Source organism: Salvia splendens, chromosome 9, assembly GCF_004379255.2.
Source record: "Salvia splendens isolate huo1 chromosome 9, SspV2, whole genome shotgun sequence".
Taxonomy (NCBI): Eukaryota; Viridiplantae; Streptophyta; class Magnoliopsida; order Lamiales; family Lamiaceae; genus Salvia; species Salvia splendens.
In genome coordinates, this window is record NC_056040.1 from 6,117,599 (window position 1) to 6,170,512 (window position 52,914).

The 52,914-nt window shown below is 38.3% G+C and overlaps 5 protein-coding genes across 8 annotated transcripts; 3 read left to right on the forward strand and 2 right to left on the reverse strand.

The window, feature by feature from the left end:
• Positions 1–1,859: 1,859 nt before the first annotated feature.
• On the forward strand, positions 1,860–9,749 carry LOC121747952 (PH, RCC1 and FYVE domains-containing protein 1-like). 3 transcript variants are annotated; one of them, XM_042142128.1, is made up of 9 exons: positions 1,860–2,304; positions 3,159–3,245; positions 3,646–3,735; positions 3,807–3,887; positions 3,990–4,184; positions 4,291–6,417; positions 7,557–7,703; positions 8,431–8,810; positions 9,501–9,749. In XM_042142128.1, exons 1-9 carry the CDS (start codon positions 2,263–2,265, stop codon positions 9,646–9,648), a joined length of 3,297 nt encoding a protein of 1,098 aa, XP_041998062.1. In that variant the 5' UTR covers positions 1,860–2,262; the 3' UTR covers positions 9,649–9,749. The 3 variants fall into 3 exon arrangements, with proteins under 3 accessions (XP_041998062.1, XP_041998065.1, XP_041998063.1); XM_042142129.1 differs by lacking the exon at positions 1,860–2,304 and adding an exon at positions 2,523–2,869 and having other exon boundaries at positions 3,646–3,724; XM_042142131.1 differs by lacking the exon at positions 9,501–9,749 and having other exon boundaries at positions 8,463–8,668.
• Positions 9,750–10,173: 424 nt separating this feature from the next.
• On the reverse strand, positions 10,174–12,657 carry LOC121747953 (serine--glyoxylate aminotransferase-like). The gene is made up of 5 exons (XM_042142132.1): positions 12,493–12,657; positions 11,835–12,053; positions 10,971–11,622; positions 10,585–10,795; positions 10,174–10,510 (listed from the first exon to the last, which is right to left on the reverse strand). The coding sequence occupies exons 2-5, from the start codon at positions 12,037–12,039 to the stop codon at positions 10,373–10,375; spliced, it is 1,206 nt and encodes a 401-aa protein (XP_041998066.1). The 5' UTR covers positions 12,040–12,053; positions 12,493–12,657; the 3' UTR covers positions 10,174–10,372.
• Positions 12,658–21,358: 8,701 nt separating this feature from the next.
• On the reverse strand, positions 21,359–35,816 carry LOC121748910 (protein CHROMATIN REMODELING 5-like). 2 transcript variants are annotated; one of them, XM_042143475.1, is made up of 30 exons: positions 35,366–35,816; positions 34,279–35,046; positions 34,097–34,161; positions 32,952–33,398; positions 32,353–32,571; positions 32,130–32,213; positions 31,435–31,598; positions 31,195–31,246; positions 29,943–30,006; positions 29,580–29,673; positions 29,381–29,468; positions 29,169–29,303; positions 28,324–28,515; positions 28,171–28,238; positions 27,614–27,707; positions 27,355–27,479; positions 27,198–27,261; positions 26,411–26,623; positions 25,710–25,952; positions 25,510–25,620; positions 25,204–25,290; positions 24,935–25,117; positions 24,719–24,799; positions 24,404–24,637; positions 23,629–23,784; positions 23,364–23,541; positions 23,000–23,181; positions 22,500–22,844; positions 22,319–22,412; positions 21,359–22,147 (listed from the first exon to the last, which is right to left on the reverse strand). In XM_042143475.1, exons 2-30 carry the CDS (start codon positions 34,937–34,939, stop codon positions 21,819–21,821), a joined length of 5,052 nt encoding a protein of 1,683 aa, XP_041999409.1. In that variant the 5' UTR covers positions 34,940–35,046; positions 35,366–35,816; the 3' UTR covers positions 21,359–21,818. The 2 variants fall into 2 exon arrangements, with proteins under 2 accessions (XP_041999409.1, XP_041999408.1); XM_042143474.1 differs by having other exon boundaries at positions 34,097–34,164.
• A 1,093-nt stretch (positions 35,817–36,909) lies between these two features.
• Positions 36,910–40,908, forward strand: LOC121749680 (phytochromobilin:ferredoxin oxidoreductase, chloroplastic-like). The gene is made up of 8 exons (XM_042144266.1): positions 36,910–37,191; positions 37,697–37,816; positions 38,623–38,717; positions 39,178–39,271; positions 39,379–39,510; positions 39,620–39,724; positions 40,183–40,233; positions 40,348–40,908. The coding sequence occupies exons 1-8, from the start codon at positions 36,949–36,951 to the stop codon at positions 40,531–40,533; spliced, it is 1,026 nt and encodes a 341-aa protein (XP_042000200.1). The 5' UTR covers positions 36,910–36,948; the 3' UTR covers positions 40,534–40,908.
• A 9,756-nt stretch (positions 40,909–50,664) lies between these two features.
• Positions 50,665–52,381, forward strand: LOC121749610 (scarecrow-like protein 3). The gene has a single exon (XM_042144185.1). It carries the CDS (start codon positions 50,835–50,837, stop codon positions 52,152–52,154), a length of 1,320 nt encoding a protein of 439 aa, XP_042000119.1. The 5' UTR covers positions 50,665–50,834; the 3' UTR covers positions 52,155–52,381.
• The last annotated feature ends 533 nt before the right edge of the window (positions 52,382–52,914 follow it).

Below are 52,914 nucleotides of genomic sequence, written 5' to 3' on the forward strand. Positions count from 1 at the left end.
CTGTCTGATTGCCGCAGTGCACTTTTGTATAGGTGTGTGGCTGGTCTGTCAGCCGCATCGTACCTGAACCGGAAACACAAAATATCGACGCTCCAAAGCATCAACGATACGCATAAATACTGCCCTACGCATCCTAAAACGCCGCCTGAAAAGAGGCACCCCAAACCGTTGCTCCTCCGCAAAGTAATCTTCATATAGCCGCTGATGTGCAGCTAAGTGATCCCGATCAATCACTGCTCGTCGGTGGACAACGGGTGGAGGTCGAGGTACAGCCGGCTGCAAGGCCCTTTGTATCAACCGGTTTATCTCGCGGGACGTATAGGCCTCCAACTCTTCGTTCATTTGCAGTTCGTACTCCTCAGCATCCCCACCACTACTACCACCTGCGTTACTAATTTCACGTTGTTACTCTTGTACATAAATTAAGATGGAGAGAAAACTCGTTAAAACAAGTGGTGCGAATGAAAATGACGTGCAAATCGCGTATATATAGTGTTTTGAAATTTTTTTTTAAAAAAAATGAGCTAGCCGATCGCTCTCCGATCGGGAGCCTGCAATGGCGGCCAGCCGACCGGCGAGCGAATCGGCCAACGCCCGAAAATTGGCGTCGGGTCGCAGATTTTTTCGCCGAAATGATGCTCGCCGGTTCTAATGGTTCGGCGAGCGGACCGGCCAGTGCCGGGAATCGGCTAGCCTGTCCGCTCGCCGCCATTGGAGATGCTCTTAGAATAATTAATCATGCAAGACCTGTTTGTCTGGCAGAATAATAATACTAATGGTAATCATAACCATTCAACAATAATTTCGGAATGAATGCATTCTACGCTCTATATTGACAAAATAAATTGTTTTAGAATTTCAAATTTGAATTGATTAATTAAATGTAATTCATGAACACGCATACAATAGTTCTCCTAGTAATAATTATAATAGTAACAGTGATAGATAGCACTAGAGAAATGAGATTCATTGTTCTGAAATACGAAGTAGTTTATACTCCATTTTTATTCAAAAAATATTTACTTAACTGAATTAATAATTGAAATAATAATAACCTACAACATAAAGTATGATTCAAATTTTTACAAAAATATATCAATAATTTGCTTAAAATAAGTTAGTACTATTAGAGAGAATACATTTAAAAATACTAATAAAGTGGAGTAATATATTAGAAAAAAAAGTAGTACTCCATATGAGAAAAGTTAGGAAATAAAAATGAAAGTTGACTACTTTCACTTTAACCACAAAGATATCCTTAATTAATGTAGATTGATTTTGATTAATCGCGCCCTATACTTCGGTCGCGGAGGATAGCGCGGATGATGGCCATCGTCCGCCCCATTGCGGCTGTAGCGGACGATGGCCGCGGACGATGGCCATCGTCAGCGCCATCGTCCGCCCCATTGTGAAGGTCGCGGACGATCAACCACGGACGATGGCACGCGGTTTCTTTTTTTATTAGTTCAATGATGTAACTTTTTTTTATTAAAACTTCGCCGTTTGTTATTTAGACCGTTTTTTATTTACTCGTTACTTGTTATTTGAAAACAGTTAAATTAATTAAACAAAACAATAAAATGATGATGTGGCGCACCTTAGGGCGCGCCTTAGAGCGCCCCACTGCAGGTGGGGAGGTAGGAGGATAAAACTGTTGACGTGGCGCGCCTTAGGGCGCCCCATTGCTAACGCTCTTAAGAGTAAAAATTATAGTAAATCTATTTTAAAATAGATTGAATGTCGTTCACTGTTACGGCAACACAATATAGATTGGTTTAATTTAATTATATAGTAAGTAGTAGTATTTCTTATATAACGGAGTAATTAAAAATTTAAAATACAGTCATTGGAATAATTAGAAGTCCACTCTCTCTCTCTCTCTTCTGCCATAAACGTCTGCTGCGGAGAACTGTTGATCATCAAATCAAAAATCCATTGGATTCGATTCTTCTACTCTCCCTCAAAAGTCGATCTCCAAGTCGCAATACTCGTCAACCGACAGCTGGATGATGCTCCTCCTTGTGCTACATTTCCTCTCCATTGCAAGTCTCCACACATTTTGAGAATTTTGACTTCACTTGCTGATTTGGGGCTCTCTGCAATTGCATTACGTGCAACTCGTGCTGTTCCGACTGCTGCATGCGTCGCAGTTGATTGGAGGCCATTGGGGAAAGTGTGGGTGGTGAAATGGGTAAAGGATTTAGGGCTTTTATGGAGACGCGGGAGTGAATCCGTTTTTTGACACCACGAAACGGCGCTAGGATGAGCAGCGCTGGTGGCCCCGTGGAGAGAGACATCGAGCAGGTATGTTTTATACTAGTATAAAATATACTATGCTAGTTTGTCTCATATGTATATTTGTCTGTTTATGTTTATTTCTTTAGTATTGCGTTTCAATGTGTTTGTCTGTCTGTTGAGTTTATTTTTTAGTATTGCGTTTCAATGTGAGAGGGTGTGTGTATTTCTTCAGCATTATGTGTGTGTGTGTGTGTGTGTATTTGTTGAGTATTGTGTGTGTGAATTCATGTTGACTTGAAGTTCTGAGATTGGACATAGTTTCCTTAGGTATTTTATTTTTCACTTCAGAGAGGTCTTCTGGTTCGGTCGAAGCACAAAATGCATGTTGGCCGCTAATGATGTCGGAGTTGCTTTGTAAAGGATTAACACATGATTTGTTAGTATGTTTTGACTGGTGAATTTGGTCTAGTTAATATCACTCTGAGAATGTGATGTTGTTGGAGAACATTTATATTCCTTACCAATTACTATGGGCCAACCCTTCTGTCATGTCCATAAAGTCTAAGACACTCACTTCATAGCTTCAGATGGATGGAACTAACTATGTTTTTGGATTCTTTTTGAGTTTCAGGTGAGTGAACTATTTTTTTGATTTGCTCTCGCCTGTCACGATTTACTGCAGAGTGTAAATGTTCTTATATAAGTCTAGTTCACGGACTTTTCAAATTGTAAATGTGGTCTGTTTTGATATAATATGGGGCTTTGGGCATTGGAGTTGTTTCAGTGGATATGTCTTTTCATGCAGTTGTTTAGCAATAAATATTATGTTTACTCTCATATTTTTATGTATTATACTTTATTTCTGGAGAGACTGCTTCTATGGCTGTCATAATATAGGCTCCAATTGACTTTCACTACAGGAAATTATTGCTCTAAAGAAAGGCTCACAGTTACTCAAGTATGGAAGAAGAGGAAAGCCCAAGTTTTGTCCATTTCGCCTTGCAAATGTAAGACCTTGTAAACCCCAGATTAATTTTCTTTTCCTCTGTCTGTGGATCTTCTTTATAATTGGTCTACGTTACGTGCTAGGTCACTGCTAGCTAGTATGGAGTCTGAACGTATTTAATACGATAATCCTCTAATGAGTTGGTGTTTTTTCCTCCAAAATTGTAACAAGAAAACTGATAGATGTCGATAATGTTTTGTCATGGAATTCTCTTATGATATTTTATTAAGTACTCTACTACATTTATTACGATTCATGCGACTGATGAAGCATGTCATAATTGCATTTAAATCATAAAATCAAGCAATTATGTGGATTACAGAGTAATTGGTTCTCATTCTCCCATTTGAAATCATGTGAACACCTGAAAACATCTATTAATTGGAGGCACTTGATTTCAGGATGAGTCTGTTCTGATATGGTTCTCGGGCAAAGAAGAAAAACACCTTAAACTTAGTGATGTATCCAGGATTATCTCTGGTCAAAGGACTGTAAGTATCTTATTCAGAAATAAGTAATCCATATGAATTGATACGTGTAACTCTGTTTGTTTTTTCTGCAGCCAATTTTCCAAAGGTACCCACGACCTGAGAAGGAATATCAGTCTTTTTCTTTGATATATAATGACAGATCACTTGATGTGGTGAGATCCCTTTGAAGTGTTCAAATTCCTTAAGAGAAATTATTTATGCCCTTGCTACTCTGAGCTTCTTTACATTGATGTTATATCCTTTGCGATGGACAGATTTGCAAGGATAAGGAAGAAGCAGAAGTGTGGTTTAGTGGCCTTAAGGCATTGATTTCCCGCTATCATCAGCGTAAATGGAGAACAGAATCAAGGAGTGATGGTATTTCCTCTGGAGCTACTAGTCCTAGAATATATACAAGAAGAAGTTCTCCACTACATTCTCCATTTGGAGGCAGTGATAGCTTGCAGAAGGTAAGTATCTTTGCTTATGGAGCTTCTGTCCTAGTTTTAGTTATACGGATTGGGAATAGTTGTAAGTGATTTTTTCTCTCAAAAAGGTTATTTTTTACCTATGCAGGATGGAAGCCAACTTTACCTCCATACTCCTTATGATAGTCCTCCAAAAACTCATGTGGATAAGGCATTTTCAGATGTTGTATATGCTGTGCCTCCAAAGAGTTTCTTCCCTTTTGAGTCTGCCAATGGTTCTACCCATTTGATTTCCTCTGGTGACTCAGATGGTGTGAATGGTCTCATGAAAGGTATGGGAGCGGATGCCTTCAGAGTAAGCCTTTCCAGTGCTGTAAGTTCATCAAGTCAAGGTTCTGGTCATGATGAAAATGATGCTCTGGGAGATGTTTTCATTTGGGGTGAGGGGACAGGTGATGGTATTATAGGTGGTGGACCACACAGAGTTGGAAGTAGTTCTGGTGTACACATGGATTCATTGCTTCCCAAGGCATTGGAATCTGCTGTTGTATTAGATGTGCAGAGCATAGCTTGCGGTGCACAACATGCTTCTCTAGTAAACAAGCGTGGAGAAATCTTCTCTTGGGGTGAGGAATTGAGAGGCAGGCTTGGTCATGGTATAGATTCTGATGTCCTACATCCAAAGCTGATGAATACCCTCATGAACACTAAAATCGAGCTTCTCGCGTGTAGTGATTATCATTCTTGTGCAGTCACACTTTCTGGGGACTTGTACACATGGGGTGATGGCCATTTTGGTGCTTTAGGGCATGGAAATGAAGTGAGCCATTGGATACCAAAAATAGTAAATGGACCACTGGAGGGGATTCATGTATCTGCAATTTCTTGTGGACCTTGGCATACTGCTCTCGTAACATCTGCTGGCCAGTTGTTCACTTTTGGTGATGGAACATTCGGGGTTCTTGGTCATGGAGATAGGGAGAGTATATCGAGGCCTAGAGAAGTGGAATCACTAACGGGTTTCCGTACCATGCGAGTGGCATGCGGCGTTTGGCACACTGCTGCAATTGTTGATGTTGTGGATGGAAGCTCAAGTTCCGGTAATTGTTCTTCAGGCAAACTTCTTACATGGGGGGACGGCGACAAAGGTCGACTTGGACATGGTGACAAGGAGTCAAAACTTGTCCCAACCTGTGTCGCTGCTGTTGCTGAGCCAATATTTTGCCAGGTTACCTGTGGACACAGCATGACGGTAGCTCTTACTACCTCCGGTCATGTATATACTATGGGTAGTCCAATTTATGGGCAGCTAGGGAACCCGCAAGCTGTTGGGAAGCTCCCTTCTCGGGTTGAAGGGAAACTAGCTGCTAGTTTTGTGGACGAGATAGCTTGTGGTGCTTACCATGTGGTTGTTTTGACTTCAAAAAATGAAGTGTATACCTGGGGGAACGGAGCGAATGGTAGATTAGGTCATGGAGATGCAGATGACAGAAATTCTCCAACTTTAGTAGAAGCTTTAAAGGATAAGCATGTGAAGAGTATTGCTTGTGGTACTAATTTTACTGCAGCTATATGCCTCCATAAGGGAGTTTCAGGGGCTGAACACTCCATGTGTTCTGGCTGTCGTCAACCATTTAATTTCAAAAGAAAACGTCACAATTGTTATAACTGTGGACTTGTATTTTGCCATTCATGCAGCAGCAAGAAGTCACAAAGGGCTTCTATGGCACCAAATCCAAACAAACCGTACCGTGTTTGTGATAATTGCTTCAATAAATTGAAAAGGCCTTTTGAAGTTGACACACCATCTCAGTCATCTGTGAGTAGACGAAGAAGTATGAATCAGGGGATAAGTGATCTTGTGGTCAAAGATGAAAAGTTGGATATAAGATCCCGCCCCCCTCTGGCTAGGTTCTCTTCTATAGAATCCTCAAAACAAGGGGAGATTCACACCACAAAGAGGAATAAGAAACTTGATTTCAATAGCAATCGTGTGTCACCAATCCCAAGTAGAAGTTCTCAATGGGGGTCGACTAACTCTTATAACTCTTTTGATCCAGTCTCTGGATATTCAAAAAAATTAACTTCAGCTTCAGTTCCTGGATCGCGAATTGTTTCTCGAGCAACATCACCAATATCAAGAAGGAGCAGTCCCCCTCGTGCTTCTACACCCACTCCTACTTTGGCAGGACTTACATCACCTAAGGTGGCTCTGAATGATGCTACACTGACAAATGGTCGCCTTAGCGAGGAAATTATAAATTTGAAAGCCCAGGTGCCTTAATTAATCCATTTCATCTTACATTAATTCACAGAACAATTTTCTTGGTGCACTGTCCAGTCATTTTGATCTCATGTTGAAAGGGATTGTCCCTGCTGTATTTCCTGCAGATTCTGTAGTTTTCCTTAGTTTTTTACAAGTCATGTGTCAGTAGTCTTCAAGTTCAGTTCACCCGTTTCGAGTTTGAGTAGGTTTAGGAGTCTTTAGTTAATTAGGTGTTTTATTCAAGTTGGAGTATGTCAGTAGGGGCTTATAAACAGGGATTTTTTCCTACTTTTTAATTGTCCAAAAATATATCAGTTTTTTCGTTCAGCTTGATTGTTCTAGCCCTTTTTGGAGGTGGGCCTGCCTCTGCGCAGGAGATTTATCATTCTGTTATTTCCATATTTATCCCTTATTTGTGTTCTTGTGCTTTGTTTACCTTCCTGTTCGTTCCAACTAAGTTTCCAGCCTTCCACAGCCTTTACTCCTAACACATGTTGACGTTAACACCACAGCAAATTAATAGCTAGAGATATTTCTAAAAATATAAAAAAATTAGAGAGGAAAAGTGCTTTTATTCTGTCTGTTTGCTCTGAACTAGTATTATGCATTAGATTCACCTCTGCTGATTTTAGCTGGAGTTATTGCTAGCAGTTCATATTTTCTTGTACCAGAGAAGACAAAACAGATAGTAGTCATCAATTGCTTCTAATATAACAACATCATCGACATCTTTACTACAAGCTGAATATTGACATTATTTTTCTGGTGACATGGTGTAATTTCTTTAATAGTGCCTCATTCGATTATCTCCTACAATGAGTTGTCTCTTTGTTCATTTTTTAAGCCTTTTAAAGCCTATGGGGAGTTTTTCAAGAAAATGGTTTTTATGCCTACCTTTTATTTTCCCTCAATCTCTATGATTTTCTACTGCCTTTTATTCTTCATATTCAGAGGGAAAATATGCCACTGCAGTTCGTGGAGTACTATTATAACTGTAAAAGGACTTGATAGATTTATCTGGTACACATTAAGGCTCAGAGTGTTTGACTTCTTCAATTTAATGTAGTTTTAACTGGAAATGATTTTATGATCCCATGAGCCTGAGATTATGAGATTGCATTGCAATTAACATATGAGTGTTTCAACAGGTAGAAAATCTCACCCGCAAGGCTCAACTTCAGGAAGTGAAGCTAGAAACATCCACTAAACAGCTCAAGGATGCAATAGCAATTGCAGGGGAAGAGACTGCTAAATGCAAAGCTGCAAAAGAAGTGATTAGGTCGCTTACAGCACAAGTAAGGAATCTCTGACAATCCAATTTATGAATGGTAACCTGTGTGTGCTTGCTTCTATGTAATTTCTGGAACAAGTATAATTCTTTGTATCCTAAACAATGTCAGATAGTTCATATAGGGGACTATGTCACCTCAGATGAATATCTATCATTTTGAGGGGCAGATTTAATTTCCCGAATAAAATTTAATAACTCTATGGCTAGAGGAGAGAAAGAACTTTGCAACTCAAGTAGATAGTGATCTTTCATTGTTCATCACATATGAGTTTTCTGATGTGTTGGGTTTCCAGATCTTTACATGTGATTTTTTAGTAAAACTGATTTATAGGTAATTGGTATGGACTATGGAGCTCTTGGTTAATGTTTAATAACCGCTATTTGTAATTCCTCTCGACTTTTGCTACACCAATAAAGGACATCTCTTTCCAACGTAACTCTCCATTTATCCATGTAAATCATTTCTTGTTTGGTTTCTTCGTAGCACTCTGATGTCTTGTTATAGGATGAAATGAATTTAACTGGTGCATCCTGCAAAACTTTGCATGTCAATTTAGACTAGTGTAGTTAATCAAATCATTGTATGGATGCATGATACCATGCCAATCCATGCCCCACTCTTGGGGTTAAAGCTACAATTTAAATCATTATTATGCAATATTCAAGTTCTAGTTTGGATGGCCAGATGCTTTTTTTTAAAGTATTTATTTGTTTTTATTATTATATGTTAGCTAAAGGAGATGGCTGAAAGGCTTCCTGTTAGTTCTGCAAGGAATGTCCAGCGTTCGCCTTTCACGCTTGGTATAGCCTCGACAGATGAAGCTTCCAATGTCACTGTTGATATGCTGAATGGTCGATTAGATGGCCAGGAAGTGCAACCATATGAATCAAGTAACCTGTTGTCTTCTAACAGGTCCAGCATAGCAAGCCATCACAGTTTCTTTTACGACAAACAAGGTCAAACTGAAGCAGTCATGAGAACTGGAATTAGAATAAAAGAAAGCGATTCTCATGATGAAAATGAGTTGGTTGAGCAAGACGAGCCTGGTGTTTATATAACTTTTACCTCCCTACCTGGCGGGCTAAAAGATCTGAGGCGTGTTCGTTTCAGGTATAATTCATGTTGCTTTAGCAGCTAGCCTAGATTTTTTTTGTGGATTTTATAACTTGCACTACTGTTTTCAAAATGAATATGCTTGTCTGAGTATTCCCAAATCCCAAACTCAAGCCATGGTTTGCAGTAACACCTGAGTTCTTTTTTGAGGGGTTAAGACCAATGAGTAACATAATATCCGGTGGTTGCTTGTATTTTCTTAATCATCTTTAACATTTGAAGCTTCATTTGCCGGCTTGAGTTACTACTTCTGTGCACAATGTGCCTGATAAAGTTTCATTAGAGTTTTTCATTAGTTTGGGGTAATTGCACTGATTTTCACCATCATTTGTTTTTTCACATGAATTAAAAGTTTTGCCTCCAAATATACGAATTTTGAGGTGGACACATAAAATGTCTACATGACTTAAATGGCCGATGTAGTAAATGATGTAGTTGTTGTATACACCACTTCAACTAAGTCATGTTGGCATTAATTTGACACTTTAGCTTTACCACAATGGCATTACTTAGTTGTAAATTGACAACCGTGTACTTGGAGGCTGGAAATTCAGTTCATGTGCAAAAATAAAATGGGGTGATACTTCGTGTAGGCGCATTTGCCACTATTAGTTATGTTGGCAAGGAAAACATTGATGTTGAGGGTTGAGAAAGTGCTTAATATATCTTGTATATGGTTGAATGCAGCCGAAAGCGATTCACTGAGAAGCAAGCAGCACAATGGTGGACAGAAAATCAGGCAAGAGTATACGAGCGTTACAACTTTCGAATGCTCGATAAATCAAGTGCTGGTGCAGGGAACAGGACTCAGCTCACTGACATCCAATATACATGATTCTTTTATTTTTCTCCTACTTACTAAGATATACTCTCCTGTCTTACTAAATAGTGCACACTTTTTGCATTTGGATACAATTCACATATCCTTTATCTGCATACTCATACTCTACTAACATTATAATCTAACTGTAATATTTATGTCATGGTCTAATATGCATTATTATGTAGGATGACAAATATTTGATTAAGTCATAGGATATACATGTTTGGGCTGTTAGGTTGCCATGTTTACTTTTTACTAAAAACCATGTTTGATTTTATCTCTTGTTCGGTTGACATTTTTCTCAAAAGCTCGGTACGTGACAATATATCTTGGCCCGTCTTCATAATGCAAGATTACATTGCATATTGCATATCTCATGATTAACCATCTCATATCTACCCAGTGACTAATTTAATCATAGAAAATGCATTTTAGATTATCCCAAATTCTATCTCGTTATTATCTTATCTAACGAACCGAACATTACTGCTGTGTATTGTCGTATGTTGAGACTCGAGACAGATGTAGCTCTACTGATACACATAAATAGCAATCATTAATAACGGTTGGAAATAAAGTTCATACAAATTTTATATTTTTCTTTGTGCAGGTAAGTAGTAATGCATCAAGATGAAGGGAGTTGCATAAAGGAACACTCAACACCAAATACAAAGGCACAAAAGTTGGAAACGAAGGTGCAATTTTTACAGTATGAGATGATATAAGAAAAGTGAAATCAAACCCTTGAAGGGATCAAGGGAGTGGTGTTCTGTAAGTACGCTGCTGCAGCAGCGACGCCACTTCCGAGCTTCACTGGATACCCGACGTCCTTGAGCACCATCTCCACCCCACCAAGACACCCCAGCAATTGCAACTGAACCAACCAACAAATCAATCAAATCTCAGTTTGGAGTTTGTTTGGTCTAAAAAAAACTTCTTCAAACATACCTCATTAAGGCTGCCAAGATGCCCTATTCTGAAAACTTTGCCAGCCACCTTGTTGAGCCCCAACCCCAAGCTCAAGTTGTAGCGCTTCCACGCCCTCCGCACGATCTCCGAGCTGTCGATGTACGCCGGAACCACCACCGCCGTCACCGTGTCGCTGTGCCACTCCTCCTTCTGCGTGCAGTTCTTCAGCCCCCACGCCTCCACCGCCAGCCTGTCCACATCATCACCACCAACAATATAAAATGGTCGATACCAGTTAATGTCTGAGGCCAAATGTTTCAGAGTATCACACAATATTTGGAACTACAAGTAAAATGAGATAATCATAACACACTATTGTCCTTAAAAATATTTCCTCCGTGCACGAATAAATTAAAACGACGCACCTAGTGGCGGTCGCGAGTCGGTTGTGCCGGATAATGACATTGTCAAGGCCTTCCTCAAACAAAAGATCAAGAGCTGCCCTCAACCCATAGAGCAGCTGAATCGAAGGCGTGTAAGGCCAATACGTCCCCAACTTGTAGAACTTCAAGTAGTCCTTCCAATCAAAGAACACTCTCACCGATTTCGCGCTCTCTGACGCCTCGATTGCCCTGGGGCTCGCGCAGACAATCCCAATCCCTGTTGGGAGCGAGAGCGCCTTCTGCGACCCAGTGAGCGCCACATCTACGCCCCAGTCGTCCATGCGGAAGTCCAGTGCGCAGATGGAGGACACCCCGTCCACCAAGAGGAGGGCGGGGTGTTGGTAGTGGTCGAGGATTTTCCTCACGGTGGCGAGGTTGTTGGTGACGCCGGTGGCGGTCTCGTTGTGGACGATGCAGATAGCCTTGATGGTGTGGGCCTTGTCGTCTGCGAGCTTGGTGGCCAGGACGTCCAGGTTGGCGCCCTGGCCCCACTCGCTCTCCACCACGTCAACATTGAAGTTGAGGCGCTGCTGCTGGTCGATCCACAGGAGGCTGAACTGCCCAATCAGGAAAGACACGATCCGGTCGCCTGGGGAGAGCGTGTTGGTCAGCGCGCTCTCCCATGCGCCCGTGCCTGTTCCATTTGTACTATTAAGGATTAGTCTAGGGAGTCTTAGTATCATACAACACGAGTTTTAATGTAATAATAGAAAGGTAAAAAGAAAAAGTGATTGAAATATAAATAGTAGAGGAGACACATGTAAACTTATCAAAGTATGAAAGGGGACTAATTTTTCTGATCAATCAAAAATAGAAAACATGATGAAAAAAGTAAGTATATATAACCTGTAGTGGGAAAGAGAAAAGGAGTTCCAGAGGTGGTCTTGAAGATCTTCTTGACATCCTCAAGCAAGGTTTTGGTGAGAGCTGGGACGGCCGGAGACCTGTAGTCCTCGTTGTTTCTGCTCATAGCCCGGATCACCTGATCCGGGATATTAACAGGCCCTGGAACAAACAGGTGGTTCCTTCCGGGTCCATTCACATAATCCATCTTCTTCACACTCCCTACCAGATATTATCAACCGTTCACTTTATGTGATATGATATATAAAAATATATTCAAGAATTGCATAATCAAACTACTCCAGTGATAGTACTAGAAATAAAACAAGACATGCTGAGTTTTTGTTGGAAATATCATGAATTTTGATCAAATTTTGATGTCCTGTAACTCTGAATTTTAATATTTTTCTCTTGATCGGCATGAGATCTTTTGTCCCCAAATAACGATTCAAATTTCGTATTTTAATTAGTACTACTACTAATACTAATAGTAATATATATACACATCTACTACTTTGTTGTTCGTCGTATTTTTGACTTAGCGTTTTGTAACGTGCGAAAGGATTTAGAGAAAAACATACATAAGCACGCACTAGTGTCTAGTAAACTACATCTACATGCATGCATGAGAAACATAAAAAGGAAAAGGCTGCAAGTTTACCTCTGTGGAAGTGGGAATTCTGCAGAAGAAGAGAAAGAGAGAGAGCCCAAAATGAAGGATGAAAAGGGAAGAGAGTTAGTATAAAATTTTATAAGAGGCGGGAGACCAATCACGGCTATTTAGTGGGTCCCACAATGGGAGATAAGACACACACCAATCTCAGGAGCTCTTCTATTATGAAGATATCATTTTTTTTTCTTCGGTTTGTATGTGTGCTTAATCTATAGATTCAACAAAAAGTATGAGGTCCACAAGTGTAACAACAATGTCAATAATTCAAATCGAAAAATATGGAGAAAAAAAATGCATGAAATACACACACCATAGAAGGAGTTGAGGTGGAAAACAATAAGGCAAGGGATAAAGTGATAAAGTGTTTTCAACCACACCCTATTCTATGGAAACCAAAGCCACACAACTAATGGTTTTCTGCATTTTGTTTTATCTTTGCCTTTTCTTTTCAATACTTTTGTTTATATCTCTTCATCTCAACACAAGCTATCAATATGCAAACAACAATTTTCTGAGTCAGGCTTTTTTGTAATCTAGCACACACAAAGTATTCCTTTAGGTGCATAATATACTATTCATAGATCCTAAAATAAAAGGGTTATTTTTAACTTATAGCTCAGACTTTGATCACATGGTCATTTTTATTTAAAATTTACAAACATTACAAATTGATGGAGTACGTACTAAACAAGCCCAACAGCAGTAAAGCCCATCAGCCTAAAGCCCAAGAAAGAGTATCAGTTCGGCATGACTAAAGAGTATCAGTCCGGCATGACTAAAGAGTTCAGTTCGGCACAACCAAAGAGTTCGGCCCCAGCCTACAGCTCGGTAAAAGCCAACCAATCAAACTCTGCTCTCAGGTCGGCATCAAGCTCTACTCTCAGATCGGCAAAAGCTGCTCGGCAATAATTCAGCAGTTCGGTCTCAGTATTCGACCGAACTAGGAGATAGTGGACTCATGCAGGATTTCCACCTCCACTACACCCACGATCTATTTAGTGGTGTCAAGCAGTCAGTAACTCATGCAGGATAGTGGACCCATGCAAGATCGCCACGATCTCCACGACATCCACTACCTAGTAAATGGTGCTGCATGCCACGATCTTAGTTCAATGTATAAATAGAACCTAGATCAGATAGATAAAAAAAGTTCTGTTAAGTTCTCTAGAGATCAAAGATCAAATAGCAAGTCTGTATTGTAAGCTGTAGAAAACAGATCAAGCAATACAACTCTGCCCTCTTTTCTTCCCGTGGACGTAGATTTACCTCAGTAAATCGAACCACGTAAATCTCTGTGTCGTGATCTGTGTTTTCCTGCATTCATCATCATCAAAAATTCGCCAAACCATCACTGGCGCCGTCTGTGGGAAACAGAGAACCAAATTTGTGATAAAGCGAATTTTTGACCCTTTTTCCACCCCAAAAAAAAAAAAAAAATGCATACCAGATCACATAACACCCATAATACCGTTCGTGATAACCGTGAGGAAGCTAGTCCAGCTCGCAGGTCTGAAAAACGGCCTCGGGAGACATCTACCTCCGGTTCTCACGAAGAAGGAACAAGCCACTCCAGGAGAGATCGCACCGAGTCTTCCCAGCAGCCCGATTTAAATGAAGCTGTCAAGCTGTTCTTGGCCGAGAAGCAGGAGGAGTTCTTAACCTTCCTGCAGAAGAGCCAACAGCCGGAGAAGACAACGGCGGATTCTCCCTCCTCATCCAGACATGAAAGTCACTACCGCAGTAGTGACGTGTCTTCCAGGAGAAAGAATCCTCAACCCCGACATGTTCCTGTTCCTCCTCGGTACCGGAACCACAGGAGAACTCCATCTCCTCCGTACCGAAGAGATATCGGGTTCGCCATGTACGGAGCATTAAAGACTCCGTTCTCGGACGATATCACCCGAACTCCTTTGCCGCGGAACTACCGGACACCGTCAATGACTTATGACGGGCTAGTGGATCCTCATGACTTCTTGGGACGCTATCAATATAATATGGCGAACCAGGGTCTCAATGAGGTCCATATGTGCAAGCTGTTCCCCGAGCTGCTCATCGGGAACGCCAGAAGGTGGTTCGACAGCCTTCCTCAAGACAGCATTAGATCCTACCGAGATCTAATGGATGCTTTCCACAGGAGGTTCTTTCAGAAAGCGGAAGCCCGAATTACTTCGGCTCAGCTGCTTTCTATACGTCAAGGTCGCGACGAAAAGATCAGCGACTTCCTGACGAGATTCCACAAGGAATGCCTACAAGTAGATGATCTCAACGATCTACTTGTCATTTCGGCATTCCAAAATGGAATCCTGCCCGGAGCTCTCTACAGAAAGCTCGTGGAATGCAGTCCGCAAACAGCTCAAGAGATGTGGGATATTGCGGACCAGTTTTCCCGTGCGGATGAGGCAGACCGTCGAAAACGGTCTTTAGACAGCTCATCCCGAGAAGAGAAAAAGAAGCCCGATCAAAGCGGCCAGGTGCTTCCTCGCCGAACTCCTTTTGAAAGAATTCAAAGGGCACCGGTACAAGGCAGATTGGGGCCACGTCTCCATCCTGAGAAGCCGCCCGCTCAGTTCGTACCATTAAACAAGTCAAGAGCGGAAATTTTCGAACTACATTCCGATATGTTCGAAAAACCAAAGCGGATGACGAAATCAGCCGCGCGGCGACCTCAGGATCAATATTGCTCCTTCCATCAAGCCCACGGTCACGATACCGAGGAGTGCCGAAATTTGGCTGCAGGTATTGATGTTCTTGTGAAAACAGGAACGTTAAAAAAATACCAAAGCAAGCAGCCGAAAAAGAACAAAAGGCAGAGAGGTGCGAACTGCAATCCTCAGGATCCGAAAAGGCATGAGGATCCCGAAGACGACGACGAGCCGCAATATGATGGAGTAATCCAGACTATTGATGCTCTCCCTGCCGGGAAGACTAAGTCGTCCCTAAAAGCAGAACGCAGAGGTTCCAATCAAGAGGAGCCAACACATAAAAGGCTGAAGAAAGACGAAGTGATTACATTTTCAGATGCCGATCCCGTCCCAGCCATCTCTCCTCACCAAGACGCTATTGTCATTCAAGCCGGAGTGGCAAACAAACTGATCCACAGAGTATTTGTGGATACAGGAGCGTCAGTCAGCATTCTTTTTAAAGAATGTTTCGATAAAATGGAAGTGGATCCAGCTCGGCTCAGTCCGGCTCCACTTCCTCTGAAAAGTTTCGCCCAGGAGGACACCCGCCCTGAAGGTATTATCAGCCTTCCGATCACGGTGGGAAAAGCGCCTACAAGCTCCAATACGATGATCGAGTTCTTTGTGGTGAAAGCTCGGTCCCCGTACAACATCATCCTGGGGAGAGACTGGCTCAACACAGTTCGGGCCGTTTGCTCTACTTATCACCTCACCATCAAGATCCCCACTAAAGGTGGGATAGCGGTCATCCGAGGTGATCAAAAGAGAGCAAAAGAATGTCTGCAGATTGCGCTTAAAAGTGCCGAGCAATCAATTCGGCACCATCAAGCATAGCAATCACAGCAACCGGAGTCAGAGGCAAGCGAGATGACCGAAGTCACTTCAGAGCCGAACTCAATGACCGTTCAGTTATACGAAGATGATCCATCCAGAACGGTCAAGATCGGCTTCGCAGGAACGCCTCTACTCCGGGAAAAGACCATTCAGCTCCTCAAGGAGTACAAAGATGTCTTTGCATGGTCTCCGTTGGACATGACCGGAGTGCCCCCCGAGGTAATCACTCATCGGTTAAATATTGATCCTTCAATCCGGCCAGTAAAACAGAAGCAAAGACTCTTTGCGGCAGAAAGAAGCCAAGTCATCCATGACGAAGTCCGCCAATTACTAAAAGCGGATGTACTATTCGAGGTGAAATATCCTTCTTGGGTGGCCAATCCTGTGATGATCAAGAAAAAAGGAGGAGGATGGCGGATGTGCATAGATTTTACCGATCTAAACAAGCACTGTCCTAAAGATTGCTATCCCCTTCCGAATATAGATAAAAAAGTAGAAGCTTTGATCGGCTTCGAAATTTTCTGTTTTCTTGATTTATACAAAGGATATCACCAAGTGTTGATGGATGAGAGTGACGCTCCGAAAACAGCTTTCATTACCGATTTCGGCATTTTCGCTTATAAAAAGATGTCATTCGGTTTAAAGAATGCCGGAGCCACTTATCAAAGGATGGTAGACAAGCTTTTTCGGCACCTAATCGGAAAACAGGTTGAAGTGTATGTCGACGACATAGTTGTCAAAAGCAAAAGCACTTCGGAGTACGAAGACAACCTCAAATCCACTCTCGACGTGCTCCGAAAAGCCAACCTCAAACTCAACCCCCAAAAATGTACCTTTTTGGTAGATTCGGGAAAATTTCTGGGTTGTTGGGTTTCAAAGGACGGACTCAAGGCAAATCCCTCAAAAGTTCAAGTTATTCAGAACATGGCGATGCCAAAGTCCATACACGATGTGCAAAGACTAACTGGATGTCTAGCCGCATTGAATAGATTCCTTTCCCAAGCAGCCGAAAAGCAACTGCCGTTCTTCAAAGTGTTAAAAAAGGCACCAAAGTTTGAGTGGGGAGCCGAGCAGAAAAAGGCTTTTGACGAGCTCAAAAGTTATTTAGCCGAGCTTCCAATTCTCTCTGCTCCAACAGATGCCGAAGTGATTTTCTTATACTTAGCGGCATCCGATCAAACCATTAGCGCGGTGCTTGTACGAGAAGAAGGCCTAAAGCAGTTTCCCATCTACTTTACAAGCCGAGCATTAAGAGGTCCAGAAACAAGGTATCAACCTCTGGAAAAAATTGCTCTGGCGTTAGTAAATGCAGCAAGGAGACTGCGGCCATACTTCTATGCTCACAAGGTATGCGTCTTAACCGATCTGCCTCTTCGGCAAGTTTTGACCAAGCCAGAAGCATCAGGCAGAATCGCCAAATGGGCCATAGAGCTGGGAGAACACTCAATCGAGTATCTACCTCGGAAAGCCATCAAGGGACAAGCCTTGGCAGATTTTCTTGCAGAAGCAAAGTTCGATCAAGCAATTCCTGTTATTGCCGAACAGAAGAATTCTGCCAATGCCGAACTAGCACAGCCCTTGGAATCCGAAGTAGAGCCGCCGGACTGCTGGAGCGGATTCGTAGATGGAGCTTCAAACAAGATGGGAAGTGGAGCTGGTATTTTACTTGTCGCTCCCGACGGACACGAGGTAACCTACTCACTTCGGTTCCTATTCCCCACTACTAATAATGAAGCCGAGTACGAAGCCCTCCTGGCCGGACTCCAGTTAGCGCAAAGTCTGCTCGTCAAATCTCTCAAAGTCCATTGTGATTCACAAGTCATAGTAAATCACATGTTGGGTACAAGTGAAGCTCGTGACGAGAGAATGAAGAAGTATTTGGACAAAGCGCAAAGCATCAGCCGAAGTTTCTCCTATTTTCGGATAATCCGCATTCCCAGAGCGGAAAATAGCCGAGCAGATACCTTAAGTAAGTTGGCCTCAGATCCGAGCTCAAAGGCGGAAGAATTAATGCATCGAAGCATTGATGAAGCCGAGGTACATTCAGTATCCAGCTCGCCGAACTGGATGACGCCGATCTTGCAGTATCTGGATCAAGGACAATTGCCCGAGGATAAGAGAGAAGCTCGGAAGATCACGTGCCGAGCACTTCGGTACGAACTTCATGAAGGAGTCCTCTTTAGAAAGTCTTACCTCCAGCCGTTATTGCGGTGCGTAGGACCAGAAGAGACGGACTACATCCTCAGAGAAGTTCATGAAGGATCGTGCGGCAGCCACATCGGAGCTAGAGCTTTAGCTAAAAAAGTTCTAAGATGGGGATATTATTGGCCAACCTTGGTACAAGAAGCAGTGCAGCTCGTCAAGACATGCCCGAAGTGCCAAATCCATGCAAATATCCCAAGGATGCCGCAGACAGATCTATCCACTATGCAAAGCCCTTGGCCTTTTATGCAATGGGGTATAGACATAGTAGGACCACTACCACAAGCTCCTCGGCAAATAAAATTCCTAATCGTTGCCGTGGACTACTTTACGAAGTGGGTGGAAGCTGAACCATTAGCTACAATAACGAGCTCGAAGGCATTGGATTTCGTCTGGAAGAACATAGTGTGCCGATTTGGCATACCCCACATCCTCATCTCGGATAACGGGACTCAGTTCACCGACAAGACGTTCAAGAATTGGTGCCAAGAGCTGAATATTCAACAGCGGTTCACTTCGGTCTCTCATCCACAAGCAAACGGACAAACGGAGGTAACAAATCGTATCCTGGTGAAAGGGTTAAAAGCTCGGTTAGAACAAGCCAAAGGACAATGGGTAGAAAATCTCCCTCAAGTCCTATGGTCCTACCGAACTACACCCACAACCTCCAACGGTGAAACTCCGTACAGTCTTGTGTACGGCACTGAAGCCGTGATTCCGGTGGAGATCGGCATACCCAGTCCCCGAACTCTAAACTTCTCAGCAGAAATGAATGACGACGGACTGAGAGCAGAACTAGATCTCGCCGAAGAAAGAAGAGAATTGGCGTGCATAAAAGCAGCCAAGTATAAGGAGCAAGTAGCCCGGTATTACAACCAAAGGGTGAAGAAGCTGCAATTTCAAGTGGGAGATCTCGTCTTGAGAAACAACGAAGTAAGCCGAGCAGAAAAGCTGGGCAAGCTCGAACCCACATGGGAAGGTCCGTATCGGGTGTCAGAAGTCCTCGGCAAAGGGTCTTACAAATTGGCTCACATGTCAGGAGAACAGGTACCCCGAACATGGCACATTTCCAACCTCAAGAAGTTCCATTTGTAAGAGACAGTCCGGTCAGTCAGTCTTGAGTCCTGTTCGGTCAATGTGCTTTCTTTGGTTTGCTTGGTCTTTGTTTGTCTCTGTGCGTTTTGTCTGTGTGTTTTGTCTGTCTCTGTGCGTGTCGTCTCTTACAAATGTTACTGAGGTATCTTGTTCTTCGAAGGCTGATCCCCTTCTTAGAACATATACAAGCCAACGATTGTGAGTCAAAGCTTCTAAAGAGGATACAAGACCACAATTCAGCTTAAACAAGCACTTCGTCTGAAACGAACTGCAATAAGCCAACGATTGTGAAGTCCAAGCTTCTAAAGAGGATACAAGACCACAATTCGGCTTAAAAATCAAGCACTTCGTCTGAAACGAACTGCAACAAAAGTCCGATTCACGCGATAAAACTTGCCTGAATTAGGACAAGGGAAAGTCCGATCCACGCGATAAAACTCGCCGAATTAGGACAAGGGAAAGTCCGATCCCCAAATTAGGACAACGGAAAGTCCGATCCGAGCGATAAAACTCGCCAAATTAGGACACAAACCAAGTCCGGTCAAAGAAGAGTTCACTTCATAAGACCGAGGACAAACATCAACTTACCCCGTACCTTTATCCAGAATGCCGAAGTGATTCACTTCGCTTTTCGGGGGGGGTAGTGATGGAGTACGTACTAAACAAGCCCAACAGCAGTAAAGCCCATCAGCCTAAAGCCCAAGAAAGAGTATCAGTTCGGCATGACTAAAGAGTATCAGTCCGGCATGACTAAAGAGTTCAGTTCGGCACAACCAAAGAGTTCGGCCCCAGCCTACAGCTCGGTAAAAGCCAACCAATCAAACTCTGCTCTCAGGTCGGCATCAAGCTCTACTCTCAGATCGGCAAAAGCTGCTCGGCAATAATTCAGCAGTTCGGTCTCAGTATTCGACCGAACTAGGAGATAGTGGACTCATGCAGGATTTCCACCTCCACTACACCCACGATCTATTTAGTGGTGTCAAGCAGTCAGTAACTCATGCAGGATAGTGGACCCATGCAAGATCGCCACGATCTCCACGACATCCACTACCTAGTAAATGGTGCTGCATGCCACGATCTTGGTTCAATGTATAAATAGAACCTAGATCAGATAGATAAAAAAAGTTCTGTTAAGTTCTCTAGAGATCAAAGATCAAATAGCAAGTCTGTATTGTAAGCTGTAGAAAACAGATCAAGCAATACAACTCTGCCCTCTTTTCTTCCCGTGGACGTAGATTTACCTCAGTAAATCGAACCACGTAAATCTCTGTGTCGTGATCTGTGTTTTCCTGCATTCATCATCATCAAAAATTCGCCAAACCATCACAAATGTATTAGGTGCTGTATATGTAGCACATTAATATCTACTTACTAATTTTTAGGGTTTTAAAATACGGCCAAAACTTTGATCTTTTGTTTTAGCCCCTAATTTAAAGAATTACTACAAATATGTAGCCTTTATTTATCCGTTGTTCACTTAATAGGTCGAGTGGAACTGATGGGTCTTCAGAAAACAAACATCAAAACCAATATACAAAAATGAAGAGTAAAAACCAAAGAAAAATCTCTTGAAATTGCCCAAAAATTATGACTCTAGACTATTAAGTGACAAGGGAATATGCTATATAAGTACTATAAGTGATAACCCTAAAAATCAATGATGAGTTACTAATGTGCTACATATGCTGCATACATCATCTATAATCCATAGCTTAAAATTTCCATTTCCATTTTAGTCAAATCGTAAGTTAATTAGTTACCAGAAGAACTGGGCCTTACTTGCAACAGTTGTCCAAATTTTGAGATTTAAGTATTAATCTCAATTAATTATCATTGGGGATACTTAATTTTGCTTATGGAATACAAATCAAGCACAATAACTAAATTAGAGGGCTTCATCCCTTGTAGAATACACCAACAAAGCATCATAAACATATCAACTCAACTACTACTAGAATTTGATGAACTTGGACAAGAGATATCACCTGAAATTTACCAACTTTTAACACACTGAATGACTACAAGTATAATACACAAGAGCATTGGCAATTGCATTTATAACTTTTCTAAGTCTCGTCAGCAAAATTGTGTCATTTACATTTTATAAAGCCATTATACATGCAAAAAATTGTCTTTCGACGTCGGTATCAAAAAGTATATAAGCGCATCCTTTCAACTATCCTCTATATACCGAAAGAAAATTGAAACTAAATTAATTTATAAAAGAAACCAAGAGCAAAAAGAATGTGTTTTCAGAGGATTTCCCAAGTTTATGCATCTTTCATCTCAGCCTCTCCCAAACCATCTGCTGATACAGATTCTTCTTCATCATCTGTTTCAGCAGATGCAGTCTGGTATTCTAGGCAGCTTCAGATCAACAATAACACCGAATTGGACATGGCAAAATTGGCGATTCGTCATGTCAAAGCAAGCAGCGATCTTTGGCCACAGTAAAAAAATGTCGAGCAGCTACTTTATATCAGATGAGAAACCCTGTGTTTATTACTGCATCCGGTAAGGCCTCCCATTACGTAACTGTCTGCTGCTCTCAGATGGGGGCGGCCCTAGAATCCCAGAAGAGCTGGGATCGGGTAACCAGGTCCCATTATTTGGAGGAGGTCTTTGGTATGGATGCTGAATATGAGAAGGATCGGCTTCAGCTCTTTTTTTTCGTTTCCAAGCTTCGAATTTCTCCACATCAAGATCCCTGTGCCCAGCAGCCGACGGTCCTACACCTTGCTCCTGTTTAAGTTTAGTATAAATTTGCTGAAGTCTCTCACCGGACAAGTTTGAAAACGTAGATACATAATTCCACAATCTAGTGGTCATTCCTGCAAAAAAGGAAAATATAAATAAAACCATTTTGCCTTAAAAGAAAAGGTCAATAATAAAAAGTGAGTGTTCATCCCTCCATTAATTTTCTTTTGCCTACTTTTTTCTCCTTTATAGCAAACACCAAAGGATCATGAAAATATGATCAACATATAGACAAAAACACATACTTTCTTGCCTATACAACTCCTGCTCATACTCTGCAACAATTTGGTCGACCCTCCTACCGATAAGCTGCAAATAGTTCCGGATTTTGGAAAGCACCTGATATTTTACCAAATTAAACACAATTTTAAAATCCGTTAACACAACCTAAGGAACAGTGAAGTGATTGTCGATACTTAAATCTACCTTATCTTTAGGCAAATCTGCACTAATAGACTGCAGTTTTTGGAGACGTTTAAGAGTCTTTTCCTCATCTACCATGACATCTTCACACCACTCCCTCCACTTTACTTCCTTGAACTGCTCATAAACTTCCTCATTATCAGACATTTCACCTTCCTCTTTAACTAATGGCTCCATCTTCTGGGATTTGGGAGCTCTTCTTCTATTCATTTGAATATTCCCTCTAGGAGAAGTAGGCTTCCCTTGTCTTCCCTTTCCGCCTGATATAGTAAGAGCGTCTTTCTGCTTTTTTGCATTCTTACGGCCAACTTTCACATTAGAGTTCTTTCCACCAACAGCTGCGACTTCCTGGCACATTAATTGAAGTTAGATGACAGATTTGCAGAGAATCAATTTAAAAATAGGCAAAACGTAATCCACGATAACTTGAACTGAAAGTACATCTCAATTTATCAAAAGAGCACCACAAGCTTTTCTGGTTTATAGGAATGCATTCAGCCTACCATTTCTAAAAGTTGTGCAGCTCGCTCTTTCAGTTGTGGGGCTCGGGGTAGGAACGTTTCATGATGCTGAAGTTCCACTGGAGCAATCTTTTTTGTAAGACCAAGGCTTGCATCCAACCTTATCTTTTCCCAGTTTCCAAAACCATGATAGTAAACTCCAAGCAGCAGCCTTGCATCATCCTCTGATAGAACCAAGGGGAGTAAGTTATGTAACCAACCATAACATACAAGTGAAGTAACATTTGTCTGATAATATGACAACGTGCTCATCCATAAAGAAACACAAAAATTAGTTTGCAAGAGATAATTCATCTGACACAGGAGAATAAAGGATTCACATAAAAGCCAAACCCAGTATACTTACTCTGGTTCCAGCCACAACCTTTGGACCATGTGGATGGTTTGAGATATGCTAGTGCTCTGAATTGCGACAGAGGATCTTCATACCGGTTGATCCGCTTGGCGAGAGACTGAAGTTCTTCAACACGCTCTAAGATTTCATCAGCCTTCACAGGTACACCGAAGAAATCTAAGAGTGGACCCTAAAAGGAGTAATATAAGATTTAGTTGCAATCCAACAGAGTACAAAACTATATACAGACAATGACATTTACAACAAACAAACGAACCTTGGGGTCCATATTCTCTCCTTTAATTGCTTCTCTACAACCATCAATTAAAGCATCATATAGCTCAATTTGAGCTTCAGTTGAAGCAGCCTCAACCGTTCCACCAACTTCTGCAGCTATCGAGCTTATCTGACTATCATTTCCAAACTTCTTGACCTAATTTTGATCTCATAACAGATGTAAACAATAAAATCATGAGGAAAAGAAGAGGAAAAAAAATACCACTTGACAAGCTTTAGATGATTCCAGAAAGGAAACCACTATCAATATATTAATGTCTCACCAAGATTAAGCCATAAGATGAAAATAAGAATTGGCATAAAATCCTAGAGAATGGCCTTTATAAACTCCCTTTACTTGAAGCCACTATCTATTAGAACAAATTCGCGGAGCACTCAACCATGTGGAAATGAGCAACTATAGTATTTGAAATCTCAGCCTTACAGACATATTTAAGGGAGAAAAAAGTCTAGCTTTTTTGGGGGTTGGCTATTTACCACCTCCTTTTCCTTATTGTTTTCCCTTTTCTATCTTTTACTTTTTCAATTTATTCCTCCATTGAAACATCTCTTTAGCCTAAGAATTTAAGTTTTTTAACGTTTAAATAATAAGAAAGCAGCAGTTTTGATGATTGGCTATTGATTGGTAGGACATAAAGAGACAAGGACGTAGGTATGAGATACAGAATACAGTTAATTAGTCATCTCATGTGAGCACATTAGCCTCTTTATCCTAAAATGACATATTAAGAAGATAAAAACGAAAATAAGTTTACCGCACGAAAAAAGCGAGTTGCATCTCTTTTAGGTAAATTCCCATATGACCATCCTCTCACTTGTGCAGTAGCACCTTCAAGTACAGGAGGAGAGTAAGCAGAATCTGCCCTTCGTCTCTTTGACATTCTTTCCTGAGTTTCAACTCCTTTCTTTTTCCGCTTATTAGTCTTTTCAGATGGTATAGCCTCTGCATAACTTTTAATATTTCGTGCTGCTCGAGGAGCTAAAGCATCCTAGGAGAAAAGGACACCAAATAAACTTGAGAGACAGCAGACTTTCAAAAGATTGCTTTCAATCTAGAGTCAAATACATACTTCAGCTTGCGCAACAGCTTCTGGCTTTATCATCCGGCTCCAGAAAGTTCCATCATCTTCAGTACTACCGAAATTTGCAACCTGCAAATAATGAGAGAGAATAATTCAGCTCGTGAAGGCAATATTTACAAATAATAGACCACGAGCATAAAAAAGATAATACAGCTATAGAAGAAAATGTATACCTTACTGTAATAAGAATTAGAGTATGCTAACCTTAAATGCACTCAACAGTTCATGACCTTCCTCTCCTTCGGTTGCTTTGTTTTCAACCTTCTCTGCCCTTTCAAGAATCTCATCAATATCCATACCAAGAAGCCTTTTCTTGCTTTCCTCATCATTCTTTTCTTCCTTAAAGAGTTCTTCAGCCCCAAACCTCAGAATTGCTGAAAGCTCATTCTGCATGTCAAAAAGAATGAAGGAAACATACATGATAAGAATAGCATAATCTCCAACCCCTTAAGACTAGTTTTTAGCAATCTTACTTTATCAAAGGTTGTTCCTTTTTTCGTTTCTTTTTTCTCCAGTTTGCCCTCTGCATTCAGTTTTTGAATAACCAAATGGTCCAGAACCTAAAAGGTTAACTTCAACTAGTGAGAACTCATACAAGATCCAGAAGTATAAAGATGCAAACAACTACTATTGCAATACTGCAATCCTGAAGTATAATTTTGATACAAATACATATTTATGTATTGAAGTATAAAGATGCAAACAACTACTATTGCAATACTGCAATCCTGAAGAAAGAACATTAATAAGATAACTGAAGTCCTGGCATTATAGCATACCATTTTCTTTTTAGCACGCTCCAATATATCTTCCTCTACACTCTTGCTAGTAACAAACCGGTAAATGTTAACTACTTCTTGCTGCCCAATTCGATGAGCTCGGCTCATCGCCTTGCACAAAAAGACCATTAACATGGTAAGTCAATATATACTTTAAGGAATCGTAATAAAGTGTTCCATAAGAATCATCTTCCATGAACCTGTAAGTCATTTTGCGGATTCCAATCGGAATCAAATATGATAACCGTGTCTGCAGTTGCAAGATTGATACCCAACCCACCAGCACGAGTTGAAAGAAGAAAACAGAAGTCCTCACTCCCCGGGGCATTAAAATGTTCCATAGCCTGATGACGTAACTCTGCCTTTGTACTACCATCAAGTCTTTGGTATTGGAACCCTTTGAGAGAAAGATACTCGGCAAGTATATCCAACATCCTAACCATCTGTGGAAATATATAAGAGAGGTTCATTCAATATGCTGAAAATTAAGTAAGAATTAAAGCTCTTTGAAGGAAGTCAGAAGTGTCAAACGTTCATGAAGATTATAGACACGGATACCAGGTAATTGTGAAACCAAACTATTCTACACTGCAGAAGAATACAAGATAGCAAAAGTATACAGCACAATATCAACTTATTTAACCAGTGTAGTTTTCAGTCTGAGCCACTCGACTCACTTCTAGAACTTTTTTTTATCATGGGTTTCAAAATCACTTCTTGAGCACCAGGGCTTCTTACATCTACAACGTTTATGATAAATATCATAAAGGACATCTCAACGAATGTGCATGCAAGGCATCATATAAGCTAACATTACCAAGCAATTTTATTCACCCTGCTAAAGATAACCAAGAACCGCAGAAACAAAAACAACCACAACAAAAGGTAAAATGTTACAAACCTGAGAAAATATAAGAACACGATGGTTGGTCTCATGCAATCTATTAAGCAGTTTATCCAGTATAACCAGCTTTCCGCTACTCAAAATAACACGTTCGAGTTTTGTGCTACCTAGGGAATTTGTATCCCCGCCATAACCATGATCAGCACTCTCAAACAAAAATGGGTGGTTACAGCATTTCTTCAACTCCACCACAATATTCAAAAGCGAGACCTGCAATATTTTTTTTGAAAATGAGATTGAGAAGTCTTTTCACTTGTATTTTACACGATTAGAACATTCCCAGAATAATCAATATCCACATTAAGAAGATCTATTTTCTGGTATGTAAACTTCAATTTGTGGTACATCTCCACATAGCAATCAGCAAATAGCCAAATACAAAGAGAACAGAATGTGTACTTGAAGCACCAAGTGAAAATTTGACAGAATCAGAGCAGGTAAATAATATAATGGCTTCATCCTGATTAGCAATGAACTACATTCAAGTCGAGAAACAATCTATTTGTGTATATACTTCAATCAATGAGCAACAGATACATTAATGCGATCTACTTGCTGGAACGTATACACTACAATTTATACTATAATAGAATAAGTGGTCTCCATAACAAATCCAAAGGGAATAACGCAAGGAGATTGTGGCACTTGAAGCGCCAAATGAAAATAATAGAGCAGATTAAAAATCAAGCATACGACTTAATGGCTCCATCAAAATCAGCTGCGAGCTTACATGCTAGTTGAAAAAACCAACCTACAAATTTTTGAACAAACAACAGATATATACCTGATTTCCCCGAACTCCTTTATTCAAATCTTGGAAGTTACGTTCCAAAATCCACTTATAATACCTATTAAAGTCATTTGAAAATAAAAATTAAAAGTAGAGGAACTGTTATTGAAGATCAACCAAGCAAATATGTCCCAGTTAAAATAAAACTCACTGTTTCTGAAGTGGAGACATCTCAACCCTCAGGATGCGTTCAATCTTGGGAGGTAAAGACTTCTCCACATCTTTAATCACTCTTCGGAGAATGTGCGGTCTCAATTCCATGTGAAGATTCGTAAGCTACAGAAAATTATAAAGATTATTTAACACTGCCTTTGAGGATGAAAAAATGTATTTAAACCAAAAATCATATATTGAAAAAAGAATAGATAATGTGTGGTGTTGATCAAGAAAAAAATAGACCAAAGAGATACCTCTGTTTCATTGAAGGAACTAAGATTCTTGTACTTTCGAACAAAGTCATCTTTGCTCCTAAACTTATCACGATCGAGAAAATGAAGCAATGCCCTATAATAATCAATTTGTATAAATTTAGACACTGAACAGCATCTACACACCCTAAAATCATAATAATATATAAAGGCTCAAGCATACTGAGAACTACTTCCAAATTTTGAACTTTGCATTAGAAAAAAAAAAGAAACAAAATTTGAGTCAGGAAGATATATCAGAAGCAAGAAATACAAAAGGAATTAAAGGTTGTTAGGTTGATCAACCAAAAGAAGTCTAGGTGGTACAGCAGCATCAGTTTCATCAATTAAGTGATTAACAGATAATAAGAATAATACTTTAGAAGCAACTATCATTTCTCAATGATCTATCAGAAAACATTTTCCTGAGGTGGAAGGAGTATTAACTCCGCTGGAATGTTAAAATCCAATTAAATATATGAGCATTGGAAAATCATAACACAATCAATTTCTTATCAGGATATCCTGCAGAATAATAATGAAAGCAAATGATATATCACCATAGCTCTTCAACACTGTTTTGCAGGGGAGTGCCGGTAATTAGCAACTTGTTCTTTGTGCTAAATTCCTGAGAATGTATAGAAATTGCTTAGAATCCGATAAACTTAAATGTATAACACAGCAGTACAATTAACTGGAAAAAAATAACATACTGATAACGCCATATACAAAGAGGCCTCGCTGTTTTTTAACCTATGTGCTTCATCAACCATCAGGTAGCTCCACCTAATTTTTGAGAGAACGGCTTTATCCTTCAATAATACTTCGTATGTAGTCAAAAGAGTATCAAAATTAGTACTCCTGCCTGCTCTTTTGTCATTGTAAAACTCATATTGCTGGCAGACCTGCATTGAATGGAGAACATTATTAAAGAATAAATAGCGAATCAATACTAAGACGGGGATTCATTAAACCTTCTTGCAAGAAACTAATTAGAATTCTTATAACACTCACACTCATAGCAGTGTCCAACTAACTATTGAGAACAAGGCCCCCCATCATACTAAAGATAGAGATAAATCTGAATGATGTGAATGGATACCAAAGGATAATCACATCCTTTCAAACAATATGCAATTTTTGTCGATATGGTAATGTCATGGTTCCTTGAAATGAACTTTGACATAATAGCACACATGCATAATTTGAAAAAGAATACTACATAAATGGCTAAGTTAATTTCCTTCAACTTTATTTAGTTCAACTGGCCCTGACCTTTGAATTTAGTTGCACTAGAGTCTTCAAATATTCAACTGAAAACTTTTTTGTAATGTTACATACAATATCTCAAATGGCTACCTGCCATAGGACCTAATTATAAAGTTTAAGGAGATATTCGAACCAAATAAATGTTCAAGGATTCAATTACAAGATAATACAAAGTTCAACTTCAAGACCCTAATACAAAAACATAAAACTCCAAGACCTATTCATATATGATCATTTTACTTATACCGATATTGTTCAAAATGTGAAGGAAAAGAATATATTAACCCACCTCACGGCTAGCACGAGTTCCAACATATATAATAACATTCATCTCAGGCAACCACTTTCTAAACTCTTTTGCCCAATTAGACAAGGTAGATAGAGGAACAACTACAAGAAATGGTCCTTGAATTTGCTGCGAATTCTGCAGAAATGATTGTGAATCAGAAGTGCCAGTGATATCAAAACAAACTTCCAGAGATGACTGGCAACATTAATTACCTGCAGAAAACCAAGCATCGAAACTGACTGAACAGTTTTACCAAGACCCATTTCATCTGCTAAAATTACATTGGTATCATTTCTCCAGCTGCGCTGCATAAGAGTATGATCAGCACAGCTTCTCGGCAGAACCAAATGATTAAAGTTTTAAGGCAATTATTTCTTAATAAATCCATTCCACTTCGAACCACGTCCGCACCTGTTCACAAGAAAGTTCAGGCCTTCAAGCTGATAGTCTCGAAGTTTGCCGCCTTTCAGCCACTCAGGCTGCTCATCAAGCTTCCTGAGACTTCCTGAGGGAGTGAAAGCAGTCTTTTATTGCACTAATATTTGGCCTACAAACTTCATTTTAACTTATAAGAGTAACTAGAAGGCATACAAAGCCAGGTAAAGCAAAGAAAAAGTAAGGAGTTATGCCCCCATTTCAATCTAAGATTTTTATATGATGCATATAAGTTCTAGGAATCTAATAACTAAATGACATAAATAATAAATACATATAAGAACTACGCAAATGCAGATATTTAGACATACTTGAGGACATCTATGATGAGTTACTGACCTTTGATTTTCTTGCGCTGAAAATCAACAGTCTTCCCTTGAACCATTGATGCAGCCTCTCGAGACTACAATCATAGAGCGGTCAAAATCAACAAACATAGGCCAAGCCAGATAGAAACAAATCATGATCACATTAGTAATTAAAACTTGTGAAGGAAGAAATAAGAAAGCTTCAGATCGAACTTTGAGAGCAATGAGAGAATTTCATGCTGCACACAAAACACTTAACCACCTTAGTTGCCCATATCAGTATAAGCATCTTAACTCCTACATTCCGGTTGTAATCAATAATATAAGCAACATCCCATCCCTCAAGTAGAGAGCAGGATACATCCGAAAATCAAGTTCTGGGAATCATCATCCCTTATCAAGTAAATGCTTCGCAAATCGCAAGCATTCTCACTCTCCCTGTTATTGGGAAACTCTTTTAACTGGAAAAATCAAGCCCAGCTTAAATCCACCATCTAAAAGTAGCCAATCCATATCACTTAATACAAATCCACCATTGCGTAAAGATCTCATTACCAGAAAAATTATGTGCACAGTCGGATGCACAGTGTGAGAGAAGGATACTTCGATAAACAACCAACAATAATACATACCATGAATTGGAACTCATGTCCTTTTCTGGTCGAGTAATTGAGTGTATAAAAGTAATTACATAATTGTTCTGGTCAAATAATTTACTTGACCCATATTTGAGTATATTACTCACTTCCATTTTATTTTATTTTTTAGTTTTTCCCATGGTAATTTGATATACTTTTGTGGTTTTTGCTCCTTGCTTTCATTTTCTTTTTTTGACACTTCCAACCTCCAGTCTATTATGCAAGAGCAAAAGCTGACAACGACAATAGAAGTACAAAGAGCATAAGCACAGAAACTAGAATGCAGAGATCAAAGTAAGAAAAAAAAATAGAACTACAGAATGCAAGATATTCGTTTTTCTAAGCCAGTGAGGCCAGTATGGCTTTCTAGTCGTGTTGCTTCATTCACTGAACAGGCTACAGTAACTATGTTATATTATCATCTCATATTCAAAGAAGTGTCCGCATGACCTGATACCACATACAAAGAAAAGAACATAACTCTAACAAGTCAACATTCCAAAATAAAATAAAGTCTCCTGAAAAAGTGAATAACAACTGGGAGACTAGTTGATGTATGGGAATGCAAAGAAAAAACAACAGAGTAAGTGCCATGAAGATCATCCAGCATCCATTGGGCTAGAGCACGAGTCATAAAACCGATACCTTGTACTCATCGATAGCATCTTGAGCAAATGAAATATCTATGTCCTTTTCCCTACAAAACAACAAGAAATAGACCTTAAAATAAGAAACCATGACATGAAATTGGGTTCCGCTTCCGATTCCACATTAGGCACCATGAAATAATACAATAAGCCAAATATCTGGACAGGTTAAACACATCGAATAGCAAAACAGCAGCAACAAAAACATATGTAAAGCAATAGATTCAATTCCCATTACCATGTAGCCTCAGCATAAGACAGTCCCTGCCACTTGACCAAATATTCTGAAACTACTTCACCTGAACCATCTTTAACAACTCGCTCCGCTATTACTCTCTCCACCTGACTGTTTTGTTTGATGATATCCAGGTCCATCTCCTTGCTGACATCATTTACTTCAATCTAATACACATGTGACGAAGTGAGAGTGAGAGAATAAAATAATTCAATTGAGCCTCAACAATTAAAAGCGAGAAAGAGAGATGGGGGGTGGAGCGAAGTGAGAGCAGGAAAAGCAGACAACATGGGCACAACAACCATCTTTGAGTTCAACTCACTTGCATATAGATGATTAAAAAGGGTTAATTATCAGCATTACTATTAGCTTAAGCTCTACAAAGTCCACAATTCCCAGCTATATTTGTAACTTTATAATGACAATAAATAACAAACAACAATATTTTTACCCACGTGGAAGACAACTGTGTGATAATGAAACAAAAATAAGTATGGTATACAGTTATAGAACAGATTAAGCATAAGGGTGCCCAGCTACATTCAAGTCTAAAGTCAGGAGACAGTTCTATTACTCCACTACAAGATGCAGATCCACATACAGCCAAAGAGATAAGCATTGTGAACAACTTATAATCGAAAAGATCAAAATTAAGCAAAGAAATAAAAAGTTCTCCACAAAATTAATCTTCAGATTACCTCCTCCCGGGATACCATCCTCCGGTACTTCACATCTTCCATTACTTTTTTGGTATAATTCAAAACCTTCTTAAAACCACTGAGCTGAAAAATCACAGCAAACATTAATTCCCTTCTAATATTGTATAATAATACAGATTATCCTTATCAATCTGTAAACAAAGACACATAAAGTCATCTCCATTTTCTACTCTAGGAATTGATTGATGTTCGCAGAACTTACATTCTGCAACTCAGAAAATGATTTCCATTGACAATGTAAATGTGATTGGCCTTTCCACTTTATCAGAAATTCCATATCATTCCAATCCAGTTCAGAATCAAACAAATAGCTCAAAAGAACTGGGTCTGTTGATTTATTATTCCTCAATGCTTCTTCAGCTGTGCCCCTTCGTTGATGCCATAATACCTTCTCAATCGCATCGGCATCTTCTTCTTCCTCCTTGAAAAAAAAAATAGCAAACATCTCAAGATCAAGAAAAGCTTAACTAAACAGTGCAAGACTTTCCATAAGATGTGAAAGAAAAGAGTGACAATGAAGTCGTTGAAAGGAAAGTATCAATGAACTGCAAATACCCACTGACCAAATCAGAATGAACTAGTAATATGACTATAACAGACAATGCATGATATGCATATTTAATTACTATAATTGACAATGATTACAGTTTCTGAAAGTTTAAACCATGAACTGCTTATCAAACATAAAGAAGAAAAGGCCATACCCACCAAAAAAATGAAGAGAAAGCCAGGGAATGGATGAATACAGTAATCCCGCCTACATGCTAGAGCATAATTAATAATGCAAGGAAACAAACAGACCTTTTGATTCTTTTTCTTTATTTCATCAATATCTTCACTTCCATCACTCTCAACATATGATATTTTACGAACTGAACGACCTGATGTTCGCAGTTCATTTCTCCTACTAGAATCATTAACAGCAACAGATCGACCACCATTCTTTCTATGTGCTTGTGCACCTCTCCTTGAACTTCTAAAATCTTCATCACTGATATTTTCTGAGTCATCAGCAGAAGATTCTTCGTCATCATCCTCAAAAGAAGCTCTACCTTTCTTTCTCTGAGTGGATGATGCAACTGACTTAAATTCTCGGGTAGACTTCAAATTACGACCACTTTTACTTGGTTGTTTTGCCCTACTTTTCTTAAAGTATAGCTCATCTTCATCCGAGACATCCAAATCATCCTCATCATCAATATTATCATCCTCATCAGATTCTTCAGCATCCCAACCTTCATCTTCATCCTGCACATTGACAAAAAGCTAATCCACTGAGTTCACACTGCATATTGTAAAACCATAACACTTCCACTGTATTCTAAAAAGATGAACATCAAAACAAAACAGAACAAAACAGAACAGAACAAAAAAATGGATAAAACATTACTAAATTCAGACGATCTTCTTACATAAATATCTTTACATATAAATGTGCTTCTTAACAACTAAAGATATGACTTTACAAAAAAAATTAAAAAATTATCTGACATTTTGCAAAATTATCTCCATTAGAAAACAAAAAAAAGTAACAACAAATGAACAGTGCCCTAGGTTTTAATAACCACAATTTTCATTACACGCCAACCTTTTCCACAATGACGATGTCATATCTTAAATCTGATAACATGTGCACTCTAAAATTTCAAACTTCCTTAGTGCATGAATAAACACATTTAAACTCAGCCTTTCAAATAAGTCCAATAATTTGAATGCCTCGGCATGCAGTCAGATTCAAATAAGCATAAATTAGGAAAATAAATCACAGCTCTAGGAATCAACAGTTAAAGACACCAGTGAATCAAACCCTAGACGTTGGTAACTGCAATCCACATAAACCAATCCAATTTTCGATGCTGATTACAATCCGAATAAGCCACTAAATTTTGCAATGAACACTACAGTGGATTATTAGAAAAAGACAAGGAAGAAAATAAAAGAAAAACCTTGATCCGATTCTCCCTGCTTCTTGCTCCATAATCAGGATTGAAGTCAGCATCATCAAGGTCGTCTTCTACAACCACAAAAAGGCAGTATTTATACGAGATGAGATTGCAGAACAAAGGTAGATGAAACATGACAAATTTGAGCTGGTCGAACAATACTGAAATGATAAAATTAAATTCACCATCTTCGTCATCGTCATCTTCTTCATAATCTGCATCTTCATCACTGTATTTGTTGGCTTTCGACCCCTTCAATTTCCTCGAAATATTGCCAGGAGCAGGCCGAGATGTTGGCTTCGAACTATACCCAAGTGAGTGGTTCGTTGTCCTATAATGGTTCACAGACTCGTTTGGTGGATCATCACCATCTTGCTCATAGTACTCATCAGACAACATCTCATCAACCGGAACAGTCTGATGCCCTTTCCCCGTCAAATCTTTATGTGTAATGTCATCATATTCTGACTCCATTCTATCCTCTAATCCATCAGACTCCTCCTCAACTTCAGAGCCTTTATACTCTGACCCACTCTTTGACTCCTCCCCTGACTCTGATGGTCCATGGGATGTCCTCGCCGGTGGGTAGTCCTTCCAAAAAGATGAACCCCACTTGCCCCCCACAGCCAATCCCCTAAGAGGAGGCTGGTCATGTCCTATCCTTAGATTACTTACAGTATCTTCACCCCCATTTTTATCAGGTGTAAGATCTGTCATTTCTTCATTATTGGTCATAGCATTGTCCTTAAGCCTACTGCTATCAATGTCCAGCTGGTGCAAATGACTTCTCTCATTCAATGCAATCTGGTCCACTGCTTCATCCGAAGAATTTCTGGAAAACGCCATGTTATGTTCTTCACGTTGAACTAATCATGGAGTCCAAAATAAGAAAAAAGTAACAACCAGGCGAAAAAATAATGAATATTTCCAACCACAGCTCCCTCCAAAAGTCTCTGCCACAAGCATATCAGGAAAGAAGTTAGACCAACTCAAATTGAGAATAAACACTTCTCACAATCAAAAGATTGATTCCCTATATTGTTATAAACGCATTGAATCAGTTTCAATAAGTGAACAACTTTTTCTGTAAAGCATATGGATCGTTTACTCAGCACTAAGAGCACTCGAGTAAACTAGATGAAGTCCGCAATCTCCCCTCTTATTCAGTAATATTTCTAGAAAACCCTAAATTCACATTGAAGAAAACCCTAATCAACCCGATAATCGGGCAATTGGTTGCTACAGAAGCCGATTGTTTTTCAGGAAACAAACCTTTGCGCAGACAGAGAACAAAGCCGGGGGGGGGGGGAATCAAGAAATTCGGTCAAGGGTATTTTCGTAAATACAGTGGATGTGGGAGGCCTAAACCCCCGATTCACCGGCTACGGCTACCTCAGTCAAGCCGGCGGCGGCGGGAAATATAGATTTCAAAAACGACACCGTTTTCAGGGGCTTTTTGTGCAGAAAAATCCCGGTCGAGTTGAAAAAAACCGCTAATTTACTATCGCGCAGGGTGAAGAGAGTTTGACGGAGAGCAAATTCGACGAATCGGAAACCTCGATTGGATTTATTGTACCAGTGTTATTGTCCGATGATGCAGAGAGGGGAATGAAAAATAAAAATAAAAATAAAAAGAAATAGAGAGAAGGGATGTGCGTATGAGTATTTGGGAGTTTTAAGAGAGAAAGAGGCTAAAATTTTGGATTTGTGAGAGGTTATTTTTTTCCTTAAGCGTGACTTATTTATATACAAAATGCAAATTTTTGATATTGTATTTCTAGATGGATGTACCATCATTCAAGGATGAGGTACTACTTGATTTAGGGCAACCATTATTTATTAGTCATGGATGGATAAAGTTCATGGTCTATATTAATCATTTTCCTTCCAATATTTGTTTTAGTGTCGGAAAATCTCCGTCTTCAATCTTTTTCCGCAATGTGCTAAAGAAGTCTCAAAATTTATCTTATCTTATCTCGACGCTTGTCTTTTAGAACATCGATCTCACGTCTAGTAGCAGCGTTCACTATGTTGTATATACCATCAATTTCTTTCAACTTGATCTAGCCCTTAAACTCATTACGTTGTTTGACTGCACCAATTGGATTCACGCTCCATTCGGTCGGAAACCATGTTCAAGAACCTTTTAGCATATATTCTCCTCACCAAGTCATTAGTACCAATGATCAAGTCTTATCATTTGTTATATAAGAATAAAACTTCAAGTTATATTTGTAAGAACACCAACAACGTGTATGTTAGATATGACTAGACTGTGAAAAATGGATGTACGCTCCAGTCTCGTAGCATTGGTAGAGACATGTACCCAGCAAAGGTGTGAGATTGAGTGCCATTTGTGGCCCGACCTCGGCAACAACTGCATTGCGGAGTGTGGAAAACCGCATCACAACTTAATTTTCATATTTTTTATGTATTTAAAAAATTGAAATTATATTATTATACTATTCAATTTTTTTATATCTATATAGATACAACACCAAAACAATTACATCAACTATGGAATTCACGCTCAATCCGAAGATACTATCAAAGTTTACTTTATCTTTATACATTCTATAATTTTAGAAATTTAAATTATGTTATTTTCGAAGTTCATTATTCTTAAATTGATAAAAAGGGCCTTGTCTTAAAAATCAAATATTTTGGATTAGGAGAGAAAATTTGAAGTTCGTTAGATTCTAATCAAGTACCAAAAGTGCTTGTTCTTTTATACTGAAGTCGCATTGCCTTCTCCAAAACCGACAAGTCGTGGTTCCGCTTTTTGATAGATTCTATAAGTACAGTTAACCTCTACTTCCCCAAACAAGAAAGTAACTCCATTGCAACTTCATCAAATGGTATCAACCCCGTACAGTCTTTCCTCACTCAGAATGATCTCAACTGTCAGCAATAATCCCTCATTTCAACCTACAAATTCATTTCCCACGAACCTCGGCAGCAGAAAATGGTCAAATGTCAGCGCTAGGATGAGGCCAGCAATGGCTGAAGCAACTTCTTCTCTCACTTACCAGAAATTTGTGCAATTTGCTTTGGAAGAAACCAGAAATCACACCCACCTAGCCCCCTCTTCATTGCAGGTAACTGTTTCCACTTATTGTGGTGCTTGTGATTCTTTTGGGGTTTTGGGGTTTATGAAAAAGATTGAATTTTTAATTTGTTTTTGCTGGTTTGAAGTATGTGTTTAGCTTCTGCTCTTCACATTCAAGCATGGTGTGTGTGTGTGGTTTGGATTTGGGTGGATTTATATGTGTGTGTTTTGCTAGAGTGTGTGATTTTTGTGGAGGTTATATATCAAAATTTGGGGACTGCTAATGGCTAAGATGCTGCTTTTCGGAGACTGTCTACTTTGAGTGATGATAGACTTTCTAAACATAGTTGCGAAGATCTTTTGTTTTTGTTTGGTCGTGCTCGCCCTAAATATAGGATTGAGTGTTTGAAGAACACCGGCCGAACAAGTTCAGAATTAATCAGTTCATTACGCACGCGTGTAGGAAGTTTGAGCATGTGAAATTGTTTTAAGCACTTTACATAGAGCACACATGTACGGTGGTTGCACTTGTATCATGCACCAATCTTCTGCAGGAAAGATTTGGTAGCTTGTCTGCCATGGATGGGAGAACACAACTCCAAGTGCAGTCTTTCGAATCACCAAAGATTAGGCTACTTCGAAGTTTGTCCATAGAAGGGAGTGATGGAATGCAGGTTAGTATTATGCTTGAAACATGAAGTCTCTCGTGTAAGCATATGGTGCTTTTGGCTATTCACGACCAACAAACTTATCCAATGGCTTGCAAAACGAGTTGCCTCCTCAGCCTCACAGAAATCCTATTGGAATGTGGGCTGTGATATTTCATTTATACATTTACGTCATGTTTTCGTTTTCATTGTATTTACGCCAGCAAATTGTGATTTTTTGTTATGAGCTTTCAGTTTAAGTTTTCTTGGTCTTTGCTAGGAAGTTGTGAGTTGTTAACATAGGCAAACAGTCTTGGTTTCCAGATAACAACGAGTATCGTAACTAATAAATAGGATCTGTTCTCTAATTTCTCAAGTGTTCCGCTATATCTGTTTTCATATTTTGATTCCGATTGTGTTTCTTACTACTGATTTGATGTGATTCAATTACTATATAACATAAAGCTCTCAGTAAATCCCTTTCAAGGTTTTAGCGAACTACTCCACTTCGATCATACCAATTGTTTGTCATTTTTTTGGTCTATTTTTCTCTGGTCTTATATACTAGCTGTTTAAGATTGCTTTTCTTTGTTCTTCACTTTGTCGCTATTTCTATTATTATCTCTCTGCATCTTACACATCTAACTTTTCACTAATTACGCATTGTGTCACTGAAACCAACATTTTGCTGAAAATACAAGATTTGTTGGTTCAAGTTTTAAAATGATGGAAACCCGATGAATCAGTTTTGTTAAGCATCTTGCATCCATAGTGGTAGGGCGCACTTTCTTGCTCCCGTTGTACTAACTCCTCTTCACATTCACTACGTGCAGGTTTTGGATTTTGCCATCTTTCCGAGAGCAGAATTTGATCTTCCGATCTTTTGTGCCAACTTCTTTACAACTTCAGCCATCAACATAGTTGTATTGTATGCCACATTCTTTCCCTTCTAAATGAACAAAGTTGCATTTCCTTTATCTGGTTTGTGAAATGAAATGGATACCTAAGCTACATATATCTGAACAGTATAGTCATAAAGTATACATGGATTCTCTTTCCATCTCTTCCTCCTTTTTATGATTAGCTAAATCATGTAAATTTGCCGAATCTTGTACCATGGACTAGCAGTAGAAAGAGAAAGTTGCTACTGAATTAAACAAATCGCATAAGAAAAAAGAATCATCAATAAAACTCAGTGAAATATCCATTTTCTTAACTTGAAATCTGCTCAGTATAGTCTGCTGTTATAGGATTAGCACAATATGCTTCAATCCATTACATGACCTTTATTAGAAGAATCGAGTAGTATTAATTTAATTTTCTAACATCATTCTGGTTTTGATCATTTGAATTTTGGTTGCTAATCAATAATTCCATAACATTTTCAGGGACCTCAATCCATTACACGATGTCATTAGTCAACACGATTACAAGAAAAAGTACTATACACACTTGATTCCTCTTGGCCTCAAGTATGGAGAGGTAAACAGAGTTTAAGTACTTTCAGCACAAAAATGTATCTCCCAAGACGTACGTACTTGCCATTGTCTAAAACTACGTAACTGTGATTTGTCATGGGTATCATGCAGCTATTACCGTGGGGAGGAAGGATTACTGCTGAATCTATGAAATTCTTCTCGCCAATTGTAATATGGACCAAGTTCCCTGCCAGCGAGCAAAAGCATCATCTGTTATATTCTGCTTTCGTGGATTATCTCAAGGTAGGTTTCGTAGATGCAAATAATTATTTTCTTTTCGTATGACAGTAAACGAGATAACCTCAGACCTGCATTTGACTCCTTGTTTTGCCCTCTGGCCTTTTATCTGCAGTCATGGCTTGAACTGATGGATCGGGCATCGGGGGAAACTGATGCTTCTCGGATTATGGTCAATCTCGAAGCACAACACAAATATCTCACTTGGAGAGCTGAAAAGGTAGGTCAAGCTGTTTTCTGTTCTTTTACTTCCAATATTTATCAGAGCTTGGAAAAACTGAGCTTGTGAGTGTGTTTGCAGATTCATCCTCATAATTCATGAAGCCCTTATAGTATTTCTATGATCATTATGGCTTCATATAGATTAATTCTATGAAATCCATGTTATGATAATCCTAGTAAAAGAAAAGTCATCTTATTTGTCATGATGTGAATTTGGTATCAACAATCCGAAAAATCCAAGACTAGGCGTTCTCTTCGTTGATATACCCGAAAAGGACATGTAGCTTGAATATTTCTAGCATGCACGATACGGAATATGGTGTCTTTATTGGGTTTAAGTCTTTAAGATCATTGCTGTATATACTTGTCGAAGAACTCATAACACTGCAAGCCAAGCCTTTTCAACTTTGAAAGTTTCTGATGAAAAGTTGAAAACTCGTACTATCGTACATACAGGATCCCGGCCATCAAGTGCTGAGAAAATTAGTTGGAGAGATTCATGCAAAGGTAAATATCTCGTGGCTAAGCTTCAAAGTGTCTATTAAATCGATAATTCAGTACACTTCATCTTTTCTCACGATGAAATTTGTCCGTCTAGTTCACCCTTCGATTTTTCTGTAGGAAATAATTAAGAGTTTCCTCTTCTCTGGAGTTGATGAACTGGGTAGCAGAACATTCATTGATTACTTCCCTGAGTACAAATGCGATGATGGGACTGTAAATCAGAAGCGCAGTATGATCGGGAAATCATTTCAGAGTCGACCATGGGATACACGAGGTGAGTTCATTGGTGACAGTTTAAGCTAGTGAACATTCGGTAATCACACTACTTTTAGCTTCCTTATATATAAATGAGGACCGATGATGGTTCTCCATTTCCCCCTCCGTGGTGAGTCGTGACTTGAACCCTCAAAACATCTTACCAACTGAGTTGCACTTTGTTTTCTCCTCTCCTACTTGTGTAGATCAGCCTGTCTTCCACGTTTTTTTCTGCATGATAAACGCGTTCACGGCTCGTGTATGACTTAATCTAATCATTTACATATCTTCCAAGAGATGATCATGCCACATTTTTGTAATATCAATAGAGCAAGAGAAATCTTGGTCTCTTATTATGAAGTGTATAATGTTGGAATTTTATGGGAAGATATGTAAAAGCTCTCACTTTTCTCCTTTCTGTAAGACTTAGCAGAAAGAGCGTTTTTTGCACGTATAATATGTAAGGAGGGGAGTGTTATATTACTAACTCAATATTTAATTGCTAATTATAATTAAATAATAGCTATTAGATATTCAAATCAAGGGCCTAGATCATCAACCTCGGAATGTCAATACGATCAACAAAAAACATCAATAAGGGTATTGAGGTCAATTTACACCAAATTAGTTGTAAGTAACTTTAAAAAAATATCCCAGAACTTAAAAATGCATATAACTTTCTCGATTGAAATGATTTTTTAGCACAACATGTATCAAATGAAAGATAATTTCATAAGGATTCTAACGAGATCTCACTTGCATATGTTCCGATGTCAAAATTTGAAAAAAAAATCGAAAATTTTTATAAATTTCGTTAACAGCTTTATATGAATACACGACACATAATATGTCAATACAATGCTTGTATAATGTCAATATGAAATTGTATTGATATTGTCATGTCTTTGTGTTGATGTATTTCATACACTGTATTGACATTGTGTTTCTAAATTCTAAATTTGATAGTTGCTATTATCTTTTTAATATTAAAAAATAAAAAACGAAATTATACATGGCAAATTGTAGACCGCAAGATTTCTAAAATCCTATGGTCTTAAATTAGTTATAGTTAGTAATTAAATATCGAGTTAGCAATTGATCAATATTCCTATTATATAGTCGTGCAACCAATATGATTATATTTGGAAAAAGTAAAATAGATAGATATTTTATTCAAATAATAAGCAAGATGTAAATGATAATTTATAAGATTAATCACTATCCATTAAATTAGTTGATATATTATTTTTTTAATTAATTCAATTAGAAAATGTTATGATAGTTAGTCGTATTAAAGGTAGTTATGACATATCCTAAAAATAGTCAATGGATTATAAAATTATTTTATATATTTTGTGAAAAAATAATTTAGAGTTCAAAGTTTAAAATGTTTTCTAGAGGAGAAAAAATGATTAATTTTAACTTATTATTTCAGTTTGCAAAGTTATTCTTATATTAATATCTCAATAAGCCTGTATTGATATTCACCGGATAAGATCTACATTATTAATTTTGTGATGGAATTATTTATATTAATATTTTATTAATAAATAATACTCCATAAATTTCCACCATGACACATTTAGCATTAAGTATTTATCAGTTACCAGTAGGATATTACTATTTCTTAGTAGTTTTGTACTACTAAGAGCATCCACGACCCATGAAAGGGAAGTAGTTCTGTCCCACAGGAGAGTCATGGCGTGAGGCACCGTGCATTGCGGGTGGGAGGTGTCGGGGAGGCCAATGGAGGGGTGGGGCGAGCGTTGTTGGTGCGGCGCGGACGCTTCGGTCTCTAAACTTGAAAAAATATCACCACAAGTCTCTGAAAAATCATTAATCACATTTTAGGTTATTTTCAACTTATTCTTTTCCAATTTGCCCCTAAGTCCATGAGAGCTTATTTAATCTAGATTAACTGATATTTTAAGAATTCAAATCTCACACTACACATATTTTTAATTTTTAATTTATATAAAAATATAATATACATAGATAATAATTAAAAAATACACATTACATTTTTAAGAAATGATTACTATAAATATTTACATATTTTTAAATACACACAACAAATTTACTACTACTAATAACAAATCATCATCATCATCATTATTATTATTATTATTATTATTATTATTATTATTATTATTATTACTATTATTATTATTATTATTATTATTATTATTATTATTTCCCCCCAAGTCCATGAGAGCTTATTTAATCTAGATTAATTGATATTTTATAATTGATATTTTAAGAATTCAAATTTACATACTAATAATAACAAATCATCATCATTATTATTATTATTATTGTAACCGTTACTTTTTCTAATAAATTTAATGTATATACATAATTAATGTAAATTTTTTGTATTTTTTGTTATTATTATTTGGGTATATACATAAATATTATAATAATTATATTAGATGTAGTTTTTTTAATGTTTTAACTAATAAAAAAATTAATGTTTAGTTTATTAAAGTAATATTATAAATGACATTAAAATTTTAGCGTACAACTTTAAAGAAATTAAGTATTCTATGTTACATAAAAATTATGAACATAATACTATATAATAAGTGGTGTGATCAATTGTTAACTCTGTAACAACCCGAGTTTTCGTGCACCTATTTTGAGGGTAATAAAAAAAATATTGGACGAAGAGACGATTGGATTTATTTTGATGTTAAGTTGGATTTAATCTTAAGTGAAGGACTTAAGCTTTGTTTGATTGTTTTGCCTCATGGAATTAAAGTTCAAGGGATTTCAAATTTATGAGCTATAATTGTTGGAAAATAGAAATTTTAAGTAATCAAATAGAGTACTACACATGTGCTACAAGCATACATGTCATATATATACATGAATAAGTGTACAAGTGTTTATTGAAATTTATCCAAAAGAAGAAAAATTGGAGGTATACCTTAAAATGTAGGAAAACTACCTTTCATGAAAAAGATTACATGGATCTTGGAACAGGTAGAGAAAATATGTCTACCTTACACAAGAATTTTTACTAGAGAGCTAAAAGGAGTAAAGAAAATAAAAGTGGGGCCCTCAATTACAGAATAAAGCTACTCCTATGCTAGAGAGTAAAACATAGTCAACATTTGGACACAAATAGTCTACACTTGGGAATGCATAGAAGGGTACGCCAACTATGCATATACATATTTTGCTTACATCATGAGTGCTAAATTATGGAATAGAACACTTCTACTTTAATTGCCCCAAAGATCTAGGGCATGGATAGTAGCTAAATTAGGATTTTGGTCAAGAAAGCTACAACACAAATCTTCTATTCTCCTTCCCCGATCTTTCTCGATTTTTGAAGTAGCCACAAAACTCCAAGTGACAGCCATTACCTGCAAAGAAGGATTTCCAAAAGGTCCAAGAAAAAGTGTTTTCAAACAAGTGGAAGGAATCAAATAATCCTTGAAGAAATGCCTCTGCAATGTATCTTCCAAATCCAAATAGGAACAAAGTGGCATAGGATGATGAGCTCAAAATGGTGATTCATATCCTGACTTTAGGAACCAAACAAAATGTAGTATCAGCCAAATGCACCATCCCCACAAATCTTCACAAGTTTGGCATGGGGAGCCTTGTGAGTAAGCACAAAAGTAAGGAGAAGCTCTAGCTCAAAATAGAAGGTGTGAACCCCAAGGGGCAGCCACAAGAAGCCAAGGTTAGTGGCTATATAAAGGACCATCACCCTTCTTATCCCACTACACTCCAACACCCTCTAAGTTTCGAAAGTCAACAAGGAGTGGAGAGGGGAACATGGAGGAGCAGTGGCAGCAAGAGAGCAGCCCCAAAGTATCACCCAAGCTAAGGTAAACTCCACAACACCACCCTTTGCATAGCGTTAGAAATCCCACTTATAGCTTGAAAACTTAGAACCGTAGATGATCAAGAACACATGGATTTTAGAGTTCAATACCATAACTTTCAAATGGAACCGAAACCAAATAATGCACCACTGTGAACTAGCCGAACCACCAAGTAATAACATCACATAGCTACTGCCCAAACATCGAACATAATTATGTTAAGTAACAAACTGGATAGAGGGCTTAGCTTAGCATAAGGGGATTCCGGCGAGGGTTCCAGAGAGCCGACAGGAGCAGCGGCGCTGCTGGAGCAGCAGCGCGAGGCAGCGGCAGCTGGTGCCGGCGCCACCGAGTGAAGATACAGAGAAGGGCGATGGTGTCGCTGCCTTCCGGGGAGCTCGACGGAGAGAGAGGGAGCCGACACAGTGAGAGTATCGGCAGAGATGACCGGTGGAGATGGGCAGTTGACGGCGATTTCATTCTTACCGATAAGTGAGAAAGGAGCAAGGCAAATTGGGCTAGAGGAATGAGTTAAATAAAGTGGGCCTCTTTAGATAAAATTAAGGAAATATGGGCCAGTGAGTAGTCAAAGTATTGGGGCCTTTATTTAAGTACAGTTGGGCCGAAATTATTTTTTTTAAATATTTTTTTTAAAAAATTATCTCATATATGGAGGAAATTACAAATAAACTCCTATAGAAATGAGGAAATTACAACTGATGTCAAAAGGGCTCAAACTCGGCACCTCATACAATAATATCTAAGCTCCTTGCCGCTAGGTCATAGGCTCTGGACCAGTTGGGCCGAAATTAAATAAGGAGTGAGCTGCCTGGATTTAATTTAGTTTGGGCTACGGAATTTGAATTGGAGTTTTGGGCCAGATTAAATTGCTTATAATTGGGCTGGAAATTATGGATTAATTGTTTATTTAGTTTCCGATGATGGAAAATGTTAAAGTTGGAAACGCGAAGGGCCGACCGACATCGCCCCGCGACGCCTCGGGCAGCCGCTAAGGAAATAGAAGGAAAGAGAGAGACGACGTTCTCGAGTCACGAAAATAATCAAGTTTAAGAAAGAAGTGCTATTAATTAAATTTTATGATTTAATTAATATGCAAGTTCTGAAAATCTCTTAGAAGTAAACGAAGAATAAAAGAAATTAATTAGGGACATGCATTCCAATAAGTATATGAATTTCTCGAGTCTTACAAGAACGTTGTTTGCTTTCAAAAGGCTATCTCCGCGAGTTAAGGGTGGAGTCAAGAAAATTCAAGTTAAGGACTTTTAAGCAAGCGAGGTGGGCTTTCTAGTTACTATACAGTTTTTACGAAAAGTATATTGTGGGCTTTCGTAACTAAGTATTTTACGAGCTTTCTATTTAAGATATGATTGTGGACTTTCTTTTAAAATTCATAAAATAGCTTTGAAGTATGATTTAAGTTGATTACGCTCCCAGCATGAGTGCAGTTATTTACGTAAAGTGAAAGTGATGTGATTTATATTATGTGACATTATGTGTTACTTAACAAGTGCTTATGAACGGTTAGCCTTTGTTGACATTGTGTTCGGCTCTGACCGATAAAAATGAGTTTTGTTTCAAAGAATGTATTATGAGGAAAAAGAAGTTTTGAAAGTTATGTCAAGCCATGTTTTGTTTTTGAACTTTGCCTATCTGATTGTCTAGCAAGGGCGATGTCCCTACTAGACCAGAAGTTTCGTGAATTCATTTCACCAGGAGTTTTGTGTATTCGTTTCACCAGGAGTTTCGTGAATTCATTTCACCAGAAGCTTTGTGAATTCATTTCACCAGGAGTTTCGTGAATTCATTTCACCAGGAGTTTCATAGATTTATTTCACTAGGAGTTTCGTGAATTTATTTCACTAGGAGTTTTGTGAATTCGTTTCACCAGGAGTTTCATGAATTTTTTTCACCAGGAGCTTCGTGAATTCGTTTTACCAGGAGTTTCGTGAATTAATTTCACTAGGAGTTAGTTCAGATATGGCATATGTTCCAGGAAAATAGATCGAAAGATCGTTTTTAATAAAGGAAAAGGAAAATGACTTAGTGTTATCTGATCTTTTACTTAGAACCTCGAGTTTACTCAGGAGTGACTTGACAAAACCAGTTTTTAGTAAAATATATTTCGGCACGTGTCCACTGAGTACACCAAGTACTCAGCCCTACGTATGTTTTAAAAATGTGCAGGTTGAGCAGTGATGACGGTGGGCGGTGTTGAGCACAGACAAATGAAGATCCTTCGATAGAATAGTACTTGGATGCGTCGTGTCTCCATACACGATGTCATCTGCTCTTGACTCTTCCGCTGCAATGTAAAAGTCGAGTTTACACTATATATATATATATATATATATATATATATAGGGTTTTGATCTATGCAAAACTAGATTTAAATACAGAAACACAGAACAATATCATAATTAGGTCACTTTTAGGTCATAATTAGGTAATTTTTAGGTCATGCTAACAAAGCATGACCTAAAACGATCTTAGCATGACATTAAACCCAAATATTATAATATGACCTAAAATTGCTTAATTATGACCTTCCGTGTTTTTGGTTAATTATTGACCATTAGATCATATAATCCTAGGGCCAAGATTTGGTCTGCATTTCTGGATTTAAACACATACTTATTTTGATCATCTCCCTATATATATATATATATATATATATATATATATATATTCCAAGTTATTTCACTTTATGTTTAGTTGTGCCACAGTTTTCCCCTTTCTTCCCCGCTTCTTTCATCCTCCCCAAGTCGCGATCAACCGGACTTTCTATCAAAATAGAAAGTGCGGTCGTGACAAACTCATCCCTTAATTGCTAACTGCAACTAATTTAAGTTCATAAGATTTTCGGGATCTAGTGGTCTATAAATTGTCATGTGTAATTTCTTTTTATTATTATTTAAATTTATAGATTAGAAGAATGATTGAATTTAAGTTTTGGATAAAATGTCAATATGGTATATAAAAAATATCAATGTGATTCCTTGAATATGTCAACATAATTTTGCGACACTATATATCTATTATATTGACATATTTTGATACCTACATTTACATTAAAATGATACGTAAAAAATAAAAAAATTCAAAAAAAATTCAAATTTTGACATCGAAACATATGCAAGTGAGATCTCATTAAAATCCTTATAAAATTAACTTTAATTTGATATATTTTGTGTAAAAAATAATATAAATTGAGATAGTTATAATCATTTAAAGTTTTGAGATATTTTTTAAAAGTTGGTTATAACTAACTTTTTGTTAATTAACATTAATACCCGTAATTGATATTTTTTTATGCATCATATTCATATTCTGATAGTCGTGGATGAATGATCTTGTACCTTAATTTAATGATCTAATGCATTTTATTTAGTTGTAGTTAGCAATTTAATAAGGAGTTAGCAATATAACACACCCTTATATAATAATATATAAATATACTACCCTTATATAATAATATATAAATATAGTATGTAGTACTTAGTATACTTTAAAAATGCATATTTTTCACTTATTATCAATTTATATGCATATTGTATTTTTATATTAATTGAAACTAACAATATACATGTATATAATGTTAAATTCGAATTCCTATGATATCAAAACATATTAGATAAAGTATGCCCTGAAGGAGTTCAGGGATGAAATGACAAAAAAAATAAGCGGAGAAAGACCTTAATTGTGATTAATGATTTTCCTGACCCGTGATGATTTTTTTTAATTCATGGACTTAAAACGTGCGAACCTCATTTTCAATGGACCAATTTTGAAGTTCATTCTAAATTCTAAATATATAATTACTCTTAATTAATTAAAATTGTCCATAATTAGTTCTTTCCATGCACTAATTTTTCATAATAAGTGATTGGAAATAATCAATTCTTTCCTGTATAAATTTTCCATAATTAGTGATTGGAAACAATTAATTTTCCATGCATGAAAATTGGCAATAATTAATTATTCCATATTTTCTACATTTTTATGCATGAATTTTCCATATATTCTTTAATTAATGAATATTTAGTGCGTAAAATCGATCCATTATTTATAATAGATAAATTTATTAAATTTAGCATTAATTATTATTATTATTATTATTATTATTATTATTATAATATATTTGAAATGAATAATGTAAATTAATATGAGGGCGTGGGGAGGGGCGTGGCAAGAAACACTCCATTGTGGGAGTTGTGCCCTAATGTAGAAAATGAAGGGAATGATAACATGACGGGGAATTGTAGTGTGGCGAGAGAGACATGGGTTGTGGATGACTCATATTATTGTGACTCATATATATGATATATTAATATGTATTATGAATTAATTTTATTAATTTTACTCATCGAATTTAGAAAGCTGACTTGATCCTGGGATACGATATTAAGTTACATTTCACATCAAAATAATATATTCGAGTAGGGGTGCGCTATGGTCAATAAGTGAAATCTCGTAAAAAAATTAAAGCAAATCGCAATCTTTGGATCCTTATATTGGATGGTTGTGATAATAATATCAGAGCTATATTAATTATTACACTAAAGCGTTACATTATTAGACTACACAATCTACATTATTAGACTAAAACGTTTTACATTATTAGTCGAGCTACATTATTAGACTACACAATCTACATTATTAAATGACATGCGAAATAAATCTAACGGGTATATCACAAGATCCAATGACTGAGATTTACTTTAATTTTTAATAGAATTTCACTTACTGATTTGATCACATCCCTAATCGAGTAACTCAACCATATATATATAATTATAAATTACCCTTGAGCAAAGTTGAGTTGGGTCCACTATTGAAACAAAAACTAGAGTAAATTTCAAATTTGTATATTAACGAAGAAACAAAAAGGAAGAAGTTTGTGGTGTTGCTATTTTGAAGGATAGTGGAGAGATGACTATTCAATAAGATTTGGAGAAGGGCACCAAATCTTGAAGTAATGGAAATTGTGATGTGTTGCTTTTGGATTGTTCCTTCCTTAACCACTTCCTCTTTTTTCATATACAAATTAAAAGTATTTGGAAGTGCAGAAGATTACAAAACCAGTGTTTGGAACAAAATTGACGACACATTGTTTGGCTTTGTTGGAGCATATTTGGACTTTAGTGAAGTTTGTAGCATATTATACACTTTTTTAGACAACCCTTGATTCTCTATCCACCACCTTATGTCAAGGCGACAATCACCTATGGCCCAACAAAAGAGAGAGAGAGATGATCACGATAAGGCAATTAAATTTTATGATAAGATTACTTCTAAGTGTGGTATATTCTGAAGTTTATTTGTACATATGAAAGATGAACCTCCTAATATCTCAACATCCCATCTTTTTTATTATGTTATTATAGTTTTTTTCTTCATATTTTTCTCCAATAAGGTTTTAACATGGTTCAGACTTTGAGTGTTGGGCTTGTGATTTCCACTGATCTCTAAGTTTTGACAGTATTACATTTCTCTCCATTCCATCTCTCGTCTCTCTTCATAGGCACATACTCCACTCCATTCCCATTCTCCCTCAGCCACGTCTTCGCCGACCTCGAGCCTGCTGAGTTGCCGTCCACCCGATGTTCTATGTGTGAGCATTTATAGTTCAGATCGTAAGTTTGCCTAATCTAATCTGGTCTGAAAACCTGAATCCGAAATCCGAGCCGAACCTGAAAAATCTAATACCAAAAGTTCAAAATTTTAAAAATCCAATACCATACTCCAAAAATCTAATGGAGTACCAAATATCATTAGAAATAGAATTGTTCACACAAATGTTTAAGTTTATAATTATAATATATTTTTATTATACAAATATATTTCAAATTTTGAATTATTTCGGATTAAAATATCCAACCCGAATCGAAAAAAAAATCTTATCAAATTTTAAATTTCAATGTGATTCATAACAAATTTTTCAGATTTAAGATATTTTTGCTCAATCCTACTTTGAGTTTTGTAGTATTCCATTATTTTGCATTTGGTATTTTGGAATTTGATCTTTACAATTAGATGAAAACAAAACAAGTAGACATGGAGTACTAATTAGTGATTAGTCAAATAACTTAAAACGTTCTGCAATCAATTATATATAAGCTGGAAATTTTGGAAATTATATGAATCGGATTTTCCGTTTTGATTATCCAATTTCTTGGAGTTGGATTTCGACGCTTTTATGGATTCGGGTACCCGTTTTGGTTTCGGGTCGGACTCCCAACTTGAGTGCCCCGCTCCACACCCCACGAAAAAAATGAGACTCCTATTTTCTTCTCCATATAAAAGAGAGAAAAATGACAAAATCCTTATTCCTTCTTCCACAATAAACCACTTTCCTCACATCAATTCCCTCTCTCTCTAGAAGGATTTAGCTTTAAACCTCTTTCAATTGCTGCTATAATTTGCAATTCGATCGAATTTCTCTTTTACTCCGCATCAAAATCAGTCACACAAATCCCTGATTCCTCACAAATGTTTCAAGAGGACGGATCATCATCCGCGACTTCGTCGCCGCTGCAAAATTTTCCAATGACTTCGCTATCACCAGCTCCGACGGCGCCACATCCATGGCTGAAGGAGCTGAAACCGGAAGAGAGAGGATTGTATCTGATCCATCTACTCCTCAACTGCTCCAGCCTCGTCGCCGCCGGCAACCTCGAGAGCGCAAACATCGCCCTCGATCAAATCTCCGGCCTCGCCTCGCCGCAAGGCGACACGATGCAGCGAATCGCCGCCTACTTCTCCGAAGCCCTCGCCGACCGGATCCTCCGATCCTGGCCCGGCGTGTACAAGGCCTTCAATTCGACTAGGGTTCCGGCCGCGGCGGCGGAGGAGATCGCGATAAGGCGGATGTTCTTCGAGCTGCTTCCGTTTATGAAGGTTGCTTCCGTGATCAGCAATCAGGCGATCGTCGAGGCAATGGAAGGGGAGAAGGTTGTCCATCTGATCGATCTCAATGCTGCCGAGCCGGTTCAGTGGCGCGCGCTGATCCAGGACCTCAGCGCCCGGCCGGAGGGGCCGCCGCATCTCCGGATCACGGCGGTGCACCACCGGAAGGAGGTGCTGGATCAGATGGCGCACGCACTGAGCGATACGGCCGAGAATTTAGACATTCCGTTCCAATTCAACCCTATTTTGATTGATATGAAGGTTGAGAAGCTTGATTTTGAGAAACTTCGTGTGAAAACAGGGGAGGCATTAGCGGTTATTTCGGTTATGCATCTTCACACGCATCTAGCGTGTGAAGACGATCCCCGTGGTGGGAGGAGCCCGAGCAATGACTCAGGCTCCTCGTCATCACCGCTCTCCTCGCCCCAATCCCCGGGCGTGGAGAGCTTCCTCAGCGCGATATGGAGTCTTTCCCCGAAAATCATGGTTGTGACCGAGCACGAATCCGACCACAACGGGAGACACCTGATGGAGAGACTCTCCGAGGCTCTCCACTTCTACGCTGCGCTGTTCGACTGCATGGAGTCGACTCTGCCACGAGCTTCGTTGGAGAGGCAGAGGATGGAGAAGATGGTGTTAGGCGAGGAGATCAAGAACATCATTGCGTGTGAGGGGACAGAGAGGCGGGAGAGGCACGAGAAGCTCGAGAAATGGAGCCAGAGGCTCGAGGGGGGCGGATTCGCGGGCGTGCCACTTAGCTACTACGCGATGCTGCAGGCGAAGAGGCTGCTGCAGGGATACAAGTGTGATGGATACAAGATTAGAGATGAGAATGGGAGTGTGGTGATTTGTTGGCAAGATCGGCCAATCTACTCTGTTTCGGCTTGGAGATTTAGGAGGTGAAAGGATTTTTTAGGTTGGGTTTGATTCTTCTTCACTATTTGATCATTTGTAGAGGAGAAGTTGATCACTTTGTTGTATGTGCATAGTATTAGCATGGTTTGATTGTGATTTGAGTTATTTGTTGAGATCAATGTTTGTAGATTGAACTCGATTATGCAGTTTGTGTGTTATGGTAGATTAACCTCTTATGAAATGTGAAGAATTGGATTTCAAGAATCTCAGGTTAATTTTGTTGTCAACATTATTTCGTCTGTAATAGGTTACGATAACAAGATTCAAACTATTGTAAAATTACTACTAACTTTTGTTCCCAACTTTGAAAATAGTCAAACACTAGTAGTAATTAATGCTAACATTAAAAAGCCTAATACTTTTTGTCAATTTTTTCATACTAATAAAATTTCATATTAACTAAGATGAGGCGTGTGACGGGTCAAAATATAATGTTACTCTCATTTGAATCTAAGCTAGAAAATTGTTATGCTTTGATTCGAATATGAATACCTCCAAATCGAATGGGACAAGGCTTTCGATTTCATAGATTTCATTATATTTTTTGTCACAATTAATTTATAATGGACATTGATATCTTTATCGGTACATTTATAAGGGCAAAGTAGAATGGTAAAATAAAATTTGTACTGTTAAGTAGTAGTATTAGGAGGTGTTCGGTTGGCAAGATTAAATCTCATGATTAAATATGTATCATGTTTGGTTCATAAAATTGAACCCTTCAACTTAATCCTAGATGGATAGTCTC

Excerpts from the sequence above, each read along its gene's own strand:
- LOC121747952 (XM_042142128.1), top strand. The coding sequence starts at position 2,263 with ATGAGCAGCGCTGGTGGCCCCGTGGAGAGAGACATCGAGCAG. Across the intron at positions 6,418-7,556 it reads TTATAAATTTGAAAGCCCAG|GTAGAAAATCTCACCCGCAA; the intron begins GTGCCTTAATTA and ends GTGTTTCAACAG. Across the intron at positions 8,811-9,500 it reads CTGAGGCGTGTTCGTTTCAG|CCGAAAGCGATTCACTGAGA; the intron begins GTATAATTCATG and ends GGTTGAATGCAG.
- LOC121747953 (XM_042142132.1), bottom strand. The coding sequence starts at position 12,039 with ATGGATTATGTGAATGGACCCGGAAGGAACCACCTGTTTGTTCCAGGG. Across the intron at positions 11,623-11,834 it reads TTTTCTCTTTCCCACTACAG|GCACGGGCGCATGGGAGAGC; the intron begins GTTATATATACT and ends CAAATGGAACAG. Across the intron at positions 10,796-10,970 it reads CGACTCGCGACCGCCACTAG|GCTGGCGGTGGAGGCGTGGG; the intron begins GTGCGTCGTTTT and ends TGATGTGGACAG.
- LOC121748910 (XM_042143474.1), bottom strand. The coding sequence starts at position 34,939 with ATGGCGTTTTCCAGAAATTCTTCGGATGAAGCAGTGGACCAGATTGCA. Across the intron at positions 31,599-32,129 it reads GGATGGTATCCCGGGAGGAG|ATTGAAGTAAATGATGTCAG; the intron begins GTAATCTGAAGA and ends CATGTGTATTAG. Across the intron at positions 23,182-23,363 it reads AGGTTGTGGCTGGAACCAGA|AGGATGATGCAAGGCTGCTG; the intron begins GTAAGTATACTG and ends TGGTTCTATCAG.
- LOC121749680 (XM_042144266.1), top strand. The coding sequence starts at position 36,949 with ATGGTATCAACCCCGTACAGTCTTTCCTCACTCAGAATGATCTCAACT. Across the intron at positions 37,192-37,696 it reads TAGCCCCCTCTTCATTGCAG|GAAAGATTTGGTAGCTTGTC; the intron begins GTAACTGTTTCC and ends AATCTTCTGCAG. Across the intron at positions 38,718-39,177 it reads GCCATCAACATAGTTGTATT|GGACCTCAATCCATTACACG; the intron begins GTATGCCACATT and ends TAACATTTTCAG.
- LOC121749610 (XM_042144185.1), top strand. The coding sequence starts at position 50,835 with ATGTTTCAAGAGGACGGATCATCATCCGCGACTTCGTCGCCGCTGCAA.